This window comes from Gymnodraco acuticeps, unplaced genomic scaffold (genome assembly GCF_902827175.1).
Source record: "Gymnodraco acuticeps unplaced genomic scaffold, fGymAcu1.1, whole genome shotgun sequence".
Lineage (NCBI taxonomy): Eukaryota > Metazoa > Chordata > Actinopteri > Perciformes > Bathydraconidae > Gymnodraco > Gymnodraco acuticeps.
Window position 1 is genome coordinate 937,761 of NW_022989768.1, and position 72,089 is coordinate 1,009,849.

A 72,089-nucleotide genomic window follows, 5' to 3' on the forward strand; every position below is an offset into this window, starting at 1 on the left:
TCAGGTGCTGATCTCCACTCTCCATCAGCAAACCCTCGACGATGAAGGCCTAAAAACCATCTTCTGCGAGGTAGAGTCCATCCTCAATAACCGTCCTCTCTCCACCGTGTCCTCCTTTCCACACGACCTGGAACCACTGACTCCCAATCACAACCTCCTGCTAAAAACGCAACCTATCCTACCTCCGGGAACGTTTCAGAGATCTGAACTCTATGCCAGGCGCCGCTGGAAGCAGGTCCATTACATGGCGGATCTGTTCTGGCATAGATGGACACAGGAATACCTTCTGCTGCTCCAAGAGAGACAGAAATGGAACACAGTGATAAAAAACTTTAGCGTTGGAGATGTCGTCCTGGTAGTTGACCCAACTGCTCCACGGGGGTCGTGGCCATTAGGCAGAGTACTGGAGACCAAGCCTGATGCAAGAGGTCTGACCCGTACAGTGAAGCTCCAGACGAAAACCTCCATTATCGATAGGCCCATAGCTAAGCTGTGCCGCCTCCTGGAGACAGAAGAATAATAGGTCTTCTTAAACATCAATAAGGGATGTAATGTATATACTTTATTTTTCTAAATTCATTATTTGTTGGTCGTTTTACGGCTCCCTTTTGGCAGGCAGCAGCAATACCGTCATTGACACGCAGACGCAACCTTATACTTAGTCAAATACAGATTATTAGGATCTGCTGTTTAAGTTTATGTTAAATATTGTTTTCGTATTTTGTTTATGTTTTGCTGGAAATAAACGTTGAAAAGCAACCGAAACGTCCAATGGATTGTGTACTGCGAGTCTGACACTGCTTCCGAGGCCCAAGCTCTACATGTGGCGAAGAACAATAACTTTTGAGGTGACAAGACAAACTCAGAGAGAGAGAGAGAGAGAGAGACATACATCTTGGAGAATACAAGATCTTGGATGACTGAGAGGACGTAATGCATGTGTGCAGGTTACGTGCCAGTTGAATAAAGATGGACTCTCGGAATGAGAGAAGTAGTCCGCGTTGTCTGTTTATGTAGACAATTATATGTCCATAGAACAGAACATTACAGATAGATCGATATATAGTTATAGATAGATAGAGAGAGAGATAGAGAGATTTGTACCTAAACAAAACACAAGTCTAACACCAAGCATTTAAATCAGCACTGGTAGCGATATTTTATACTTCATGCTATCTGTACAAACTATATCCTATGAAAAGCTGAGAGTCCACAGATTCTATTGGTATAAGGTTCATCCCTGTGCGATCAAAACTCACTGTTCTGTATGATAAATAAAAGAACATTGTACCTTGAAAATCAATAGCAGGTACAATTTACCCGTTGGCGGTTTTAGGTATACAGCTACCTCTGGCGGTTCTAGTGTTAAATAGTCCTGTCTCTCCCCTGTCCTGTGTCAGTTTGTCTTGTTTGTTTCTCCGAATGGTCGTGCCAAGCCTCAGCTCAGAAAGGATCGCTTTCACTCATGTCAGGTTTTGTTTCTTTTGTTAATTTTGTAGGCTTACGTTTTTCTTAGGTTCTCTTTTTGTTATGCCTACTTTTTTCCTCCTTGTGAGAGCCTTTTGTTATTTCCAGTACCTACTCTGTTAAGAAAGTGACAACATTTCTGGTCCAGGCTCTCGTCATCTCACGCCTGGACTACTGCAACTCCCTCCTGGCTGGTCTACCTGCATGTGCCATCCGACCTCTGCAGCTCATCCAGAATGCAGCTGGTCTTCAACCTTCCAAAATGTTCCCACACCACGCCGCTCCTCTGCTCCCTTCACTGGCTTCCGGCAACTGCTAGAATCCACTTCAAGACAATGGTACTTGCGTACCATGCTGCAAATGGATCTGGCCCTTTCTACATCCAGGACATGGTTAAACGGTACACCCCAGCACGTGCACGCCGCTCTGCATCAGCCAAACAACTCGCTGCACCCGTACTGCGAGGGGGACCCAAGTTCCCATCAGCAAAAACAGGTCGGTTTGCTATCCTGGCTCCAAAATGGTGGAATGAGCTCCCCATTGAAATCAGGACAGCAGAAAGCTTACACATCTTCCGGCGCAGACTGAAAACTCATCTCTTTCGACTCCACTTTGAGCGATATTATTACTAACAAATAATTACTAACAAAACACTTATATACTAATAAAGGACTGGCTTATCTAAAGCCAGTTGAGTAGCACTTGAAATGTTTTAGCTCTATGAAACCTGATGTACTTATATGATTCTGTTTTCTTCAAGTTTGTATCTTCTTGGTCGAATGCACTTATTGTAAGTCGCTTTGGATAACAGCGTCAGCTAAATGCAATGTAATGTAATGTTAAGAGGGATTACCCGATCTGTGAAATTAAAATTACTTTTTTTTACATTCAAGACTTTGTCTCTGGGTCGTGCATTTGGGTTCATCAGTTTGTGTCGAGATCCTGACACGTTGTACACATTTCCACAGGTTCGACCATAGGGCTGAGCATTCCAGGATCAAATGCTTAATCTGAAATGGCAGTTTTTATTACAAGAAGACGTGCTAAATGTATTGGCCTGAACACCCACACATATCAAAATGACATTAACTTCTCTTAATCCCTGCTCTCTCTTCTCTTATATTTGGGGAGGGCATTTTTCTATATCTTCTCTTTTTCCTCCTCCTCCTCCTACCTCCTTGTCTTCTAATCAGTCATTAATATCTGATCAACTCTATCATGACATTGAATGGTCATTCAGCAGTTATAACCCACTAATTTGAATACCAATCAGCTCAATATTTTCAAGAGTGATAAACTACCCAAACATTAACTCAAAAACATTAATTAAAAAGTGATTTACTCATCCCTCTCCTGTATGAAGTTTTCCCTCACCAGCTTATTTATTTCACTTTTTTCAGAGCAGGGTCTGCAGCTGCTCCACTCCTATACAACTTAAACAGACATAAAAAACAGTCGGAGGAAGACAACAAAATAAAAGAGCGCAACAAGCTACATGTGCATGGGTGTGTTTGTAACACACTGGTATCCAGGTACAGCACACAATGAGCCTGTGTGGAATGTGACTGCCCACTAGTGTTGGGGAAGGAAGTGCTTGAGCACACGACACGGCCTGCAGCATCAGGTAGGGCTGGTCAGACTTGTAAACTCATAAACAAAATGTATATGTGTTATAGATGTCATATTAATGAATACCCCTTTTAGCTGAAAGACAAATGACCTATTATATCCCACTGTTCATATCACATTGTGTATTAAGATTTGTCTGAAACAAATCTTACACCTGGATGTTAATTACAGCTTTTGGCAGTAAGATTTAGCGTTGCGAGTATGGTAAACAGGCTTAATTTAGCCTTCCACTCTGCAGTTATCATCACTTCCTCTGCCTATTCTCTATCTTTCAAAAAATGTTTATCTGGTTTTTCATGGGATTCATGATTATTTCCATTTCTCTATGGACGTGCATTTTCTCACCATTTTAAGGAGAAAATGGCAATGTAAGCCGCCAAGTTCTGATAAACACATATACATAAATATATGAGTGGGAGCCGTTGAGTGGAAAGGTTTGGGCCTGAGCTGTTTACATTATAGAGAGCAGCAGTGGAGAGTTGCTCTTTTATGGTTTAGGTTGAAAACTGTGTGTCTAGACGAGAGTCTCTCTCAGTGGATGCCATTAAAACCTGTCTTCTTCCCAACCTTTGTTTGTATGTACACATTTTATGAAATAAAGATGGAAATCTCCTCATTGAGGTAAAAAGCAATCAATATGATAATTTGTGTATTTTCCATTCACCTGCAAGTAGAGCAGCAGCGCACTGTGTTTATGTTCCCCAAAAGAGTGATTCTTTTAAATGGGTCCACTGCAAATATTTCTCATTGTTTCTCCATTCTGAATGACATGGGACAACACGGACATCCTTTCATTATTTTGAGCTGTATTGAATTTCAGTGCCCGGTGTATTCCAGACAGTATTTGTAATAGGCTTTGTTATAGGGGTGCACATTTGCCTTGTCAATCTGGGTACCCATTGTAAAACAGCAGCATTTTCTTTTCTTCAAAACATCAGGATGATTTATACCCTCTCATAAAAGCACAGTAAAACCCACAAGGTTAGTCAAGGGCATTCAGCCTTCCTGCCTGGCTCACTGTTCGAGGTGAGAACACTCATGTCCCTGAAAACACACACACACACTCACCCAACCCCCCTTCATATCACATTTCACAAATATCCCATGATGTGAAGACTCTATGACCCTGATGTGCAACGTGTTGGTGAGTGTGAGAGTGTTGGCAGGTGGGGGTGGTGGGTTTAATGCATTTACTGTACCACCCTGTGACTGTGTCTTAATGCAGTATGTTGTCACACATACATACATGCATGTACACTTGTGTATCTTCTTAAACTCCAGAGGACATTTTAAGGATAAAGGCTGTAGCCTAACCCATTGAAACATGCTCTGCCCATATTTGCACGTCAACTCCGCAGTGAAAAGGGCCTCCTGGTGACTATGATGTATTGCATGTCACTAGGATACGTCCCCACAGAATACTAATGCAAGCATCTGTGAAAATGGTAGCAGTATTTGTGTGCTGGTGAATTTCTATCATGTTTTGAGAAAAAAGAAAGGTTTCCTTTGTGTATTTTACTTAAGAAATGTAGGTTTCTTGCTATCTGAGAAGTTAGATTGATTGGGTCACATTAATTTCACCTTCCTTTGGAGTAAGTAAGGTGATTATGAGAGTAAAGCTGGGGTTTAGCATTTTTGTAGATGCAAACGACTGGAGAAGGCTGCAAAACAATAGTGATACAAAGGCTAGAATTTGATGGTTCTGCTCAGCCTGTAATTTATTCCTTCTCTGCTGCGAGCCGCCTCAGAAGGACACAGAGAGGATTTGTGGTGATGGGAGGTCTTAAACTCCATCTGACCCTCAAACCATACCTGAGAAAGCTCAGTGACTGTTTTTACATTAGATATGCAACTTGTGGTGTATGTTGTTGATGGCAGTGGGGCATTAATCACGGAGTGTAATAGAAAGCTGAGGGAGTGCAGGATAAGGGAGGACTGAGATCTGCCAGTCTAGTGATTTGCTGAGCGTGTAAGCTGATCTCAGAACAAGGCAGAATTTACGGGTACATCGAGTATCCCTTATTGTCTGCTGCCATCAGCTGAGTGGCCATTAGAGGACTTACAGGGCCGTTCACATCGTAATGGCAAACAATAGAAGCTATTCATCATTCACAAAAGAAAATCTGTGGTAAATGTGTAGAATTATTGTTCTGACAAAAACAAAGTATTGTTTAAACATTATATTTGGAAAAAAAAACACAGCTGTGTAGTCAATAGCAAAACAAAGCCGTTTGGTGTCGATCACATCTGTTCATGGTCGCAATTTGTTCATTTCAATAAAATAAGCTAGCAAATGAAATGAGATCCTTAATTAAATGCCTCTAGAGATGAATTAAAATTGCATCCTAAAGCCATAACGCTCAAATTATATAATGCTGCTTTTTAAAATAAAATGTAGCATTGAATCCATTCTTGAGATTGCCATAGCACTAATTAGGAGTGAATTATTCTGCAAGGTGTGCAATTTAAGGGAACATTGTTTGTTCATTGTTATTAAAGTAATATTTTGTAAACTGTTAAACTGGTTGTCTTGTTTGTACTTTTGATAAGTTATCTAATCACGGGGTTTGTCGAGCAAAGCACATGGTGTAGTCCCAAACGATAGCTGAGGATTCTGGGTAGTGTAGTGTCTTCTGCCATCCTAAACTCCGAAAACATATTTGTTTCTCCGAATCGAAGGGGAAAAACACAAAAGCCTTGTACACAATTCAAACCAATTAATGTTGTGTAATCAACAAGAATAAACTGATGTTTTTAGTGGATGAGTACGGCAGATATAGCTTTAAAATCATTTGAGGGGAATATGGTTTTATTATGAAAACTTCGAGACCGGAAATACTGTTTTCTGAAATACTGAGTGTTGACGCTAACTTTACATGGAGGCTGCCGCATATCCTGGCGAGATCTCAAATCATCTTCATAATATCTATCAAACTATAGATCCTACACATCCACTGGACGTGGATTCTGAAAGTACAATATAGAGTTCAAACCGGAGAGACGTGATGTAAGAATTACATATTTATTGTTTACACGTCATATGAATGAAATGATTGCCATGATAATACAACAGGAGAATGTAATGGTGTTTGGCGATTAGGCCCCGGTTTGCAGGATAATCATTCAGGAGGGAAAGCACCGCTCCGATGAAATCCCCAAAACCAGTGAAGTATGAATACTGAGATGAACTGAGTTGCTTACCTTGTGGGGTGACTGGTGATCTGGGAAGGAGAGATAATAGATTAACACGTATATGAGCGACACTGTGCCGGAATCACTGCCGGAGCTTACTGGTCATGCTGAGACTCTGACTGCCGAAATCAGTGCCGGTCTTACCTGAAAACGACCTGCGGGTCGCATGCCTGGCCAGCAGGGCTTGACTACGCCGAGGAGCGAGCGGTTTCGTTTTGTAACGGTGGCCCAACGTCCACGACACCGAAGTGTACGGTAGCCTTCCGCTACGACACCGAAGTGTACGGTGGCCTTCCGCCACGCCTGACTTCGCAGGCTATATATATATATATATATATATATATATATATATATATATATATATATATATATATATATATATATATATATATATATATATATATATATATATATATATATATATATATTTTTCTTTACTCTTCATTTATTTTTCCTTTGTTTTGTAACTGGCACCGAAGTGTACGGTGGCCTTCCGCCACGCCTGACTTCGCAGGCTATATATATATATATATATCTCTTTTTCTTTACTCTTCATTTATTTTTCCTTTGTTTTGTAACTGACACCGGAGTGTACGGTGGCCCGAGTCCACGCGGACTGCAGGAAATACATTTTACACTGATACGTTTGAGCAAGGCCTGGGAATGAAATACCTGTGTGCCGGAGATGAAGCCCGTTACATGTGGTTGCAGCGTGAGACGAGACATTATTCCCTGTGGGCGGGGCCCGCGGAATTAGGACAGGAATGCAGTTTTGAATATCGGGAACCTTAGTGAGACATGTATACTTGTGAATGTGTTTGAGCCACCACCAGTTATATGTATAACTACCATAGTTAGGGTCTGAGAGATCTTTGGGAAGCCCGTACGGCGCTGATGTCCAGACGAATGAAGGTTGTGAAGGCGGAGGAGGACCACCGTCCTAGTTGTTGTAGGGATGAGGTAGAGAGACCTTGATTAGCAGCAGAGGTGGCGGCACCTATCCTGAAGGAATGCCCCGGGTATGATAGGCTGGATTTAGTGAGAACTTGCTTGAGGTAGAAATTGACGGGGCCATGACCCTGCGAACCACTCTCCCTGGAAGAAACCCCCAAAACCCATGGATGGGCGGCATCCGTGAAGACCTCATTGAGTCAGAGGAACGCACGAGGCCATCGTCAAAGAAAGTAATTCCGTTCCAGTGGGCGAGCAGGAGGGACCAGAACCGAAGGTCTGAGCGGCAGCCTTCGTCTAAGAAAACGCAGTCATGGAGGTTGTCGACCGCTGATGCTGCGTCCAGGAGGCGGGAGATGAACGAGCGCCCCTGGGGGATGACGTGCATGGCGAAGTTGAGGTGTACGAGAAGGGAGAGCGACTGTTGTTTTGTGATAACTTGTTGCTCGCAGTATGACTTGGTGATGTCCTGGATGCGCTGCGATTTGTCTAAGGGGAGAGACGCCTTCATGTCTATGGAGTCGAGGATGATGCCTAAGAACTCTAAGCGTGTGACGGGACCTAACGTTTTCTCTTTGGAGAGAGGGACACCTCACTCCTGAAGCAGTGTTTAAGCTTGGCCAGTGAGATCCCTGAGCTGTCCTGTGGCGGGTTTATGGGGAGGAAGTCGTCCGGTAGGTGAAGGACGGAGGGGATTCTGACGATGTTCAGCAGGATCCAATAGAGCGCTTCCGAGAAGGAATTGAAGATGCAGGGGCTGCTTCTGCACCCGAAGGTCAGGCGAACGCGAAGATAGAGTTTGGACTCCCACTTAATACCGAACAAGTTCCACTGAGACGGATGAATGGGGATGATTTGAAGGCATCGGTAATGTCCGCTTTGGAGAGCCGAGCTCCGTGCCCTGTGAACTTGATCATCTTTATTGCATTATCCACTGAGGCATGGTGAAGGGAGAACTGATCTGGAGGGATGATGCTATTGGCGCTGCAGAATGGGCCGGAGCAGGGAGCGGACAGATCGAAAATCAGCCTTTTATTTACGTGTGGCTATTCCGATGGGATTTGAACGGAACACTGAGAAGGGGGAGGAGCTAAAAGGACCGATTATATATCCTTTGAGAAGTTCTTTGTCGATGAGCTGGGAAACTATGTTGGGTTCTTTAGCGGCTGACTGTAAGTTTCTTGCTACGAAAGTCACTCTGGGAGATGGGAGGACCCCTACCCTGAAGCCTTGGGAGAGCCCTGACGGGAGATAGTCAACAAACACGGAATCTGTAGATAGCGCAGCTGCTGGCTGAGGGATGTTAATGGGAGTGGAGGGGTGATATTCCAGAATGTTTTTATTTTTTTTTATTTATTTATTTATGTGTTGATGTTTCTGGCGCAGAGCCACTGTGACGGCCCGTCCACACGGTGGCGTGCGTTACAGCTTCCGAACGCTTCTGCCCATTCACTTTGAATGGGGTGACGTCACTTTTAGTAGAACTGTATTTTGGGAAGCGACGTGGAGCGTTTGCTGGCGTTGCTCGCTTCAAAAAGTTGAGCAATGTTCAACTTCTGGCGCCTCGGCAGAAGCGTCAGCCAATGAAATCCCGTTTATGCAAATCTGCCGGTACAGCGCTAGCCAATCAGACCGCGTGTATGTTGGGAGAGACTACGCAGGTAATTCCTCATATTCCAAAAATGTTAGGGAAAATTCATTATGGCGGTAGTGAATCACCCGGTGCTGTATGATCAGTCTCTGTTCGTCTACCGGGATACAAACCAGAGGAGCGAGGCATGGAGGGAGGAGGCAGAGACAGTGGGTGAAACTGGTAGGTTTTCGCCTGTTGGGGATTTTTTTTTTTTTTTTTTTTTTCCAGTTTACTTAGTTTTAACATTGCTATTGCTTTGTGTGTCGGGGGCAAGAGATTCATGTGATTGGTTGTTGCTGCTGTGCGGACCAGTAGCGTAGGCAGAAATTTACTTTAGGGTGGGCCTGTAAAAATATAGGGTGGGCCAGATTTTTCTTCTGCGCATCGGAAACTAACCACGATCCCGCCGGGTACCGGTGGCAGATTACTTTTAGAATACTTCCTTTCCTCTTCTTTTTCTTCCTCCCTCCTCTTCCTCTTCTTTTTCTTCCTTCTCTTTAGAATACTTTATTTTCCATAACAGATGGGTATGTTTTGGTGAACGGGAGACACGTATTTTACTGTTTTAATGGCTTATGAAGAGCACGAACACAACATTTTAGTGTCATTCTTGACAGCTCTCTCATCTGCACCGCACATAAAAAGAAAAACTCACCCAGACTGCATTCTTTGTACCGTCTTAAAACCTTTCCTTGGAAAAGTGTATGCATTGTAAGGTGTCCTTTGGTGCTTTGAAAGGCACCCCTAAATAGAATACATTATCGTTATTATTTATTATCTGAAACGATGTAATCACTTTTAAAACTTTTCCCAGTTACTTGCCCCATGCATTCGGCAGCAGCAGGCCATTCAGTTAGATTTGATCCCGTTATAAATGTCATCATTTCGACAATAAATAAATGCTACATAAACGTTATCTTCCACGTTTTATCTAAACATCTCCGTTTCTACCTTCCAATATGTTTTGAAAGAGAACTCTCTCTCTCATCTGCGTGCGGGGCGGGGCCTCACGGACACGCTGCATCTCTCGCTCGCAGATACGCTGCAGCGCTGTGCACACGGTTCTGCCGGTAATGAATATTACATTGTGAGGAAACTTTCCACCAATAATTCCAATAAGTATTCACTTCAGGTTTACGAAAGTAACTGCACTCAGTTTACTCGTTTTTTCAAATGTAACGCCAGCTGAATGTACTGATTTTTTTTTCTTTTTTTTTCTTCCGATTACGTAACACCGTTACATGTATTCCGTTACGACCCAACCCTGTGTAAGGGTCGAGTGCAAACATTTTCGTTAAAACTAGTACCTGAGTGCAACGGAAGTTGAAGCTCCTGTGGCGGAGTCTTCCAGAGCCTGGAGGCGAGCATCGATAGCTATCATGGAGCTAGCCAGGGATTGCAGGGAGCCGGCCGCGCTACTCTCCATAGGGGTGTGTGACGCTCCCGGACTGGCGAGCCTGAGAAGGGGTGGATTTTTTGGAGGGGGACGGGATCCTGGAGGGCTCGACTTCCTGCCCTTTTTTACCTCCGCGGCTGCGGCCTCGTCCTGCTCTCTGGGAAGCTGGCTGGAGCTGCTGCCCCGGACTGGGGAGCTACGCTGGAGACCTGGTCCGAGAGCTATCGCCGCTGAGAGAGAGTGAGGCCTGGGGCTGTGGGAAAGCCCTGCTGCAGGAGCCGGGCGATGAGGAAGTCTTCCTCTGTTGATAAGCCGCTGTGGGGAGCCGAACCGGGATCGGAGACTTCCAGAGAAGGTTCGTGTTGAGAATTGTCCGAGTTGGACATCTTGAGCTAGTTGTTTCTTACGGTTTTTCTCACGAGAAGCAGTATTGTATTGCAACTACCATTGCGTGTGATCATCTGCAATGACAACTGACAAGGAGGAAGAGCAGGCATTTAAGGCATTTAGCATGTGCAGCGATTGGCTGCTGAGGGGTGACGCCCTCGTATTTAAGGGGGGAAGGGAGCCATAGAGTGACGTGTGAGTGACTCGAGTTAGGTCTTCCTTATTGAACTTGCGCTAAAGCTTTCATTTCTCGCTAGTAATATAATCAAAAAGCATATAATGGCCAGACTATCCTACAATTTAGGATTTTCCAGAGAGGGTTATTTGTGAATATACGACCCTGCGTAGCGTTTGCATTCAACGGGAGCACTAGAGGTCGAAAACTTTAAAACGTGATTATAGGTCGTACTAAGCGCTTGAACAATCAACCTATTTGGTCGTAATAAGGGCTTGAACAATCGACCTATTTGGTCCTATGAGTTGGAGGACTTGTTGTTAATAAAATGTACAAAGAGAAGTACCATCGTTCTAAATATGTTCCTTTCTTCTGCAGTTACTCATCTACATCAGTTTATTCTCCAATATATGGTACTGGCATATAAAGTCAGCTTGTATGAGCATTTGGCTGAGAGCATCTGCATGTGGTTTTACATGAAAGTACTGTTTTGGCTTAGACCATTGACCAAGAGTCCAACTGGCTTATTTTCCAATTGGGAACTCATGTTTGTACATTCTGTCTATTTGTCTGAGCAGTAAGACCACGTGATGTGCTTGAAATTATGTTTTGAAATTATTTTCAGGAACAAACTAAATGTTAAAGTTGTACTGTTCACTCAGAGTATGTATTACTTGGTAGCACTACTCATAGGTTACTTTCCTAATTTTCTTGTACACATACGTTATGATTTTATTTGTAATCTTCCCTGCGATCCTAATGAAAGCAAGCTAAAGGACACACTGTGTGTCCCATTTCTATTATGGAAATAACACAAAATAGTGGAAGGCTAAAATTCACATTAATGAAAACAACCCTGATATTTCAGGCAGGAAAGTAGAGAAGTCACCCCCTGGCAAGGTGACATCCTGACTTTTACCCTCCCTGGATAGCCTGGGATAAGGAGGGAGTGGGACACAACAAGCCTTTCAGCCACAGCCAAGGTTTTGATGTCCTGAGCCAAACACGGCTGCTTACTAAAGATAGACGGCTCTTATCAATTAGTGGCTGAAGACACCCCGCTCTCAGCACCTTGGTCAGATAATTTGCCCTTGTGCTGGGCGATTGGATTCCCACCTCCCTATTTGTCTGCCCCTCCTACTGTCCTTCACAGGCATAAACACTGTGCAGTCTCTCTCCCAGCTGCTTTGATGCAAGAGGTAACCTCCAAGTACAGTACATGCATAAAGTAGAGAAACAGCAACAAACTTGTTAGTGGAGGATGAACATCCTCGCAAAATACATGTGCTTAGGCAGCATGAGAAACATCCTTGTAAAGTGAAATAGACATGAGTATGAGTGGTTGTTTTCAACATTTTATGATTCTGTTGAATTTGCTAGTCTGCTGTCTATTCTTTTTTATGTTTCTTACCATAACGGCTATAAAAAAACGTGTCCTTCCTCCATGCAAATGAAAAAGTGACATCTAAATATTTTAGAAGATACAATGGATAGATTCCTTTCTCTGCTAAAGATCCATCCATTGAAGAGGCTTTTGCAGTGTTTGAATAACAAATCCTTAGAGAATGAACTTTTCATGTTCTCGTACTGCTTTAATAAACATAAGAGCATGTACTGTTGGCAGCTCGACTCAGCTACAGCACTGTTCATCCAAAATATATCCTTTATCAGGAGTACAAATTCAATCCACAGCTTTGAAAGATTTATAGATTCATGCAAGTTTTACACCACTGGGAGCGCTAATGGCTTTTAGTGCTGGGGCCCCAAGGAGTCATTGTGCATGAAAACCAGAAAGCGCAGAGCAGCACTTAAGCTTACCGCAATGTCAGGTTTCTGTCGGAAAAGATGCCTTTGACTTGGAATACTAGTTCTAACCAGCAGGTTTTTGAATGAGAAAATACAAGAGTCTTCGGCCGTCAGCACTTACTTAGGCTTACTATCTCTTCCTTTGTATGACAGGACTCTGTAACTGTGTACTATTTTCTGAAGAAAAAGCTTTTCATTAAATATTTATTTATGTAAAAATAAAATATTCAGTTTTAATAATGAATGCCTGACATGCATGATTTCCGAGCTTGTATGATTCTATCCCTGACTTTTTTGTATTTTGGACAGTGTTGTTTGCTTCTGATATACACATTTATACCTTTATTATTATATGTAATACTTATTGTAGGTTAGAAAATGTAGTGTGCTACAGAGGATACCTGAGAGGACTAAATGTCTTTTTAAGAAGATGCAAGTCAGACATGCACCAGTAGAACTTTGAGCACCCAATAAATCAACCAGCATCTTCTGCCACAAACCTGTCACCCTATTAGGGATAGACAACTGTGAAGACAGAAGGTGTGTACGGTTGATATGTGGCTGGGGAGTTTCAGAGAAAATATCCGATAGCAAGAGGATGCTGGAATGGTTGGACACGCATGACAAGAAAATATGAAACACAAAACAAAACAAAACACAAACAAAAAAGCCAAGATTCTCTTTTAGCCTGTTACTACCTGAGTGCTGAGTGAAGTCGTGGGGGGGGGGGGGGGGGGGGGGGGGGGGATAAAGGACATGGAATAAAAAATGCCACTGCTTACTATTAATAATTCAGTAGACAGCAATGGCATAAAAATAACAGTCGGAAAAAGCACTGACGTTGGACCTGACATCACAGAGGCTGTATTTTGTCATGTTTAAATGTTGTTGCCCTGTAGCATGTTGGTATAGTCGGGCCACTACTCCACTGCAGGTTTTCAGCTTGTTTCAGTATAGAAGAAAAAATACATCTCTGTACTGTATGGGTATTTCACATTTCAGTAAATCACAATTAATCAATAGATTTGATAAATATAAAGAAACATTAAGATTATACAAAAATAAAAAATATATAGATATTTTGCATGAATAAAAACAATTATTATAATAAATGTTTTCAGTTTTTAACACTGTATGTCACTTCAATTCAGCGGTACCAGACACACATTAAAATGAGGATACTACATAACAATGAATTAAAAACAAACATCAGAGGTGCCTCTTCATTCGAGACTGGAATTAAATGAAACTTTTAGGTATTTGTTTGTCCTCGAAGATGGGCTAAACTTTGAATAAAGGAGACTCGCAGGCCTCTAGCTGAGGTTGAAGTCTTAGTCACAAGCATCTCAAAGCCTCTGCAGCCACCGATGGTGCAATTTAACCTTCAAGTCAATCTATCTGACTTTGAAGCTCCTCGGAAAATGTATCTATATGCTGCACAAGATAACTTTAGGAGTCTAACACTAGCTGATACTCCCACACCATTTTAAACACATTTATAAGCAATTAGCATCCTAGTTACAGCAAATCCTTGACCATGCTCTGCACACACGAGCACCAACCCAGAGCACAACTACTGACTCTAGTAAAGGAAAAATCGGTGCTAGAATCTTAACTTACTGTCGCCTCTTCTAAACACTCTGACCATTGGACCATCACAAAGGTAAAAAACAAAGGTATTTTAGTTAAAAGGAGTTTCAGTGTCCTGGCCATGTTAGACTGAGAGTCACGCACCAACGCAAATGAGATGTACAGACAGAAGATATATTGGTTCCATAAATGAAGGAATTTATACAAATGATGTTAGACTCAATTGGTTTGATGAGAACTATTTGGGGATAACATCTGGGTTTGAAGCGGAATGGGTTGTGTTTTAACCAACATGATCTCACCAGAATGCGTGACTCCACCACGACTCCTTAACACCACATTGCTTGGTGGAGTCACTAACTTTGTTACATTTACGTGTCGGCACCACGCAAACAACCCCAATGTAAAGTGAATGAGGCTCCTTTGTCCAACCTGATCTCACCAGAATGCATGACACACAATGCACTGTTTTTTGAGAACAAAAATTGGTAACTAATGCACCATAATAGGCCTACATTCTGACGAAAAATACAAATGATTATGAATACAAATAAAATAAAAGAAGCCTCCCGTGCTATAAAGTAGATTTTAAAAACGTTTTATAGAATACAAAGCTCACTGCAGGACGTTGTAGAAATGCGTGTGTGCACCACGACCAAGGTAATTCACTTTACATTGGGGTTGTTTGCGTGGTGCCGACACGTAAATGTAACAAAGTTAGTGACTCCACCACGCAATGTGGTGTTAAGGAGTCGTGGTGGAGTCACGCAATCTGGTGAGATCAGGTTGGTTTTAACTGCATTATGATCAAGGATGCAACAGGCTGCAATAGTATACATTTATAGGTAGTACAATTTTTTGATTTATTTATGATTTGATGTCCTCAATAACATGTTGTTGTACGGTTACAGCAGACAACTTTTGCAGAGGGGTACTGATATTTAAAGTTTTTTTATAATACGTTTTGCCGTAGTAAATAAGGATCTCCTTGTCTGATTATGACAAACCCAGTGTAGGCAATAAGTGAACTGATTTGGTCTGCTTCAGTGTGTTATTACAATCAACTTGGAGGGACTTGAAACCTGCTTGAAATGGATAATCCATCACAGTGAACAACAGGCTGCCTTTGTTGTGGTCACATAAGGTTATAGACACTCAATAAGTCTCAACAAGAGTAACAACATCAACAATATGAGCGGGGAAATTAATGTTAAACTGTCAGCAACTGATTTTTGTAATGTTGTAAATTGTATTGTTAGTTGCTGTTACGGTTGCTGTTTGTCTGCTCCTTAATCTGCTGGGATTGTTTGCAGCTGTGTGCGTGTGTGTGATTATGCAAATGAGCTGTGTGGTTGCCCCAACATCATTAGCTGCCCATCCTCTGGTCCGCCTCTGAAGATTGGGATTGGATTGACGTCGTCCAATCGCAGCGCACAGCCGGCGCACACCTGCTGGGGAGGAGTACAAAGGCTGCGGACTATCACCACTCTGGAGGCTCTGCTGTGTGAGCGGAGGCCTCTCGCTTGTTGCTCTCGTTTGTGTGTAAATGTGTAACCAGTGGTCAACTAGTGTGATCTTGTGTGTTAGTAGTGCCTAGAGTAGCTTAGTTAGAGGTTAGAGTAGTTTATATAGTGTTTAGAGTAGCTTAGGGTTTTGTGACTGTTGCCTTTAGTTTAGCTGTGTGTTTTGTATAAATTCCCGGTGTTAGTCTGTACCACTTTTAAAGTGAGGTTTTGTTTAGTTCTTTATTTAGTGTGAGTGTTATTTCTTTGTATGTACACAGAATCCTTTTCAAGAGTCCTCCCTTAGTTTGGTTATCTGTCAATCTGTGCCCTTTTGGCCCTTTTGTTTGTTCCAGGCTGCATGACTTCCATTTTGTTTACCGCTGCTATTTAAAATAAACCACTTGTAATTATACCAATACCAATCTGGTCGTGTCGCTTCCCTTTGGTTCCCCTAGCCCAATAGGGAACGTAACAGTTGCAGACTATACTTATATAGACTATCATTTATCCCACTGAATTGTATCGTTTTTTCCAATGCAATAATACATGTATTCCTATTTCATTTATATTTAAAGTGATCTCTGTCTGTTGACATTTGTGTGATTACAGCATATTGAGAACACTCAAAGCTGGATCAGCATCGGGCCGTACATATAAACGGTGCAGAGGGTGAAGTTGCACTTGTGCCTGTATGGCTGTCATGTGGATCTTGCTAGATTCTGATTGCCATCTCAGAAAAACGCCTGTGTTTAAAGAAGAACAATAAATAAACAACGGTGTTATTTGGTATATATGCACTGAAAAAAGCTGCTTATCAGAATTGATTTGATAAAGTAGTTTGTAGCAAACAACAATTGATAATTATTCTACTATAAATACAATCAAAACCAAAAATGCCCTTATTTTAATACGTTTTGCTTGTATAGTATTTATGTCATGTACAGATAAGCAATGATAATTGTAGTGTTGTTTATGTTCAAAATTAACGAGACAGCATCACGCAATTTACAGGAATTACGGAAATGTTGCATCACTCTCTTCATTTTCAAAGTGGCTTTCCTATCATTGGGGTCCCCTGGAGTGGATTTGCATTGACGTTAAATGTAATTGTGCATCTGTTGTGAGTTAATGAGTTACGTTTTCAGAAATGCTCAGGTACAATGTAAAGACAATGAACGTGTTGCACTGTTTATTTTTAATTAAATCTTGATTGATGTCCTCTACTCCTACTTCAAAACATCCAAATACACACAATCTGTAACTAAACTGCTTGAAAATGTTAAACAATTTGACATCATTACAAAAACTGCAGACACATCAGAGGACTCAATACACTGTGCTGCTCAACTATACTAACATCACACAACTGTAAGCTTTGTATGAATAACTGTGAGGTCCCATGTGACGTTCAAGGGCTCAGGAAAGCAGATGGTGTTCTGAAAAGTTTTACTCTAAACAGGAGCAGCTTCATTATGAGAAACACAGCAGTATCATTAGAAGTGATACTTACAGCAAACATCAAGCAGTTGCCACACTCTCTATGCTGCATCATCTATGAGAAGGCTGCTGCCATATCATATACAACTGAGCTGAACATAATGCTGTCAGAGTTTAACCTTGCGGTCACTTTCACAGCAGGCTGCGAAGGAAATACATGCGAGACAAAGCCAATGTAAACTCAAAGTTGTGTGTCTTATTCAATTGATAGGTGAGAGAGGCTCCTACAAAAGATCTAGTTTTGAAAAGCTTGATTTATTAACTAAAAGATAAATAACTAATTCCAATATGGCTTCTAGCACCCAATAATACAGGTACTGTATACTGTAACAGTATAGCATACCAGTTTATTAACACTAAGAAAACATAGTAGATCTTTTTTTTTCTAATTTGCTCATACTGAAAAGCACAAATGACAACACAAAAACTAAAGCTAGACTGAAGTCTTACGTCTATGTATACTAGAGTATATATTTGATATGTGGTGGGTGAATGGACTGAAATTAGTGTTGGAACTAACCCTTTCATAAATTGAACCCTCAAATGCAGATTAGTAAAAATAATGTACATTGGCTCGCTCAGACCAGAGATGACATCTAAACAACTCTGCTCAATAAAGAGTGTGGACTTCAAGCTAAACATTGGTTAGGCTTTGTGTGATGTAACATTTATACGTATTTAATTGTCAGTCCAAATTGCTGGAAGTGGTGTTTTTTTCCTACATGCAAAGTCATCTTTAGGCTTAAATTATAGTAGATATAAAGATAATCTTTATCTCTTGCACCTGTATTGCTGATGAATCCGTTTGACATATGGTAACTTAATGTATTTGTGTATGGTTAACTATAAGTGAGTGTAATTATTCCACCACTTCATAAAAGCAACACAAGTGAAGGAGACACAGATATGAAATAGGTTTGAGGAAAAATGTGTCTGATGCTTTGTTTCTCTCTGCAAATGTGTGTTGTGCATCAGCAACTGTGTTAAATATTTTTATGTTAGTTTAGTTATTTATGTTCCACTTCCTGTTTTCTTTTGTATTCACCTTGTCTCGTTCCAGGTCCCTTTACTTCCTGCCTTGGTTGTTTTGCCGCCATCGTCAGTGTCTGCCCCGCCCCTGATTGTTTCCACCTGTGCCCACTTACCTCTGGTATATATTGTCCCGTCTCCCCTTGTCTTTTGCCAGATGGTCTTGTGTCTTATGTCGAGCTCTCCAGCGTTTTCTAATTGCATTTATCGTTACAGTCATTGTCCGCATCTATAGTTATAGTAAGATCAGCTAGTATTTTTCTAGTATTTTGTTAGATAAGCATTAGTGTAGATTATTTATTCTATGTATTTTTCCGGATCTGCTGATCCTGTGATTTTGGTATTCTTCATATGTTTGTACTGAAAATGCATTTTAAGTAAAGACTCTTTTTGTACTTGAATCCTGTGTTTGCCTTCGTGCTTTTGGGTCCACTCCTTGTACCTCTGTGACAATGTGTCTATGTAGGCCCAGATCCCAAACCTATCTCTGCACTGGACCATCAGAGAGAAAATGTATATGGATCTTTTCATATAAAGGGAGAGCGAACCCAAAAACAAACAGTCCAAAATTGCTCGACTGTTCCCGAGGTGGGATTGATTTTAAAGCAATTTTCAAAGTGATAGAGGGGTTCAAATTTGCATGTCCCACCCCCTCTGCTCAAATCATTTTTCTGCCTACCCTTATTCATTTGTGTCCATCACAGACAGACCCAAACTCACCTGGGAGTCTGTCAGTGATGTGTTCCACATTGCTGCCTCCATGATTGCACTGTTTACAGCCAAAGACAACTGCAGCTTGGTGCATTGAAGGGTAATTAGGCCTATGCTTGTGCTATATGAGTCATCTGTTTGGCAACTGGCCTACAGTTATGTACCTACGATGAGCAAAAGCATATGCTTGCAGACTAAGATTGGATATGCGTCAAGCTCAGAAAGAGCTTAACAGTCATCACTTTGGCCAATTATTGGGTATTTCTTGGCTAGACTTTAGGTTCAGGCTACATGTGATAAGTTAAGTTGTGTTCAGGCTTAGGTATAATAGTATGTCTATACAAGTGGTGTGAAGTCACGTCTCGTGTTATTTCAAACGATCCAGTATTATACTGTATTACAAGTACAGATAAACAGGATCTAAAGCCAAATGTATGCTTTATGTCATGCGTCTTACATTTTACCTGGATGACTACAGTGATTGTGTAGGCATGGTTGACTTAAACTCAGTAGGGTTCATGAACACATCCTAAGGTTGTCATCTCTCGCAAATTATGTTAGTTTAGTTGAGTATTTTTGTCTTTGTCTAGTGTTTTTCCCTTTTATTTTTGAATAGTAACCTTCCCTCTCATTTCAGATACTCTGACCTCCCTTCCTTGTGTGTCTCCCACTCCTGTGATTGTCGACCCTGCCCCTGATTGTTTCCACCTGTTCCCCATTACCTGTAGGGCTGCAACAAACGACTAATTTGATAATCGATTAATCTATCGATTAATGAAACGATTAATCGACTATTCGGACTATTATGCCTTGCACAATTTCTCTAACGCTCTTATTTAGCCATCAACTTTTAGATTTAGCTTGAGGTTGTTTAGGCATGTGGAAACTAACAATGAAGACAATAAAGATTAATACTTGATTCAAAAATACATATATATTAAATTAACTAAACAAAATTAATATTGCTTTTTATTTAATTAAATAAATAATATTCCACATCAAAATAAACAACAATATTTTAACAAATCGTATTAAATAATGTGATGATAGAATTGTAAACAGAATAGCTGAAACTTTAACAAAATAAATAAGTCAGTTACTTCTAATTATTAACCCATGTTTGTATAATTGTGTTAACTGTGTGTGTTGCTGACGCGGAAAAGTTACTCCTGGATGGGGCTACAGAGCTACTAGAAAGACAGTCGAACCCGGTGCATTTCTCCGTCAGAATGTGGTGCACTTTTGCTAAATGTTTAGACAAATTGCTCGTGTTACCGCCCTTACATGCTAAACACTATTGGCAACGAGCATTATCCACATCGAGACGGGTAACATTTAACCACACCTTAGAGCGCTTCTCTCCGCCATCCCCGCCGTGTGTTGCATGCATGTAGCAGCCGCGTGTGTGTGTGTAAACTGCCCCGCCCCCTCGCACACAGGACCGATTGGAAAGGTCGAAAATATATCATAGATGCATTTTGTTTTCTTTTTTGCATATTAGAAACGATGTTGGCGACACTAAGACTGCGATCTAATAATTATGTAGCAATAATACATATGACATATATTTTTTAAATGTCTCTAGTACCGATAAAAAGACCGATAATGTTGGAGTTTAACGGAGCGTAAAACACACGTGATGACGTCACCAACAAATCGACGACTGAATTAGTTGGCAACTAATTTGGTAATCGATTTTAATCGATTAAGTCGATTAGTTGTTGCACCCCTAATTACCTGGTGTATTTATTGTCCTCGTCTCCCTTTGTCCTGTGCCAGTTCGTTTTCGTTCTTGTGACAAACTACCAGCGCATGCCAGGAATACTCCCAAGCAGAGCTTTGAGCGACGTCTTGTCTGATTATTTTTTGATTCATGCTCCTAGTGTTTATCCTCATTGAAGTGATTTTGTTTTGTTAGTGTTTTTTCCTCATTAAGAGTGACTTTGTTTTGAAATTGTTTTTCCTCGTTAAGAGTTATTTAGTTTATACCACTGAAATAGAGTTTGGTTTGAATAAACCCTATTTTTGTTAAAAACCTGTGTGAGTCGTGCATTTGAGTTCAAAACCCGTTTAATCAGTCGTAACAAAGGTTTTCTCAGTGATTAGCGGAATAGGTATAAGCATAGATTGAGTAACACCACAACAACATTATACTGCATTTCAGAGCAGCTGCGCATTTACCAGTTTGTTCCTTTTAAACAATTAAGTCCCAAACTGCCCACCATTAATTTACCATTTACCATTAATGTTTCACATTAACCAGAAATGGTCTTGTGCTACTCCTGTTTCAAAATAAATTGACCATCTGTGTCAATACTAATTCTCAGTTAACTGCTAAACACACTGACACTTACCTGCATGGACATCAGCCAGACGGGACAATGTATCCCCATTTTTAACAAAAGGATGCAAACATAATAGCTTCACATCCAACTGGACACGTCTAGCTGTCCCCGCAGAGGCTTGACTGTCACTCTAAAAACATGTTTCTCCCCCTGTTTAAAACAATTCCCCACTGGTAGGAGTGGGGAATTTTATAATATGATAATAATATAATATGATTTGCATTTTATGTCCAGTGTGTATGTGTCTTTTTTCCCCATGGGAAAAGGCAAACCTCATCACCCGCTGGTGTATTCCAATTTTCATTTTTCTTAATTATCAACAAGGCAATTTCATTTTATATTGTACATGCGAAAGGTATTATGACTGATTAATCGTTAATATTAGCAAGGTATCTTTATTTTAATCCATTCAACATAGTGTGTTATCTAAATGTACCTTTATGTATTTTGTATTTTTTTCCACAAAACACATATTGCCCTATATATTTTACGTTTATTTAATGCAGTTAATTAGACCATCTATTTCCTATACTCTATGCCCAGAAGTGCCCCATAACTGAATATGGACATTCATCATTTGTTACGTTTCTATACGTTTTCTTGATGAAAAACAACTTTCTCTGCCTATTAGGGACAAGGTAAAACAAATGTCACGAGATGTTTCACTGGGTCGAATAATCCCTTTTGTATCTTACATAGTAATATCCGTTAGGATGTGTTTCAGATAATATTACTGTTTTATCAAAGAAGAGTCACGTGCCCGGCTGATACCGCAGTAAAGGCCAGGGGATATTGTATTGTGAATAAAGCCTGAAACTCTTCAACTTGAAGGCAAAAGGTAGCTGTTCTTAATTGTTGTGTGAAAAAGTCAATGATATCTATCTAATACAACGATCATCATATATTTAAGAACTGAGCTAAACGTTATCAGCAATGCACTGTTGCATCTTTCACATGAGCCTTTTTCTGTTTCTGAGTGAAATAATATATCTTCCTAAAATAGAATTATATCTAACAATGTATTTTGCAATTCATTTATAGCATTTTTAATCAGGAATACATATATATGCCAGAGAGCTTTGAAATATTAAGGTTTCAACATTTTGGATGGCTTTTGCCAATAGCATTATTACACAGAGAGAATAGGACTTAAAATGACCGTAAACTAAGCTTTCAACTTCACCCCATCTGTGATCTTTTTCATGGATTCATTGTATTCAAAAACCTTCCAGAAGTAAAAACACAATGAAAGTTTATTGATCTGCCCCTGCATGGAACAGGTCACAACCCGATGTCAGCTTTATATGTAAAGATGTATGATTAAGTAACTGGTCAAAGATCACTTCAGGGCAACTACATGCAGCATATACTAGTTTGAGTGCACACTATTCCAGCCTGCCTCTTTTTGAAATACATATCAGAAGCAGAAGACACAACGAGATAGAATGTTTGATATTACATTTCATAAGGATATGAAAGTAGTTAGTTATGACCATGAGCTCATTGTGCAGTTGAAACAGTAAGTATTCTGTATTTTGCCTCAATTTCTGTGACATAGAGGTATAAGGTTATGAGTCTTTATTTTGTTAATAACCACATTAAATACAATTAAAGTTATACCAGTTTTGCTGAACTAAATCGCTGAAATGTGATCGATAGTTTAAAACAAGGTGTCATGTATTATTCCTTCCAGTGAACGTGTACAGTATGGATACTCCCTCTATTAGCATAAAGTTGCCTTAGTAGCATATCTGAATACTGATTTAATGTAATTCCACAGATTCCCCTTGAGTTCTGCCACATCAGCTGCTGAGTGCTTCTTTGATGTTTCTGTTGTAAAAGCAGTACATTCTCAGGACCCCTTTGATTGTGTGAAATGTGCGTGTGTGAGCTATTAAACCATCTTGTTAGCAATTTTAGTCTTTTAGATGAAGGTAGGGGGTATCACTATTGACCTGTGGGTCGTTTTCGTCTTTGTTGGACTGTCTTTATGCTTCTTTTTAACTTTGTATCATAACTAAATTCAGGATTTTTCCTGATGCGTTCATAAAGCAGGAAAGTCACCATCGCAATGAATTGTAGCAACATTAGATCCTGCACCACCTTGGTTCCAAAAAAGGAAACTCTGTGTCACTGATAAAACAGGGGTATTAGTACTTAACAAATATATGACTTAATTTACAATATACATTTTTTATTTTCATTCCCTTTGTTTGCTTACTTTAGTAAACATTTGGTAACACTTTATATTAAGGTACACAAATTAACCATCAACTAGTTGTTAATTAACATGCATATTAGCAGTTTATTGGCTCTTTATTAGTCATTATAAACACTTATTAATGCCTTATTCTACATGACCATATTCTACAAGTATAAGCCATTAGTTGAGAGTTTTTCCTCATAACCCTCTAATTAGTGCTATTTATTGCAAGTAAGGAAGTTGTTATACATGAGTTTTGGTCTTAATATGCTCTGCTCATATGGTCCTAATAAAACAGTAGTACCACAAGAATAGTACTTCTCCCATAATAACACTTAACAAATATGATCTATTCTTATGTAACAAGACATGAAACGTATAAGTGTTAATTGTGTCTAATAACTCAAATTAGGTATTTATATCTAAGAACATGTTCCCTATTTTAAAGTGAAGTCTTGTTCATAACCAATAAGCTAGTAGTTTGACTCTAATTGACCTGAACAGGTTCCCTATTCTAAAGTTGCCTCCTCTTCACACTTTGTAATACATTATAGCACACAACTATCAATCAATCAATCAATGTTTATTTATATAGCCCAATATTACAAATGTTACATTTGTCTCAGTGGACTTCACAGTTTGTACAGAATATCAGTATGACAATACGACACCCTCTGTCCTTAGACCCTCACATCGTACAAGGAAAAACTTCCGGAGAAAACCCACAGTTTAAAGGGAAAAATGGGAGAAACCTCAGGGAGAGCAACAGAGGAGGGATCCCTCTCCCAGGACGGACAGACGTGCAATAGATGCCGTGTGTAAATTGAAAAGATAATACATTTGCAACATAGGTAGTCCAAATGTTTGGAAATGCATGTGTGTATATAGGAAGATGAATCCACGAGGATATCCATCCAGGACCTATGATCCAGGACCACAGCCACGACTCAAGATCCAGGACTCGCGATCCAGGACACAGGACCGCAGGATCATCCATGACTCCGGATCCCAGCGTATATAGACACCAAAAGAAAGACATTTGGGGAAGCTGGGTTAATCGGAACATGAGAGTACACAGGTATAGACAGAGAGAGAGAAGAAGAAGTAAGATGTCCCCCGACAAACTAAGCCTATATCAGCAAAACTAGGGGCTGAATCTAATCAGCCCTAACTATAAGATTTATCAAAAAGGAAGGTCTTAAGCGCACTCTTAAAAACACAAACTGGAAGCTGATTCCACAAATGTGGAGCTTGATAAGAAGAAAAGGCTCTGGCTCCCATTGTACTTTTAGAGACTCTAGGAACAACCAACAACCCTGCATTCTTGGAACGCAATGCCCTAGTAGGACAGTAGGTATAATGAGTTATTTAAGGTAAGATGGCGCCTGCCCATTAAGGGCTTTGTAGGTGAGAAGAAGAATTTTAAATGATATAATGTTTACAATGTTTACAATGTAAAAATTGTAAGGTGTCCTTGGGTGCTTTGAAACGCGCCCCTAAATAGAATGAATTATCATTATTATTATTATCTGAAACGATGTAATAACTTTTAAAACTTTTTCCAGTCACTTGCCCATGCATTCAGCAGCAGCAGGCCATTCACTTTGATTTGATCCCGTTATAAATGTCATCATTTCGACAATAAATAAATGCTACATAAACGTTATCTTGCACATTTTATCCAACCATCTCCGTTTCTAACTTTCAATATATTTTGAAAGAGATCTCTCTCATCTGCGTGCGGGGCGGGGCCTCACAGACACGCTGCATCTCTCTCTCTCACAGACATGCTCCGGTAATGAATATTACATTTTGTGAGGAAACTTTTCCACCAATAATTCCAATAAGTATTCACTTCAGGTTTACGAAAGTAACTGTACTCAGATTACTCGTTTTTCAAATGTAACGCCAGCTGAATACACTTGATTTTTGTATTCTGATTACGTAACGCCGTTACATGTATTCCGTTACAACCCAACCCTGTGTATATCTCTCCGGACTGTCCACCAGCAGATGAAAAACACCCACCTCTTCGCCTCTTCCAAGGGACGAGGGAACCGTGCGGCAGAGTTTCCGTTAAAAATGTTTTTCTTCTGACAGCCAGCAGCAGGAGAGGTGGGGAGAGGGAGCGGGGCTATTTAATCGTTATCAGAAATGATGCAGATGAGGGCTTTTTAAAAAAAAAAAAAGTTCATTAGTGAACTTTGAGCCATCATTTATTTTTGCAGGCAGCTCTCTGCCTCTCTCACGTATTATGGCGCGCGCCGGAACCAACAATCAGTTTTTTACCGTAAATGAGTTTGGTTCAGAGGATAAAGCACATACAACATTAATTAAATTCGATATTTGTTCACTTGAATTTCACTTTGAATGCTTGGATATTCTCAATGGGTGAATACATTTTTTTATAATAATAATTAAAAATGTATTTTTTTTTTTTTTTTTAATGACACCGAAGCTTTCTCAGGGGGGCCAATTAGTAAACTGGGTGGGCCTGGGCCCACCCTGGCCCTATGGTGGCTAGCCACTGGTACAAGGCACTTAATGATCTCATACATGCAAGTGTAACATACACAGATTAACACATGGGACCGCTAACGGCCCGTACACACAGCAGCAGCTTTTGGCGATTTGTCCACCGCTTCCAGCGCGTCTCCGCCCATTGACTTTGAATGGGGATGACGTCACTTTCCCTCGCTTGTCGCCGAACTGCATTGTGGGGGGGCGAGGCGAAGATTTCCAGGATTTCAGGATTCCAAAGTTGAACAATGTTCAACTTTTGAGGCTGAGCTGGAAGCGACAGCCAATCAGATCCGTTTATGCAAATCTGACAGTTCAAGCGCTAGCCAATCAAACCGCGTGCAAGCTGGGAGAACCAGACCCGCAGTTCATTTCTATATTCCACAAAAATGGAGGAGAACTTAGCTATTGCGGTAGCAAATCACCCGGTTCTTTATGACCAGTCCCTATTTACTTACCGGGATACAAACCGGAGGAACCAGGCATGGAGGGAGGTGGCAGAGGCAGTGGGTGAAACTGGTAGGTTTTCGATTGTTTGGGGATTTTATATCCAGTTTACTTCGTTGCTAGTTTACTTCGTTGCTAGCAAGCATAGACAGTATCATTAGCCAGCATGGAATGTAGCATAAAATAGCACCATAAACATTAATCTCATAAATGTTCAAAATGTTAAAAAATAAATGTTCATCATAGCCCTTCCCACACTTTACCTCTGCCACATCATAGACTATATCTGCATCACATTAATGCACACAATGTCATATTCCTTTATGCACATATTCTGATTTCACATTTCTTAGTTTATATGCAAAAATGCATTCATAGCATTCTATTTCCATGTAAATTACTGCTTTATGTAATTGTTATCTTATTGCAATTTAACTGTATTTTATTACGGTGTAAAACATTGTGTTTTATATTAGATTTCTTGTTTTTTATATATGCACCATGACATCAAGTCAAATTCCTAGTATGTGCAACCTACCTGGCAATAAACCTGTTTCTGATTTTGATTCTGATAAAGTGTGACAAAACCTTTTATGCAATTGACAGTGATAAAGGGATTAGGTTTTCATTAATGGAGGAATAATTTTCGTAAATTAAAGAAATTAACTGTATTCTTTCATTTCATTTTATTAGACGAAGTGTGCAGAAAGAAATGGAAGACACTGAGGGACAAGTACAGGAAGGAGAAACAAATTGAAAAGGAGGGGAAAAGAAGCAGTGCAGGGTCTTCGGGGGGACATAAGCCCTGGCATCTCGCGGCAGTCATGACTTTTTTAAACCCATTCATGTTTGACCGTGAGACGTCCAGCAATGTCCCCCGGCAAACCCTTCCTCCATCCACCCTGGTGCAAGAGGAAGAGAGCCAGGAAAGCCAGCCAGCCAGCCAGTCAGCCAGCAGTCCAGTCAGCAAGTCCAGCCAGCCAGCCAGCTAACAGCCAGCAAGCAGAGCAGACAGGACAGGAGGAGGCGAGTGTTGCGATCCGGGGGAAAAGGAAAAGGGGAAGTGAGATGTCCTCCTTTCAGCAAAGTTTGCTGTCTGCCGTCGGTCCTATTCTGGCCATGCCACCACCACCCCCACCAGTGGTGGTGGAGGAGGACGAGGACCTGTCATTCTTCAAGAGTCTCTTGCCCACCATGAGAGTGATGTCAAGACAGAAGAAGTTAAGAGTCAGATTTGACATTCACAAGGTGGTTTTAGAGGCAGACCAGGAGGAAAATTGATTACTGATACTGATCCACATTACATGTTTTTACACTCATCACACACTTCACTGACAACATTACATAAATAAAAGTTATTTAAAGTATGTTATGGCTCTACTGTGTCTTCACTTGTTCATGTGGTTTGTCAGTTGCAACATACCAGAAGCTTCATGTATGTCGATATATAATGTGCCGTCTTCTGTAATTGTTCAGGTGAAAACCTTTTGTAATCATGGGTGGTTATCAGTAAAAACAGGGCTGAAGGGAAAAAGGTTGTGTAGTCATATCATAATATAATAATATCAATTCAAGAAACATGTTTATTAGGAATGATTTGATTTTAAACGGCTCATTTGGAATATTTGCTTTTTAAAGAAAATATGGGTAGCTCTTAAAAGAGCTTTTGGTTGTAGACAATGGTGACCCTCACCCTACACCACATTCTTCTGCCATCGCACTGCACCCTCCTCATTTGAAGTAGGAGCTGAAGGTCTCCCTCAGTTGGATGGATCTGCGTGTGGCATTGTTGGAGCCCATCCTCGGTGCATCACACAGGGTTGAAGGAGCTGTGAGCTTCATCTGTGGACTCTGCGATAGGTTGTGCATGATGGCCTTCCCATCGTCTTCCTGCGGAGGAAGTTGTGCAACACACCAGGTGGCCTTCACACACAACCTAACTACACTCCGGGCTGGTGGTGATGACATCGCCTGAACATTCTCCACTGGGATGAGGAGGCTGCCAAACGCACATTCAACCACCAACCTGGCACGGCTGAGGCGGTAGTTTGTACATCCTCCTCTCGCTGGTGATCTGGCGTCCAGGGAACGGACGCAGCAGGTTGTTCCAGCAGCGGAAAAGCCTCATCTCCTACAAACACATGGGGAAGAAGGCCGAGCCGCTTGCTCCTGGGATGACGGTAATCAGGTGGTAGCTGCAGGAACTGCCATCTCGGAAGGCTCTCTCCAAAAGCGGGAATTCCGCAGGCTCCCACCGTCGCTGCTCCTTCCAAAACCTCCGACAATCCACTACCCTGAAAGGTACTGGGCATCCACGACAGCCAGCAGTACCAAGGAGTGGGTGGACTTGTACGTTAAAAAACAGGACCCAGAATTTTGCCGGAGGCCCTGGGATCACCACGTGCTTCCCATCAATGGCACCAACGCAATTCGGAAAGTTCCAGCGCTCCTGGAACCCAGCAGCGATGGCTCTCCAGTCCTCGGTCTGTGGGTACCGGCATGGTCTCCTCAACCAGGGCGGTCCAGATGGCACCCGCAAACCTCCCTGACGATGACAGCCACTGTGAATGCCGACCTGATAGCTGAATGCTATTGTCCTGTATGAGTCCACCGGTTGCAGGTACCTGAGAAAAAAAATATATACATTTTTAAAATAAATATGTCAGACCCCACATACACACACACAGAGATCCCCCCACACACATACCACAGACACACACACAGAGATCCCCCACACACAGACCATAGACACACACAGAGATCCCCCCCACACACAGAGATCCCCCCACACACAGACAACAGACACACACACAGAGATCCCCCACACACAGACCACAGACACACACCAGAGATCCCCCACACACAGACCAGACACACACACAGAGATCCCCCCCCCCCCCACACACACACGCCATTGTACAACAGGGGAGCAAGACTGTGTTTACCTAGCTATCTAAATTAATGTCATCCATTCTGAACTAAATCAAAGACTTCAGTCACCATTCATCCATTGCATGCATTCTCTCTCTTATATACAGAGTCATATTAAAGAAGTAGAAATACACAAACGTACCGTAGGCAGATGGCGAGTCGCTCGAGCGGGTTCCAATTGAAAAACGCATATATATGGGTGTCAGCCTTTGTAATCAGTGGACCCACTTTTCTGGAGCAACTCGTCGAAAACGTGTTGCTCATCCGAAAGTACTGCTGAAACAGCAGGTCATCCATACGGAGAGTTCTTGGACCAGAACGTGGTATTCCCCCCGTTGCAGACGTTTTCGGAGTATTGGATGTACCCAACAGCGACGAAAACTACATGGCCTCCAGTGAGACATTGCATCCACTAAATTCACACTTGCTTACCCTTGCTACATAACCGGCATCCATTTTGACAATAGTGTAGAAGAACCGGGTTTTTTGCTTTGTATGTCGGGGGCGGGATATTCATGTGATTGGTTGTTGGTCGCGAAATCCCCAAGCTGTCAGGACACGCCCAGCTCCAGGATTTTCAAGATTTGGTCAAAGCTGCTGTGTGGACACACCGTAATAAGTGAAACAAGGTAAATATAGCTAATGCTAGCTAGCTGTGCAATAAACATGTATACTTAAAGGCTAGTAATGGCTAACGCTAGCATGTATGCTAACGCTAACATCTATGCTAACGCTATGCGCGAATGCTAACGCATTTTTCTTATTGAGTTAAACATCTCCCAATGTCATTACATAACACCACAATACATGTTACTAATCCTTACAGTGTAAGTGTAAGGCTTACCACCCTACCCTGGCTGAAAAAACAGCTTAGACCAACAAGGCTGGTCTGGCGAGCCAGTCAATATAGGCTGGGATTAGTTGGCTGGTTAAGAGGGGTTTTTGGACACTTTAGCTGGTTCAAGGGTAGCTGGTTTGAGTCACAGTGGTCTAGCTGGTCACCATTAGCTGGTCGGGATAGCTGGTTTAGACTGGTTAAAAGCTGTGTGGTCACAGTGGTCTAGCTGGTCAGGATTGCTGGTTTGATCACAGTGGTCTAGCTGGTTACCATTAGCTGGTCGAGATGGCTGGTAAAAGCTGGTGGTCATAGTGGTCTAGCTGGTCAGGATAGCTGGTTTTGTTCAGTGGTCTAGCTGGTTACCATTAGCTGGTCGGTATATAGCTGGTTTAGCTGGTAAAAGCTGGTGGGTCACAGTCAGTGGACTGGCCATCGGGAGCACCGGGAGGTTTTCCCGATGGCCTGGCCTGCTAAGTGGCCTGCTGGCCTGAGGATTTTTTTTATTGTATGTAATGTATTGTGAACGCAACGCTGCGCAAATGTGGGTCTGGACTCTGCCTCACAGAGGGTGACTGGCTGTCTACATGATGTGGCCTGCCGACATGGCCACTTTTCATACAGACCATACATAATGCCCTCGATTGGTCTCTGTGTGTCATTCAAGCTCGGAGGTGTGTGTGTATGTGTGGCGCGAGAGAGAAAGCGCCGCGCACCGGTTACGTGTAGGCTATTGTTGTTGTGCTCATCTGGTGCTAGCTAGCTGCGCTAACGGATATAAGGAGCTGTTTCAACACAAGGTGGAGGAGAGTCCTCTCCTGTCAGACTGAGAGACTGATAACTACAGCTCAGGTGAGGTAAGCTAAAGGACTCTGCTGAGTGTTTAGATAGTTAACTTAGTTTCTCAGTGGGTCTCACGGTTTGGTCACCATTCATGTAAAGATATATTTCCATTGAAGGGGGAGTGATTAGTAAAAATATGCATGAATAATAATAAAAAAAACGTTAACTAGGTGGAACAAATGTAAGATAAACTTGAACACTTGTTGAGAGCTAAAACTAGTCTTTGCTGCTGCCTCAAAGAGGAGAAGGGGGGAGACAGGTGAGGCTGGTTCAGGAGCCCAGACACACTCACAACTATAAATGAACCAAAAACAAATAAATAAACAAGTTTCAATGTTTTTTCATATTGGATATGGTATGTTATTGGTTATGGCCATGTTATTATGATTTTATGATTATTTAAATATGTATAATGTTCTGTTTCATGTGGGTGTAGTCTCTCTCTTTATTTCCCCCTCGAAGTGAATCAGATTGATGCATTTAAGTCCAACATTTAAAAACAAATCTTACCGGGGGAGAATGCCCCCGGACCCCCCTATAGGATTTGAGGTCCACCCCCACTTAACATATGTTCACATGAATAGATTCCTAAATAGATTTGCACATTTGTTTAAACCCATCTCCAGATGTTTATTTTTTGGTAGTAGATTTAGAGGGCTATCACTATGGGCAGCAACGCTGTAAATATTGACAAATAAATCCAGCAACATGTCACAAAAAACTGGTAGTGGCCTGGCTGGGTGTATAATTCCCGGCCTGACTTATTGTCCCAGTCCGGCCCTGCCTGCTTCTAATCATTTGATGTATGAGTATTTATTTACAGACATTCTATACATTCTGATACCTTTCTGGTAAGGTAGGTGCTCTGATCAGAAATGATAGATGTTCATTGAGCTACCGCAATTGGTTGAGAGTGTTTCATCATCATATATGACCAGCTTAACCATCAAGTAATCCCAGTTAAAGTTCTACTCAAGATCATACCAGTCTGACCAGCAAATGGTGACCAGCTAGAACACTGTGACCACCAGCTTTTACCAGCCATCCCGACCAGCTAATGGTAACCAGCTAGACCACTGTGACCAAATCAGCAATCCTGACCAAGCTAGAACACTGTGACCAGGGCCGGACTGGGACATAAGTCAGGCCGGGAATTATACACCCAGCCCGGCCACTACCAGTTTTTTGTGCCATTTTGCTGGATTTATTTGTCATTTAATCGAGGGCATTAGTGTATGGTCTGTATGAAAGTGGCCATGTCGGCAGGCCACATCATGTAGACAGCCAGTCACCCTCTGTGAGGCAGAGTCAGACCCACATTTGTGCAGCGTTGCGTTCACAATACATACATAAAAAAATCCTCAGGCCAGCAGGCCACTTAGCAGGCCAGGCCATCGGGAAACCCTCCCGGTGCTCCCGATGGCCAGTCCGGGCCTGGAAGCAGGAAAAAATTTATAACACCACAATGAACATTAAAACACACAATTGAAAACCATTTTCAAAACACCCATTACTTCATATTTTTAAGCAGTTTCCCTTCATTGTTTATTTCCGTTTTTCACAAGGTTCCTGTATTTTTAGTGAGAATGTAGTAACTTACTTCTCCCTCTCGGTCTTCTCCACGTTTTGTGAATTCAGCCATTCTCTGAAGCCTCTTGAAAAGACTGAAGATTAACAAATTAACTTTTAGCTTTGTGTTATGATTACTTAAATATGTGCACTGTGAGATAAAAAAGAAAAAATTAACACATTTTGTTTTGAACATTCACTGTGATTAGGTTTATTATCCACGCAATACAACCGTATTTATTTTTTCTTAATTTACATTATTTAATTTCGTTTTCTGTTCTTGTAAATATAATATTATATTATATAACATGTATATAAACTTTTTGCACTACTTTTTATTTTGTATTTTGTATATTTTATTATATATGTTGCATTGTTGGGAGACTCAGGTCAGAAGAATTTCATTGAATTCATTTCTACCACTGTAGCTGCTGAGCATGATAAAACCTTTGAATATTGAATCCAACACTTTTTCAGTGGAATATCATAAATTGTAGGATAGTTTGGCCATAATAATGCCTTTATGATTACATTTCTAGTGAGAAGTGGTTATTTTACCTCTCAGAATCTACCTCCAGTGGATGTGTAGGATCTACAGTATGAATAGATATATTACCCGGAAGTATGTATTGTCATTCTTATTGTCGATAAATTGAGGGATATACGCTATATTTTATTAACACAAGTATGTACTTTATACAGATGAAGCACTCCAGATCAGACTCAGATGGGTGTGTCCCATCAAAAGCCCAGCGGATGCCAGTGGCTGGGGGTGTTGCCAAATTGCTAGAGGGCGTTGCCCAATTTCCCCATTTGTTCAATTACAGGATTTAACCATTAGATGGCGCTCATTCACAAATACACAAAGACAACTGGGTGTTGATGAACTTAGTCTGTTTGCAATATTTGCAGCTCTGCAGTTGTGTTTGCAGGGTTTCCCACACATAGACTATACTTGGGCGGGCCGCCCAGGTATATTAACGGCCGCCCAAGTATATTTCGCGACCCATTCTTTTTTTTTTTTTTATAAGTTTTTTTTGTATTTTTTTTTTTTATTCGTCCGTGACCACGACGCCATCTGCGATCGATTAACTTGTGGACAATGATCCCTCGCTCCTTGCTCTGATCTCGCCCTCGTTAAGTGGCCTGCCTCACACAGGGTGACTGGCTGTCTACATGATGTGGCCTGCCAACATGGCCACTGTCATAGAGATCATAAATCAAAGCCCTTGATTGGTCTCTGTGTGTCATTCAAGCTCGGGATAACCTCAGCTCAGGTGAGGTAAAGGACTCTCTGAGTGTTTAGATAGTTAACTTAGTTTAAGTTCTCAGTGGGTCTCAAACAGTGGTGGTCACCATTTATGTAAACACATATTTCCATTTGAGAGGGTAGTGGATTGATCTAATGGATAGTGAGGTGGGCTGAAGATCGGAAGGCTGTGAGTTTCAAATCCCGCCAGGAACACCACCACTAGTGTGCCCTTGAGTGCCATCTTTACGCAAAATGATTATACAAAATGAAAACTTTTTTTTTTTTTTGCGCACCCCCCCCCCGCCCGCTGCCACCACCCGAACCCCCAAGTATATTTCAGATCTGTGGGAAACACTGGTGTTGCTGAATACTGTAGCATTTAATCACTTATTTGTTACTGTATGGTTTTCACAAGCTACTATAATGAAAAAAACATCAATATTTTAGATCAAATCAAGTATATAGTTTTGCTTTATGCAGTATATTTCTTGTAATATTGTTGGGGTGTTTTTACACAGTACAGTAGATTGAAGTAAATCAACTTATACATTAAGATAAGATAAGATGGACCTTTATTAATCCCATGGGGAAATTCAGTAGTTCAAACAGCAACAGGGTGAGAGTGAAAAACAGGACAGCACAGATTCACACAGATTAATACAATCAAAAATAAGATGAGCGATAAAAATAATAATAATGAGAAACTATGAAATAAGAAATGAATAAAACTAAAATGTAATTATCATATCATGAATTATAATGTATTGTATTATTAAGTAATATCATACATTAACCCCATTATAGCAGATGCCACATTGAATGGATGAACACATTTATGCATCAATAATTACAACAGAGTATTTCTAAATACAAGTTGTAAAAATACTTATATGTATTTAATATTAACCCTTTGGAGTCGACCGTCACGCCGGCGTGATCAGATCACATGACCTGTTCAAGCCGGTGCCGCATAAAAACAACAGTCTGGACAACATTGCCGTGTGTTTCTGTCGAAAGTACTGGCTTGAAACTATATCCCAGTCTTTGTTTCATGCAAAAAGAACCAGTAAACACGGAGATACGATGATATAAAGTTAATACATTTCAAAAGTATAAAAAATGGAAGCACACATTTTAAATATCTCGCCGTATTTGATCATTTTACGAAATGGAAAATACTGGAAACTGTAGATCCTGCTCAACAGGATGTATATGTGTATTTCTGTCGAAAGTACTGGCTTGAAACTATATGCCAGTCTTTGTTTCATGCAAAAAGACCCAATAAACACGGACATACGATGATATAAAGTTAATACAGATATATTTCAGAAGTATGAATATGGAAGCACATATTTTAATATCTTCGCCGTATTTGATCATTTTACGAAACGGAAAATACTGGAAACTGTAGATTCTGCTCAACAGGATGTACAGATGGAGCGCTCCATTTCAGGACGCCTACCGTGCGGGTCCGTGATCGGCACGGGGTGGGCCCCTGCTGAAAAGGAAAACCCCCCTGCAGGACTTTGAAAACGCCCCCTTCCATCCATCCATCTTCTCCCGCTTATCCGTGGTCGGGTCGCGGGGGGTAGCAGTTTCCAGCAGAGAGCCCCAAACTTTCTTTTCCCTGGCGACATCAACCAGCTCTGACTGGGGGATCCCAAGGCGCTCCCAGGCCAGCGAAGAGAATATAATCCCTCCACCTGGTCCTAGGTCTACCCCTTGGTCTCTTCCCAGCTGGACGTGCCTGGAACACCTCCCTAGGGAGGCGCCCAGGTGGCATCCTAACTAGGTGCCCGACCACCTCAACTGGCTCCTTCGACGCGAAGGAGGAGCGGCTCAACTCCGAGTCCCCTCCCTGATGACCGAACTTCTCACCTTATCCCTAAGGGAGACATCAGCCACCCTGCGGAGAAAACCCATCTCGGCCGCTTGTATCCGCAATCTCGTTCTTTCGGTCATGACCATCCTTCATGACCATAGGTGAGGGTAGGAACGAAAATGGCCCGGTAGACAGAGAGCTTTGCCTTCTGGCTCAGCTCCCTTTTTCGTCACAACGGTGCGGTAAAGCGACTGCAGTACCCGCTCCCGCTGCTCCGATTCTCCGGCCCATCTCACGCTCCATTGTTCCCTCACTCGAGAACAAGACCCCGAGATACTTGAACTCCTTCACTTGGGGTAAGGACTCATTCCCTACTTGAATTGGACAGTCCATCGGTTTCCTGCTGAGAACCATGGCCTCAGATTTGGAGGTGCTGATCCTCATCCCAGCCGCTTCACACTCGGTTGCGAAACCGATCCAGTGAGTGCTGAAGGTCGCAGACCGATGAAGCCATTAGAACCACATCATCTGCAAAAAGCAGTGGTGCAATCCTTAGTCCACCGAACTGCAGACCCCCTCCCCCACGACTACGCCTCGAAATCCGATCCATGTATATTACAAACAGGATTGGTGACAAAGCGCAGTGGATGAGATCCGCCCGGAAATGCTGAAGGCTCTGGGTGTTGAGGGACTGTCATGGTTGACACGTCTCATCAACGTTGCGTGGAAGTCGGAAACAGTACCGAAGGAGTGGCAGACCGGGGTGGTGGTTCCCCTTTTTAAAAAGGGGGATCAGAGGGTGTGTGCCAATTACAGAGGCATCACACTACTCAGCCTCCCCGGGAAAGTTTACTCTAAGGTACTCGAAAGGAGGGTCAGGGCCGATTGTCGAACTTCAGATTGAGGAGGAACAATGCGGATTCCGTCCTGGTCGTGGAACGACGGATCAGCTTTTTACTCTCGCAAGGATCCTGGAGGGGGCCTGGGAGTACGCTTATCCGGTCTACATGTGTTTTGTAGACTTGGAGAAGGTGTATGACCGAGTTCCCAGGGAGTTACTGTGGGAGGTGCTTGCGGGAGTATGGGGGTGAGGGGGTCTCTACTCAGGGCCATCCAATCTCTGTACTCCCAAAGCGAGAGCTGTGTCCGGGTCCTCGGCAGTAAGTCGGACACATTTCCGGTGAGGGTTGGCCTCCGCCAGGGCTGCGCTTTGAAACGCCCCCTTGATAAATACATTTAATTATAATGAAACCAGCTGCAATGGATAATGGATCCACCAGGGGGAGCCGTGATTAAAAAGCTGCCACACTGTTGGCGTAAGTACAAAACCATCGCTATGTTTTTAGATCAGGAAATGCATCCAGGCTCAAACAAACGATTTTCAATCATCATCCTCAGGATCATTTAATGTATCATATGTTTGCGAGTTGAAATTAATGCACTAATACATGTAGTTTAATCCACGTGAGTTTACAACAACACAAATAATCGCTTTGTTTTTATATCACATCCGACCGGAGGAAAATGCAGCACGGGTCTCACTACCGATCATCCTAATCCCACGGGCAAACAATAATATGTACAGTGTTAATAGTTTACTGTATTATTAGTGTCTAATATTACTGGGGATTTCGGAATGGTAGCCTACTGGATTTTGATTTATTGTATCGGCTTCATATCGCAATATATTCCCGAATTCTGAAATGCAAAAATGTCCCACATTAGGGCAATTCACCCTACATTTAATCATTCATACAAAATCATATTTTGTTTCTTTTTAACGAAATAAATGTGGTTTAATCCACATAATTTACTGTGTTAATTGTTTTCTGTAGTATTGTGCACATTACTTTTCGCTGCTTGTTGCACCCCTGGTTAGAAGCTAAACTGCATTTCGTTGTCTCAGTACCTGCAATATGTGCAATAACAATAAGTTGAATCTAATCTTGAGCAGGAACAAATGTATTTAGGCTACTTAGTACATATCTGACATAAACGATTAAACACATTTGTGCATTCTTTAAACCGAGTCAAGCCGAGTCCGGAGGTGGCGGCACATTAAAGTGTGCACCTGATTGTTTAACTTGAAGGTGCCTGATGACATTTCATCTTTCAAACAAAATCATATTTTGTTTATTTCTAACGAAATAAATGTGGTTTAATCCACATAATTTAGGCCTACTGTGTTAATTGTTTAGTATTGTTTAACTTGAAGCTTCGCCTGATGTGAACATTTCCAGAAGAACTCTAGCTTGAATGGCCTTTGTATGTATACAGTAGGCCATGGGTCGGCAACAGGCGGCCCGCGGGCCATTGTTGGCCCGCCAGCAATAATATTTGGCCCGTAATTTGGAGAATCAAAAATAAAATATTATTTTGAGATTTTTTTTTCTTTTCTTTTTTTTAAACAACATAGGACCGAGAGTCGCACATTAGGGTTTCCGTTAGCCGGTAATCACCGGTTTTTATCTGGTAAAATTAATTAAAACCCGGTAAATTCAAAGCCTGCTGGTCAAAATGTCTGGTAATAATTAGGGATGCTCCGATCGATCGGCCGCCGGTCATTATCGGCCGATATTCACTCTTAATAGTTTGATCGGTGCTCTCTATAAAGGCCGATCAGCAGAGCTGGATCTGATCGATATGGACATAAACGCGAGTGAAGTATAACCGGACCCGAGAGAGAGATCAGATCAGCTGAAGCCCCGCCCACTGTTTAGCGCGCTGCATGAGAAACTGACGGGCTGTCAGGAGAGAGAGAGAGGGAGAGGGGAAAAGAGAGGATCCGTTTCTCCCGTGTTATTATCCAAAGTTAATGTAAACTTTTGAATAATGTACTTCATCTACTACAAGTAGTTTGTTTGAATGTAATAATTATATTGTTTGTTGTTTGTGGAATCATTTATTGAAAAATGAATCTGAACTTTTCGATCTGTAACGATTATAAACTGAAGCAATATAAAAAATGACTCCCATTAACTGAGTTTTAAACATCAGCATATCCTGTCATAGTCCGGTGATTACCTGCTAACGGAAACTTTGCTACACAATTCTTATTATTATTATTGAAACATGACCGGTAAGTTTCAAATTTGTCCGGTAAATAAATTCTGTCCCGACATATCCGCTTACATTCATAATGTCAGCGGAGGGAGGGGAAGCGGCGCTGTGGAAGAGCAGAGTGGAGGGAGAGCTGTCATCTTCCCTTTACAAGCTTCAAACATGTATTTATCGTGTGATTTTGGAAATACAAGTTCCATATTCTGAAAGCCAAGACTTTGTTTATTTAAAATCAAACAAAACACCCGAACCCTGAAAAACTAGTTTTTTACGCAAATCCACGTTTATTTTGAAATGAGCCGTTGCGACTTCCGACTGATTTCGATAGAGCGGGTCACATATGGCAAATGTGTGGTTGTGGGGAACAAGGTCAATTAAAGTATTTATTTAACTATTAAATACATTGAGTTTGAGTAAAATACTTGGTTACTGATTAATTTAGGTTATAATAGCCTATATTAAATTGCAAAGCAAAACATGCTGTAATTGATTTATTTGTCCTTTGATATTTTTTAAAGGTTTTCAACCTGAAAGAATCCTAATGTGTCCTTGAAAAGTTGAAATAAAGAAAAGGAAAAATGATTCCAGTTGTCCCTCAAGCCTCTCAAATGTGGGCAAACACTCAAATAAATGCCAAAACCCCAGAGAACTTGACAATACTTATCAGAATAAAAGTATGTTAAATAACACTGCTACCTAGTTAATAACTCTACTCAGTGGAGGCTCGTCCATTGAGGAAAGGGAGGACCATCCTCCCTAACATTTCAGAGAAAAATAAACTTTGAAGAGAACAATAAATACACCTCAATTTAAAAGATAAGTCTGTTAAAATACAGATAATAGCCCTGGCTTTGGGACTGAAATGGGGCTAGAGAGGACGAGCCTCCCTTTGGGCGGGTCTAGCCAGAGGCTCTGGATTGGGCGCCTATATCATCAGTGAACCAATCAGCGGATCTGACTGCGCATCAGAGTGTTGATGGGGAGGGATATCAGTGATATCAGAGTTTTTTTCTGAACTGGGGAATAGGGGCGCTGCGCCCTCTTACCAAAATCAATTCCTTGAATTAGGCTTTGATTATGTTCTGGCCCGCCATCTTGTGGCTCAGCAAAAAATTGGCCCGAGGCCAAACTTACTTGCCTACCCCTGCAGTAGGCCTACACATAGGCGGTGCGTGAGGCTCAGGTTTGGGAAGGCTAAATAACTTTTTTTTCCATCTTACGCTGCCCGCCTCCGGCGTCTATAGAAAATAGCTCAACTCAGTGAAAGCACCACCTGCTGACCGACCAGAGCTCAGTGTGCGGAGTTTAAATGTTTCAAGTCATATTACAGGATAAAGGAAATGCAGTTTAAACTGCCGTATGCAGTGAAGACGCTGACGTGTCGCACTTATCATTCATATCACACTGACATCACATCATCAATCAGATCATCGATCTCACATCGATATCACAATATTTCCTTATCTGAGTCAGCTTCTCGAGCCCTATCTGGCCGTGCAACACTTAGTTACATTGTCACATACTGTATGCAGACGTATTATTTTAAGCAACACATTAAGTTGACGAAACACTCAACTCAAATGTAATAAAGTCAGATCCCCTCGTGTTTTAGATGGGGCAGTATCATAAAACTGTTGTACGCTTTCAAACACTAGTTTATTTTTTAACGAGTTGTTCTGTATTCTCCTTGCAGGTGCAACTATGTGGCTTGTATCCTGGATTATATGTTTAAGTCATCATGGATGTTTAAAGTTCATATTTGTCTAATATTAGTTTACTTTTCATTAATGAAGTATGACGCTGCGCTGTCAGTACACTTGTCCCTGTTTGTGATTGGTCAAATGTAGCTAACCCCGCCCCTTTCACGTGAACGCGTTCTCAGCTGGAAAGAGAAACCCTGGCTTGATTTACCGAGTTGATAACCAGCGCCGTAGGACCGCTTAGCGAGAGCGCGTTTGTTAGGGTTAGTTAAGATAACTCAAGCATATCCAGGGTCTGTTGAATTGGCTTCGTAGTACAGGGCACAGGTGGCTGCATAGCAGCGCTAATGTCAAAGATAAGACATTATATTTTTATTTTACCAGGATGCAGTTACACAAATATTTGGGAAGGCTTAGCCTTCCCTAGCCTACAGCACCCGCCGCCCCTGGGCCTACAGTATAGCCCAACCATGTACACCTTCCTTTTTTCCCGTCCAAAGTTTGAATTGGATAAAGGTAATGGTTATCGATGGTGCTTTTATAGCCTATTGTATAATAACTGTGATTTATATTGCTTTTCAAATGCATATGGCCACCCATTTACACTGCTCTTCCCGTCAAGAATATGAATAGAACTTAGTTAGATCACTTTACATTTCTGCAAATTAATTTGTAATCACACACGTCTCCCCGTCCCGAAAATGATAAATAAAATAAAAAGAGGAAACCATTTTCAAGTTCAGTTTTCAACGTTTTATTTAAAAATAACTGACATAACAGACACCATACTGTAGGCCTATCTGCTGCGGAAACCAGGACGAGCTATTTCGGGATCTGTTTTCCGGGGGCTCCTCAGTCTCTCATTTACCTGATTAGGACACATCCTGGGGATTGTGTTTACAAACAGTGACCAGACCGTTCACCAGCCCCCACCCCCCATGTTGCCTATGCTGTCCTGTGTTGCGAACTCTTTGTTTAAAACGAATTGGCCCACGGAATGTGTGGAGGAATTCTCCCAAGGGTCACATTCCACAGCTCCCCCCCCCCCCCCTGTTATCTCCCATCCCCCCGTCTGTAGGTTTGTGGTTGCATATTTCTATCCCGTAATTCATACTGGTCCTCTCACGCACATACATTCTCCTTACAGTATACATACATAGGCTATATGAGTCCGTGTATCTACGGACCATTTGTTTTTCTTTATTAAAAAAGTAAACGGAAGAGCGTCTGAGAGGCGTTTTTGCCCTTTTGCTTGTTACCTTACTAAATGGTCTAATGGTCAGTGGAGCGAGGGGGAAGGCCCGCGAAACTCGCGGAAGTGATTTCAAAACAAAAAGCACTAGTTTGCTTGGAACAAAGAAAACAGCCAAGACACACATTGAGTCCAGAAAATGAATGTTATTAAGGGCAGTAAATATAATAAGCCTGTGTCTAAAATTGACAACAGGCTTATTATATTTACAGCCCTTAAGATACACTTTTGTGTTTAACAGCTGACCACTACCATGACATACTGTTTTAGTAGATTTCGCATGAGAGCAAAATGTATAAATATGAGCATTACATTATATGAATATGAGAACAAAATGCATGAATGTGCGAGTGACAATATATGAATGTGTGCATTGAAATATGATAAAATGAGAGCAAAATGTATGAATGTGTGAGTTTAAATATATACGTGTGTGAGAGTGAAAATGTATGTATGTAAAAGGAGAAAATATGTGTGTAGAGTGAAAATGTATGTATGTAAAAGGAGAAAATATGTGTGTAAGAGTGAAAATATGCTGCATTTTGAATGTCCGATAGTCCACCATTTCCACCGGAAATATCAAACACTTAATAAAAGTGAAAAACAATGAACAAGACTTAACGTATTCATCATAATTAATTATATTTATTTCGTTTGGATGTAGGATTTTTGACTTTGTTTAGAGCAGTGATCTTCTACTATATGAACATTTTGGAACCAAAATCACAACAAAAAAAACGTAAAAACAGATTTTGAAAATGATATTATTTTTCATATGTAACACAAACATGCACAACAAAACCATTTAAAAGCTGGAAATATATACATGGGATGTCACTATGATAATGTGAAAGTTTGATTGAGGTAGCATGGGATTTCATTCTGATAAGGCAAAAGTGTTATTATAAATATAATACAAATATATATATACATATTATGTACAAAAATCAGTTTTTTCTGTCTTTATCTGTGCCACGCTTCAAAGCGGTTTCTGTCAATACGACACAGAGGGCAACATCACAGATTCCTCCTCCTCCATGTCAAAAAACAAGCTTAAAGCTTGACTCACGTTCAGAGTTCTCTTCATCATAGTTGAATCTTCAAAACTCTAAATCTATCTAACTATATCTAAATTCTCAATGTTTGTCTGTCACTTTACTTCAATCACAGTCTCCTCCCGCCGTCTCTCTTCGTCTCGTTTCGTATCACTAACCGTTCACTCCTGATTACCTCACCCCCGCCCCTCCCTGGTAAATACATCCTGTTGAGCAGAATCTACAGTTTCCAGTATTTTCCGTTTCGTAAAATGATAAAATACGGTGAAGATATTAAAATATGTGCTTCCATTATTCATACTTCTGAAATATATCTGTATTAACTTTATATCATTGTATGTCCGTGTTTATTTGTGTCTGTTTATTGGGTCTTTTTGCATGAAACAAAGACTGGCATATCGTTTCAAGCCAGTACTTTCGACAGAAATACACATATACATCCTGTTGAGCAGGATCTACAGTTTCCAGTATTTTCCGTTTCGTAAAATGATAAAATACGGCGAAGATATTCAAATATGTGCTTCCATTTTTCATACTTTTGAAATGTATTAACTTTATATCATCGTATCTCCGTGTTTACTGGGTCTTTTTGCATGAAACAAAGACTGGGATATAGTTTCAAGCCAGTACTTTCTACAGAAACACACGGCAATGTTGTCCAGACTGTTGTTTTTATGCGGCACAGGTCATGTGATCTGATCACGCCGGCGTGACGGTCGACTCCAAAGGGTTAATATTAAATACATATAAGTATTTTTACAACTTGTATTTAGAAATACTCTGTTGTAATTATTGATGCATAAATGTGTTCATCCATTCAATGTGGCATCTGCTATAATGGGGTTAATGTATGATATTACTTAATAATACAATACATTATAATATATGATATGATAATTATATTTTAGTTTTATTAATTTCTTATTTCATAGTTTCTCATTATTATTATTTTTATCGCTCATTTTATTTTTTATTTTATTAATCTGTGTGAATCTGTGCTGTCCTGTTTTTCACTCTCACCCTGTTGCTGTTTGAACTACTGAATTTCCCCACGGGATTAATAAAGGTCCATCTTATCTTATCTTAATGTATAAGTTGATTTACTTCAATCTACTGTACTGTGTAAAAACACCCCAACAATATTACAAGAAATATACTGCATAAAGCAAACTATATACTTTATTTGATCTAAAATATTGATGTTTTTTCATTATAGTAGCTTGTGAAAACCATACAGTAACAAATAAGTGATTAAATGCTACAGTATTCAGCAAACACAACTGCAGAGCTGCAAACTTTGCAAACAGACTAAGTTCATCAACACCCAGTTGTCTTTGTGTATTTTGTGAATGAAGCGCCATCTCATGGTTACATCCTGTAATTGAACAAATGGGGAAATTGGGCAACGCCCTCAAGCAATTTGGCAACACCCCCAGCCACTGGCATCCGCTGGGCTTTTGACTGGGACACACCCATCTGAGTCTGATCTGGAGTGCTCCATCTGTATGTGTATTTCTGTCGAAAGTACTGGCTTGAAACTATATCCCAGTCTTTGTTTCATGCAAAAATACCCAATAAACACGGACATACGATGATATAAAGTTAATACAGATATATTTCAGAAGTATGAATAATGGAAGCACATATTTTAATATCTTCGCCGTATTTTATCATTTTACGAAACGGAAAATACTGGAAACTGTAGATTCTGCTCAACAGGATGTATTTACCAGGGAGGGGGTGAGGTAATCAGGTAAACGGAGTGATACGAAACGAGACGAAGAGGGACGGCGGAAGACTGCGATTGAAGTAAAGTGACAGACAAACATTGAGAATTTAGATATAGTTAGATAGATTTAGAGTTTTGAAGATTCAACTATGATGAAGAGAACTCTGAACGTGAGTCAAGCTTTAAGCTTGTTTTTTGACATGGAGGAACCTGTGATGTTGCCCTCTGTGTCGTATTGACAGAAACCGCTTTGAAGCGTGGCACAGATAAAGACAGGAAAAACTGATTTTTGTACATAATGTGTATATATATATTTGTATTATATTTATAATAACACTTTTGCCTTATCAGAATGAAATCCCATGCTACCTCAATCAAACTTTCACATTATCATAGTGACATCCCATGTATATATTTCCAGCTTTTAAATGGTTTCGTTGTGTATGTTTGTGTTACATATGAAAAATAATATCATTTTCAAAATCTATTTTTACGTTTTTTTGTTGTGATTTTGGTTCCAAAATGTTCATATAGTCAGTGCATGACATTAAGGATTTTGGGAGATGGCCCTGTGGGCCATCTAAGCTAATTTACAGATGGCCCTGAGCCCAATAGAGATTGCCCTGAAAAATGCGCGCGGACAAAATGACGCACGAAGGGTTTGGGGGGGCCTCACCCTAGAACATTTAGATTGTTGCAGGTCTTAGATGCTGTCTGGTGCATTCTCTAGACTGAATTATAAGATGAACCACCACAATATTATATTGTACAATTTCAATTTTATTTTTAATTTCACTTGTTTGTTTGTTCTTGTTTGTGTTTGCTCGCTTGCATGCCCTGCATAGCTTTAAGAAATACTTAAGTTGTTGGTCAAGACACTTTCCATCTGATGAAGGCAAATGCCTTCCCAGATGTAAAAAAAGTAGAAAACATTACATTCAGTTATAACTGCCAAAACAAACATTATTTACACTATTATGGCCCCTGTTAAAAATGTTTGTAATGTTATCTAAATTGGTCGAACGAATGCCTCCTCATCCGGAAGCTGACCGAGCAGACTCGAGCAGCAGTCGAGAGGAGCCGAGCGCATCCGCAAAGCACACAAAATGGCGACGTCAGAGTTCCCGTTAGCCGGCAAATCTAAATATCTTCGGTCAAAATAATTTCCCTTTAGCGCAATACCGCTTCAGTTGCGCCACTTATGTGACAGACAAGAAGAGTATGTGACAGACAAGAATAGTCAATTCTAATGTCTAACACTTAATGTGGAGAAAGAGATGTCCTGTATGGGTTGATTGTGCGTTGATCTGTTGGTAATGCCTCGGGGTTCCGGTGGGCATGTAAACAAATGCATAATGCTGCGCTATACTTTGTGGCCTCACCCGGTTGCATAGCGACACTTATTGTTTAGGTGTCTTTTAATAAGCAGGTAGTCATATCATTAGCTAGAACTAGCTGGATCTGATCGATATGGACATAAACGCGAGTGAAGTCTAATCTGACGGGAGAGAGAGATCAGCTGCTGCTGACGAGTCGACACGCAGCTCTGCATGATCACATGCAGCGGTGAGCGGACAAAACACACACTTTAGGTTAGAATATCACACGTAGCTATTTTAATTACCTCTCAAACTACCTAAACTAGTTATAGATAAGTTTAGTTTTACTGTCGGGTCTCTCATTACTGGATCCGCGAGCTGCATGATACTGGCATAATAGATTGCCCGATCGGGCAACCAGCAGGTGAGGCTTCATTGCCCGAGCTAAATACTAGATGGCCCCGGGCCATCGGGCAGTCCTTAATGTCGAGCCCTGTATAGTAGAAGATCACTGCTCTAAACAAAGTCAAAAATCCTACATCCAAACGAAATAAATATAATTAATTATGATGAATACGTTAAGTCTTGTTCATTGTTTTTCACTTTTATTAAATGTTTGATATTTCCGGTGGAAATGGTGGAATATCGGACATTCAAAATGCAGCATATTTTCACTCTTACACACATATATTCTCCTTTTACATACATACATTTTCACTCTCACACACGTATATATTTACACTCACACATTCATACATTTTGCTCTCATATTATCATATTTCAATGCACACATTCATATATTGTCACTCACACATTCATGCATTTTGTTCTCATATTCATATAATGTAATGCTCATATTTATACATTTTGCTCTCATGCGAAATCTACTAAAACAAAGTACGTCATGGTAGTGGTCAGCTGTTAAACACAAAAGTGTATCTTAAGGGCTGTAAATATAATAAGCCTGTTGTCAATTTTAGACCCAGGCTTATTATATTTACAGCCCTTAATAACATTCATTTTCTGGACTCAATGTGTGTCTTGGCCGTTTTCTTTGTTCCAAGCAAACGAGTGCTTTTTGTTTTGAAATCACTTCCGCGAGTTTCGCGGGCCTCCCCCCTCGCTCCACTGACCATTAGACCATTTAGTAAGGTAACAAGCAAAAGGGCAAAAACGCCTCTCAGACGCTCTTCCGTTTACTTTTTTAATAAAGAAAAACAAATGGTCCGTAGATACACGGACTCATATAGCCTATGTATGTATACTGTAAGGAGAATGTATGTGCGTGAGAGGACCAGTATGAATTACGGCATAGAAATATGCAAACACAAACCTACAGACTGGGGGATGGGAGATCACAGGAGTGTGGGGGGGAGAGAGCTTTGGAATGTGACCCTTGGGAGAATTCCTCCACACATTCCGATGGCCAATTCGTTTTAAACAAAGAGTTCGCAACACAGGACAGCATAGGCAACATGGGGGGTGGGGGCTGGTGAACGGTCTGGTCAATGTTTGTAAACACAATCCCCAGGATGTGTCCTAATCAGGAGCCGGGTAAATGAGAGACTGAGGAGCCCCCGAAAAACAGATCCCGAAATAGCTCGTCCTGGTTTCCGCAGCAGATAGGCCTACAGTATGGTGTCTGTTATGTCAGTTATTTTAAATAAAACGTTGAAAACTGAACTTGAAAATGGTTTCCTCTTTTTATTTTATTTATCATTTTCGGGACGGGGAGACGTGTGTGATTAAAAATTAATTTGCAGAAATGTAAAGTGATCTAACTAAGTTCTATTCATATTCTTGACGGGAAGAGCAGGTGTAAATTGGCCATATGCATTTGAAAAGCAATATAAATCACACAGTTATTATACAATAGGCTATAAAAGCACCATCAATAACCATTACCTTTATCCAATTCAAACTTTGGACGGGAAAAAAGGAAGGCGTACATCAGGAGTGGCCAACCCGCGGCTCTCGAGCCTCATGCGGCTCTTTGCCCAGTCTCATGCGGCTCCTCAGTTCATATCGAATTTTAATTGTGTTTTTTTTTTTTTTGCGCATATGTATCCCAGTTCACAAAGGGTTAACAACACACAAGTTCCAGCCCAATCGTTACACAGAGTTTTCAACAAAGAAGTGCTTTAGCCAATCAAAATGCAGATCCTGCAGTACTGGAGGCGGGCTTTACTGCACTCGCGATGTGACAGTGAAGGGAGAGATCTGCTTCCGATTGGCAGAAATATAACTCAGATAAAACCGTAATAACTCAATATAATGTTGTCAATTCAAAACGGTAACAATTTGCAGTTGTGTATGTGAGAAGGCCTGCTCCCGGAAAGCTGGCTACTGACACAGAAGGGCTCCCGAATTTGGTGATTCGCGGTAAAGAAATAAACAAGAGAGAAAGTGCATCTCTGTCAGCAGAGCTTCTGTCAGTCAGAGGGTTAGGTAAAAGTTGAGATGTCATGTGAGGAGAATTAACAAAAATACACTTTATTTATTTTTAAATAACTGTCATGAATCTGTGTGTGAGATACAGACAGGGAGAAAAAAGTCGCAAAGATCGCAAATGTGCCCTTTCATGCATTTGAGCCCCTTCCACATCCTCTGCACATTTCAAGAAGCAACATGCATAGTAAGATAACTACTGCGGAAGTTTATGAAGAGTATTATGCAGAAGATGTGATGCAGCATATTTTTGGTATATTCATTTTAATCTCACCAATATATAGGAGGTGTATTGCATCATGTTATCCCTAAATATATGTATGGGTATATACATTCCTGTGTATTAATAGTTGAAGGAACAAAATACATTTTTCCTCTTAAATATAGAGAGGTTTTTTATAGATTCCTGAAACAATGTTCCCTTTTTCTTTAAAGTAGATTAGCGCAATAGTCTTTTTCTTTCACTTTTACCCTTTTCATCAAAAGGGTGCTTTAGGCTATTTTTGAGGGGTAAAATGCAGAATTACTTGTGAGTTCTGTTTTGAGTGAAAAGATTACCCTTTTGAGTGTTTTTCTTGGTTAACCATTAGATATAGTGGCTAAATTCGTTCTAAGTTAATTATGCGCATCCTGCAGGCCTTGAGAATTTAGTCACACAGTTAAGAGAGACAATGGTCCTTTTAGACTAAGGGTGAGCTTACTTCGGGTGAATAAAAGTTCAGAGATGATTGGGGGGGGTATGAAGACAGTTAGGCGTTGTTGGTGAGCTAGTTCTGAGGATGTCATGGGATAGTGACTGTTTTATTCCTAACAAGTATGGCTTTCATAAAGAAACACATGACTTGGGTGATAAGATGTGTTTTGTTGTAAAATGGGCCCGTTTGGTGTTCTGCTGGCCAGCGCTGGGTCATTGTGACAAAGCATATTTTGCGTCTGCCAATGAGAGGACCTGAAAAGATGACCAGCTGACCTCACCCCTTCCTTCTGTCTTCTGGTATATGTTCTGTCGATTCCTGAGTTCGGCCTCTCTTCACATGCTGTCAGGACAGAAGGATCTCCGCAGCACGCGAACAGGGCAGAAGTGGGCCGGCTACTTCTTAAAACATTACAATATGATTTTAGTATATTGTATTATATGGTATTGTAATGTATTATAGTGCATTGCATTATTACCTTTGATAATTAAAACAGATTGTTTAAACTGGTATCTGGGTGTTCTCTGTCTGATTTCCTTCCTGTTATGATTTTAAGCAGGACTCGTCAAAACGACACGCGGAGCCGAGTGGGGTTATAAAAACCTCAAAACTCCAACAAAGTGGTGACCCAGACGTTTACGAGTGGGCGTTCAGAGGGAGTCACATCAGCAGCCAGCGGACGAAGCTGTCCAGGGGTGACACCTCGAAATACTTTCTGACAACTAAAAACAGAGCTCTATACAAAATATCAGGTAAGCACGGATACCCGTTACACTCGAAATCTGTGATTTGGCTATATTCAAATTTTTTAGAGTTGTCAGGAATATTTCTCAGTGTCTAGTCTTCACGCTAAAGATAATGCAATGCATATTTTAGCATAGGTAGGTAACTAACTAATAATTAATAAAGCAACGGTTAGGAACCTCGTGGATTTTTCAGAATCGCACGACTAACTCGTTAGCTCCACGTGAAGCGATGAGGACTGTAAGATGAAGGTGAAAGGCCCCGTGCGTTTTTTTTCAGAAATCGATACGGCTAACTCGTCGGGGGAGTTCAGTGGTTTCTAATGATTCCATCCAGAACTAAATTGAATAATGTTTTCCAGTCTCATAGGAGCTGCAGTTGCATTATAAGTGAATCCAAGGGGAGATACGCAAATTTCAAATAACCATTTTGAAAGGACCGGAATCTCGTTCTCTTGTTCTGTGGGGTTAATCTATCTAGCCAAACGTGACGATAAAGAGATTATGTTATCTGTTGAAATAAACATCGCACCATAAAGCTGGATAGACTGTACGGGGAATAATTTTCTGTGAATAATTACTAATAGATAAGGGAGAAAAGTCAGATAAAGAAATGCGTGGTCACCAGGGGTTAAAGAAAGCCCCCCTTTTTCTTCACAGCTTTCCTCTAATTGCTGAAGCAGCAGCCCGAAGTGTGACTGCTTGTGCTTCTTCTCAAAATGCCTCAAAAATGGCTGCTGAGCGTTGAATTTAAAACAAGGAGTGAATAATCAACGACTGGTCTGAAGTTGGAGTGAATAACATTGAAAATTAATAGATCAATGTGTCGTAGATATTTAAATAAATAAGAAACTATAATTTGTCGTTTTTAGCATAGTTTTTGTGGGATGCAGTTACGTCACATTGTGGTTTTCATGAGAAGTTTTGAGAACTGATTGTTACTATTGCATTGCATTGTGAATTGTGTGGTATTTGTCATTAGGGAGTTTTTGTAATATCATTAGTAGACATTAATTGTGTTTTTGAGTTTATGAAGAAAGAGTAGAAAGTAAACAGGAGGGATCTGTTCATGTTTAAACATGACAGAGGTGCTGCACGAGGCTAAAAGCCATCTCACACTGTTGGCTAAACACAGAGAGGTGATTGATGAGAGAAGCTTGTGCAGGAGCAGCTGCAGGGCACAGAGAGAGAGAGAGAGATAGGAGAAGTAGATGTTTTGGAATAGTTCAGAGAGAGTCAAACTTATATAAAGTTGACTACTAGTCTGAAGAATGTCATATTGTTTTGTGAGTGAACATGAAGTAAAAATATATTTACTAGATAGAAAACAACATGCTTATCTAGGTTGACAGAAAGCTGCTATTAACCAGTTTCAGCAGCTACTGTCCTATCTGGGTTCCAAAGAGAACATACGTTGCATTTCCAATTCATATTAAGAAAGTTCACAATTGATACCATTAAAGACCGTTTTGGATTAATAGGGCGTGTCTGTCATAAACATTCGTGCTCGGATGGAATAAAGGGTTGAGATGTTCTCAAGAGTGGGAGTTTTCACAACGCTTTTTAGTTTGTATTGAAACAATTAAGTGATAAGGACAGAAAAACTGTTCCGTGATGATTTCTTTAGGTTTTAGCTTTAGTCATGGAAATTACATTTTGTGAGGAAACTTTTCCACAAATAATAAGTGTTCAAAATATATATTCATTAACTGTAATCAGATTACTTGTTTTTCAAGTATAGCGCTAAATACAGTTAGTTTTGTGTTCTGTAACAAATCTAACCTGCTTGTAACACAACTTAGATAAACAATTTGAAAAATAATGGAATAGGCAAGTGGTTAAGGAGGTTTTCCTGTTTGGCTCATTTGATTTGGAAATCAAGTAAGGAAGAATAGTGTTTTATGAGAACTGTCATTCCTCATGGTTTTTAAAGATAAATCATCAGTTTGTTTGGACTTTGATGTAGAAATAGGATCATGGTGGAGAAGGAAGACCTTTTTTGGTTTCGAATTAAAGAAGATTTTAAAGATGAAGTTTATTTTATTTTTTTCTGACTAGAATTTTAGAAGCAGGACTTCAACTAGACAAGATATTTTACAATGTGGTTTTACTACTTTTAATGGAGTAAATAATCTGGGTAGACTACTGCCATTGGTTTGTTTTAACATTCACATGTTTCAGCATTCCTGACCATATAGACACTCAGCCGTTTTATTTTGTAACCCGTTGGGGGAGAGATTTAAATTGAGTTTTTCTCCAGTTGCTGATTTGCTGTGATTATAGCAGCACTGGATAGATGTGCGCCACCTTTGGGTTGTACTCTGAATCAGTGTGTTGGTGAAGAGTTGCTCACTACAGAAACAGAAGAACTGTGCAAAGAACGCATCTCTGAGGAGGGTTTGACATTTTGCTTGGGCCTTGTTGCCGAGGCAACAGTGGTGTGAAGAGGAACTGCAGTTTTTGGGGATTCCTGCTGTGCAGAGGACAACGTGTGTCTGCTGATTGTACCACATTGATCCAGAGGTTCCTTCCCCCTCAGGACATCCCAGTGCAAAACAAGAGTTTCATTGATCCAATTCACTACAGCTGCAGAAGACAACGCATCACTGACTGTTCACATTATGACCGGGCTTGTCTCAGATCGTTCAGACTCTGAAGAAATTATGCGATGATTTTACAGCATAACTGTGCAAGAGTTTTCCAGAGGGTGGTGTACAACAATAGGTTTAGTGTTTGAGAAGGGAGGCTGATTGTTTAAACGATGGTCTGGAATGCTGAAAAGATTCAAGTTTAATATCCTTGTTTGGCAAACAAGACATCTGATTATTAGGTCACACCTAATAATCTTGACATATAAACTAACTATGAGTAAAAAGATGAATGGATTTTATATCCGAGAGAGGGTTAGTTATGTTGCGAATACTTCACAAGGTATTTGCTAATGTATTTTGAAGAACAAATAACAAGGACACAAGTCCAATTTTGTTTTGTTTTTAGGTTAAATTGTCCATTACCAAAACTGTTCACCTTATGTCTAGATTTGGACTTTGATGGTAAGGGAGTATTTAGGCTTATTTTTATACATCTGACATTTTCAAATATGTTGGCTATTCACTAGATAGACATTGGTTAAGAACTTTTCTGAAGATTGAATATTTGTTCCATTTCTAAATATTCCTATTTAAAAAGTAATTTTAGAGTAAAGAAGACTGATGCTGTAATTGGACATAATGTGAGGCCTTCAATCACCCATTGTAATGGTGCATATTATTGACGACCAATAGGAAGGAGGGGTCACTCGACCCACCCTGCAGTGGTTTTTAAAATCTTACTTGCAGCTTCACAGGAAGCGCACGGCACCAGATTATGAGTTTGGAAGACTAGCGTCACCACCTCCTAATGGACATTAATTTAGTTAGTAATTAACTGACATTTAGAGATGTTAAAGAGTAAAAACATACCTACCATAAGTGATAATTCCTAAATTTAGCTACAAACCATTGATGAAATGACTTCTGTTTTTGGAATCCTTGATAAAGGAAGGAGTGATTGTTACATATTCGGACACCCAAGGTTCCACGCACTGTTAAAGAGGTTAACATTGTTTTTTAAGTGGAACGGATTTGAAGATAGATGAATATGAGTTATGAAATACATAGCAGAGCTTTACAGATCATAGTAATGGTTTGACTCAAGATAATAATTATATGCACAAGTTTCTGAAATATATCTATTAGACATTTGAATATAGATTAGGTGTTGATAAACTGCAGTAGTAGTACAATAAGGAAGTGACATTTTTTGGCTAAACACTTTTCGGGGAATGTGGGAAGCAGCTGTCTCAATGAAAAGTTAGAGATATCTTGAACATTATAGTTGTAATTGTGAATTAATAAATGATGGCGCTCCATATATACATATTTGTGTAGACAAAGGATACTGGCCTATGCTGAAATGTCAAAGTCTCTGCAGAGCACGACACATGGCCAAAAAAGACTGAGACCAACTGACCTTTGACCCTGACCGACAGTGTAACTTGACAAGGCACTGTGAATGACTGACTCTGGGGTGGACCTGACCAAACTTGACTTTACAACCTGACAGTGTGAGTGTGAATGTGAGTGTATGTCTGCATGTGATCAGTGCAACTGCATGATTTAAAACAATGACTAATCAAGCATGTTTTTGGACTAACACATTTTTCTGGGCCTCAATAACATTCCACAGAATTGGAAAACCGCACTTGTGCACTCCCACAGGAGGTGGCAGTTTGCAGAATGAGGAACTCAAACTAAAACATGAAGATTCTGTTTCTTTTAGGACTGAAGGATGGAGAGAAACACTTCATTTCACTGGAGTGTTTACTGTGGAAATGATGGATGTACATTTGGGAAAAAATGTTTGATATTTTCTTAGAATCCATTATTACCTGAAGGTTTTCTTCCCATACAGGATTTTGGTTACACATGAGTCATGTGTAAAAAGGGGGAGTGTACGGCTGCCCCAACTCGATTGTTCAATCTGACCATTGATTGACGGTTTTAGAATTGACCTGCTCCATATCTGGGGATAAGATACTGTTTGATGAATGTTGACATGTTTCTAATATTGGTTGAGTTATAACAGGTAACACAGATGCAGAATCAGTGGCCAAGGGGCTACTGTGAGAGATGTAATTCCAGAATGGAATACTGAAGAAGTTGACCTGTGAGTAATGTTTCAACAGGTATTAAAGTAACTGAGGTTTGAAATGTAGAAAGAACATATTACAGTTAAAGCTAAAACATAGTAATGTAATGACAGAATTTAATTTAGACAACATCATGTAACTAGCCTGGTAAAGAAGTAAAAGCCATATACTTTATTGTTTAGGTCATTATGGGGATATACATTTCATCTAAATTTATAATAGAAAGACATTTGATGACAGTTTGTTGGAATTCTGTATTCATTTTTTCAGCGTGATAATATCTAAGCACTGACAGGTAAGAGCAGTATCACCAGGAAATCATTCACTTTGTTAGTATCGTGATTTTGGTTGTTTTTGAATCCATAACATTAGTGTGTTTCTTTACCAGAAACATTAGCAGTTCATATTATATTTAGATTTTAAATAGGATCTCAAGGATTTCATTTAGAAATAAACACAGATGCTTGTCAGAAATTCAGAGCTATTGAAATATGTTATTTAGTTTACCTAAAGATGTTGGGGTTCTTATTTAGTTGGCACAATCCAAGTACTAAGATTCTGAAGCTGTACTGGCAGATAGGAGGTCTACAATTAATTTAGAAAACCGGTTCACAGACGGCTGTTGTTTCAAGACACCCCACCAACAGGCTCCAAGTGGGTCAAAACAGCTGAGCGTAGGCTTGAGGGAGTTGTATCAGATTTCTCCACACAGGTTGCTGGCGCCAATAGGGGGACCCGAGAAGCACGAGGCCGACACAGCGGTGTTCGTCTGGCTGAAAGTCATCAGGACAAAGTGGCTCAACCCCAGGCTCTCCGGCCCCGACCGAGTGACCCAGAGGACATCCCATGCCGTCCGCCTAGAAGGAAAGGGGGACAACTGGTACCACTGGAGCCAGTGTGCGGTCGGGAAAACACCTGCGAGGACCCTAGACGACATCAGGACAGACCTGGCCCTCGTCAAGGCAGTCGACCCGGGAGGCATCATCAGCGGGCCGGAGAAGGAGAATCGGGAAGACATCTCTCCAGCATCGACCCGGAAGCCGCCATCAGCGGGCCGGAGGAGGAGGAGGAGGAAGACATCTCTCTAGCAGGCAGCCCAGAAGCTGCCGTCAGCGGATCGGGGGGACAAAGACACGGCAAGCCAGGACGGCACAGGGGACTTGTCGAGGCAGCAGAGGAGTCTACTTCTCTGATCAGTTCCACCTGTGAAGGGAAAGCCGCATCTCCCCCTCCCTATCAGCTGCCCCTTGTTGGCGTATTCCTCTGAGGGGGGGGGGGGCTGATGATTCACCACACAAGGAGACTGCACTAGCACCCAGCTGCCCCCTCATGGTTCCTTCACTGCCATGGAAAGTGGTGTTCTGTCTCCATGAAGGTTTCAAGTACTCTAAATACCAGCTTCGGATGGATTTATACAATGTTTGGGGGACGGACACAGTAGAAAAGAATGACAGTGGGTATATGTTTCAAAATGCCTTGTTTAAAGTTTATCTCTGGAGAAAGAGATAAAAAGGGGGAATTGCGGAAGTTTATGAAGAGTATTATGCAGAAGATGTGATGCAGCATATTTTTGGTATATTCATTTTAATCTCACCAATATATAGGAGGTGTATTGCATCATGTTATCCCTAAATATATGTGTGGGTATATACATTCCTGTGTATTAATAGTTGAAGGAACAAAATACATTTTTCCTCTTAAATATAGAGAGGTTTTTTATAGATTCCTTAAACAATGTTCCCTTTTTCTTTAAAGTAGATTAGCGCAATAGTCTTTTTCTTTCACTTTTACCCTTTTCATCAAAAGGGTGCTTTAGGCTATTTTTGAGGGGTAAAATGCAGAATTACTTGTGAGTTCTGTTTTGAGTGAAAAGATTACCCTTTTGAGTGTTTTTCTTGGTTAACCATTAGATATAGTGGCTAAATTCGTTCTAAGTTAATTATGCGCATCCTGCAGGCCTTGAGAATTTAGTCAGACAGTTAAGAGAGACAATGGTCCTTTTAGACTAAGGGTGAGCTTACTTCGGGTGAATAAAAGTTCAGAGATGATTGGGGGGGGTATGAAGACAGTTAGGCGTTGGTGAGCTAGTTCTGAGGATGTCATGGGATAGTGACTGTTTTATTCCTAACAAGTATGGCTTTCATAAAGAAACACATGACTTGGGTGATAAGATGTGTTTTGTTGTAAAATGGGCCCGTTTGGTTTTCTGCTGGCCAGCGCTGGGTCATTGTGACAAAGCATATTTTGCGTCTGCCAATGAGAGGACCTGAAAAGATGACCAGCTGACCTCACCCCTTCCTTCTGTCTTCTGGTATATGTTCTGTCGATTCCTGAGTTCGGCCTCTCTTCACATGCTGTCAGGACAGAAGGATATCCGCAGCACGCGAACAGGGCAGAAGTGGGCCGGCTACTTCTTAAAACATTACAATATGATTTTAGTATATTGTATTATATGGTATTGTAATGTATTATAGTGCATTGCATTATTACCTTTGATAATTAAAACAGATTGTTTAAACTGGTATCTGGGTGTTCTCTGTCTGATTTCCTTCCTGTTATGATTTTAAGCAGGACTCGTCAAAACGACACGCGGAGCCGAGTGGGGTTATAAAAACCTCAAAACTCCAACACTACTTTTTTCAAATGTTTTTAACTGAGAGTTTGTGTGTGAGACACAATATTAATGGTTGACTATAACTGGCCTCTGGTCTTAATACTGGTAGGAGAGGTTTAAGTGAATTTCTGTCAATATCATGGACTGTGACATTTATAGGAAATCTAGCTGAGCGGAGGTATGTGTTTCTGTATGTGAGTCAATTATTGTTCATTTTTAGATTTTCATTTTGTATGTGTGAGAGATAGAGAGGGGCACATAGAGGAAGAGAGTGAGGGAGCACACAGAAAGGCTGAGAGCAAAAGAGAGAAGGAGAGAGAGGTCGGGGGACATATACCCAGCATGTGTGCCTGTGTGTACTGTATGATGTGGCTCTTTGCAGTAACACAGGACAATTATTGGCTCTTTACCTCTGATTGGTTGGCCACCCCTGGTGTACATGATTGGGCTATACTGTAGGCCCAGGGGCGGCGGGTGCTGTAGGCTAGGGAAGGCTAAGCCTTCCCAAATATTTGTGTAACTGCATCCTGGTAAAATACAAATATAATGTCTTTGACAGCCACCTGTGCCCTGCTACGAAGCCAGTTCAACAGACCCTGGATATGCTTGAGTTATCTTAACTAACCCTAACAAACGCGATCTCGCTAAACGGTCCTACGGCGCTGGTTATCAACTCGGTAAATCAAGCCAGGATTTCTCTTTCCAGCTGAGAACGCATGCATGTGAAAGGGGCGGGGTTAGCTACATTTGACCAATCACAAACAGGGACAAGTGTACTGACAGCGCAGTGTCATACTTCATTAATGAAAAGTAAACTAATATTAGACAAATATGAACTTTAAACATCCATGATGACTTAAACATATAATCCAGGATACAAGCCACATAGTTGCACCTGCAAGGAGAATACAGAACAACTCGTTAAAAAATAAACTACCGAGTGTTTGAAAGCGTACAACAGTTTTATGATACTGCCCCATCTAAACACGAGGGGATCTGACTTTATTACATTTGAGTTGAGTGTTTCGTCAACTTAATGTGTTGCTTAAAATAATACGTCTGCATACAGTATATGACAATGTAACTAAGTGTTGCACGGCCAGATACGGCTCGAGAAGCTGACTCAGATAAGGAAATATTGTGATATCGATGTGAGATCGATGATCTGATTGATGATGTGATGTCAGTGTGATATGAATGATAAGTGTGACACGTCGGCGTCTTCTCTGCATACGGCAGTTTAAACTGCATTTCCTTTTTCCTGTAATATCACTTGATAGATTTAAACTCCACACACTGAGCTCTGATCGGTCAGCAGGCGGTGCTTTAACTGAGTTGATCTCTTTTCTATAGACACCGGATGCGGGCAGCGTAAGATGAAAAAAAAAGTTATTTAGCCTTCCCAAACCTGAGCCTCACGCGCCGCCTATGTGTAGGCCTACTGTATACATACAAAGGCCATTCAAGCTAGAGTTCTTCTGGAAATGTTCACATCAGGCACCTTCAAGTTAAACAATACTAAACAATTAACACAGTAGGCCTAAATTATGTGGATTAAACCACATTTATTTCGTTAAAAATAAACGAAATATGAATTTGTTTGAATGATTAAATGTCATCAGGCACCTTCAAGTTAAACAATCAGGTGCACACTTTAATGTGCCGCCACCTCCGGACTCGGCTTGGCTCGGTTTAAAGAATGCACAAATGTGTTTAATCGTTTATGTCAGATATGTACTAAGTAGCCTAAATACATTTGTTCCTGCTCAAGATTAGATTCAACTTTATTGTTATTGCACATATTGCAGGTACTGAGACAACGAAATGCAGTTTAGCTTCTAACCAGGGGTGCAACAAGCAGCGAAAAGTAATGTGCACAATACTACAGAAAACAATTAACACAGTAAATTATGTGGATTACACCACATTTATTTCGTTAAAAATAAACGAAATATATTTTGTATGAATGATTAAATGTAGGGTGAATTGACTTCGGGAATATATTGCGATATGAAGCCGATACAATAAATCAAAATCCAGTAGACTACCATTCCGAAATCCCCAGTAATATTAGACACTAATAATACAGTAAACTATTAACACTGTACACATTATTGTTTGCCCGTGGGATTAGGATGATCGGTAGTGAGACCAGTGCTGCATTTTCCTCCGGTCGGATGTGATATAAAAACAAAGCGATTATTTTTGTTGTTGTAAACTCACGTGGATTAAATTTAGTGCATTCATTTCAACTCGCGAACATATGATACATTAAATGATCGTGAGGATGATGATTGAAAATCGTTTGTTTGAGCCTGGATGCATTTCCTGATCTAAAAGCATAGCGATGGTTTTGTACTTACGCCAACGTGAATTAAACATTATTTTGTTAAATAAAAACATGGGGATGTTTAGTAAATGATTACATGTCTCTTATTTAGCACAGAATATGATCCTATCCGTGACATATGGATCTTAACAAATATCCGCTATATCAGATACCTGTAGATCAGCTGTTTATTTCACATGAGTTCCAGTGTGGCAGCTTTTTAATCACGGCTCCCCCTGGTGGATCCATTATCCATTGCAGCTGGTTTAATTATAATTAAATGTATTTATCAAGGGGGCGTTTCAAGTCCTGCGGGGGGGTTTTCCTTTTCAGCAGGGGCCCACCCCGCGCCGATCACGGACCCGCACAGGTAGGCGTCTGAAATGGAGCGCTCCATCTGTACATCCACCTCGAGTGTTTGTGTCTGCACCGGAAATAATTTACTTTTAAAGTTCAACCGCATATTATATAGACACATCAGCTTTTTAATCACGGCTCCCCCTGGTGGATCCATTATCCATTGCAGCTGGTTTCATTATATTTAAATGTATTTATCAAGGGGGCGTTTCAAGTCCTGCGGGGGGGTTTTCCTTTTCAGCAGGGGCCCACCCCGTGCCGATCACGGACCCGCACGGGTAGGCGTCTGAAATGGAGCGCTCCATCTGTACATCCACCTCGAGTGTTTGTGTCTGCACCGGAAATAATTTACTTCAACCGCATATTATATAGACTATATCAGCGCCACACCTGCGTAACACATGGTGCCTCTTATCTGAACCATTTTTTAAGCGATTTGTAATCTATTCTTGTCGACTTGCAGCCTAAATACAAAGAGAACTCCACTCTCCTACCACTGCTTACCTCTAATGAGCCTTGGTAGAACTAGTGTCCGAGTCATGGGGTCCAGAACAGACTGAAGACATGTGGAACATAGGACAGGCATGGTTCGATGTACAGGAAACTGGAACTTTGAACAGGTGCTTTCATATTTTCTGCCTGAAGATTCACAAGTTCTTGATCAGGTGTTTGATGTGGGCTGGCATGATCCTTTCTGCAGTGATAAATAAAGAAAACAAAGAAGACATTAATAATAATAATAATAATAATAGTAATGATGGTAACAACAATAATATTAGTATAACTATTTATGTAGCACTTACACAATTGCAAAGTAATTCTCACAATAAAAATAAAGAACAAAACAATATCAACAATAAAAAAACAAATGATTATAGGAATGTTAAGAGACAAAGAAATGATAAACATTCTGAGAGGCCGACTACAAAAGGTAGACTCAATGGCTCTTGATGACATCAATGAGCAGTCCCAATAGATGCTGTGGTATAAAAATAAATAGAATAGGTCCATATTTCTTCTATTTTGTGTTGGACGATTTGTTTTATTGATTGCTGGTGGATGTATATATATATATAGGGTTTATTCAACAGCAGTAAGGCATTAAGTTGCTACATTAACATACACTGAACTGTACAAAAACGTACCACTATTTAGGAAAGGCTCTGATCAGGAGGGTTGACTAGTAGGACAGCAAAGAGGTGGTGTCATGTACAACCATTGGTAGATGTTACACCTGAAAGAAAGATAAGGAAATAAGAGAAGACAGGAGGACAAGCTGAGCCTGTTTTTTCAGTCTTTACAATGCACAGTTGGAAATTACATTCCAAAGGCTAAATTCAAACTCAATACCATAAATAACTGGGTACCAAAGTGCTTTACCTGATAGAACACATTCCACATGGAGCAGCAACCATCCGGCTCGGCCTTTTGCTGCATATTATCTCCTCCCTCTCCACTGTTTCCAGTAGACCAATACAACTGAAATTCCCCTAAAAATCATATTAAAAAAGTTCAAAACAATAACTTGCTTTTGGCATGAAATGTATTAGAATCTCACCTTTTTCCTGGATGTCAGGAAGGCCAGGACGTCGTTCCCTTCAAGTCCGCAACCAGTCATAGGAGTTCAAATGCAAAGCCTGAACGATGACAAGAGCGAGACTTACATTTTACAATTATATTTTTAATTAATACCAGAGCAGTGTGTACATGTACATGTACGACATGCAAAGAACAGATAAAATCCCCTGACAGACTCACACATTTTGGTGATGTCCTCATCTGATAATGTTTAATTTTTTAGCAGCAAAGTAACATTACTCAAAGTATGTCAGACCCAACTCATGGGTATGTTTTGCATCTCCTCAACAATGGTCTGTATCATTGAGTAGAGAAAAACTGTCCCCACAATTTCAGGTAGATTAACACACATTTGTAAGAAAAGTTTACAATGAAGCACAAAAACCCTCTTTGTATTAAAGGTGGGGTAGGTAATTTTGGAGAAACCAGCTCGAGTGCGCTAGAATTTCAAAATACACAACCGGAAAAAATCTGTCACTTCCTTACAGAGCCTCTCCTCCAACACACACGAACGCGCACATGACCAATGAGGGCACGAGATAAGTTTGTGCACAGATGGAAGGCTGACAGGCAGGTAGGCCATTCAGTTATTTTAGCCGGGCCTGCTAAAATGATTGGTCGTGCTTTTTACAGTAGGCTACTACGGCTTCCACAGATGACATTTTTTTATGGATTTTTTGTCAAAGCACTTAAGATATTCATTGCTATCGGGATGTTAAGAGCATTCTATGGAATATAACAAAAAGTGGATCTCGAGCCAGTTTCTCAAACTTAAAGAGCTTACGAAATGCTATTAGCACCTGTTAGTGGGCTTGGTATATGATAGAGGTTACATTTGTATTGTGAAATGTGCCATATGATTTTTTCATTATTGATGTATTTTTTAATAAATCACGATTATAACAGCATACAAATGTTGTCAGTTAGTAACAATCGTTCGTCGCTCTGGAAACAACAACTTCGGTCATTTCCGGCGGTGACGTCATGAGTGTAAAGGAATATTTTGGTCTTGTTAAAGTATATAGAGTTTAGTGATTTGTCCTCGGGAATCTGTTTAATGGTTAAAGTGTATTCCTGCCTGTAATGTGATCCATAGCTTCTCAGGAAGACACAGGTCAAGAGGTCATCTGATGTCTTGTGGGGGAGAAGCTTGGCCCATGTGGGTTTACAATGCAACGAGTCTTTGTCTCAACATCTGGCATGCATTAAAGGAAAACCCGCGTGTTTTAGGGCCCTCCTCTTCTTGTCTGTATAGTTGGGTGCTTAGCGCTTTTAGAGTTCAGAGTTTGCTGGTATCTTACAGGAGAACTGTGATATGCTGTGAACTCTCCGGCCGCTCAGGCTCTCAATAAATATCAGTGTATTGACAGGCGAATCCAGTTTCACTCATTTGATGATGCGCTCAACATTGCTGCAAAGAAGTTTTTACTTCACATTTTGGCGTCACGAACAGTTACCAACAAATCGTCGAGCTGGTGAGTGTAATTTCAAATCTATATTTTGACATTGCCTCGCCAGACTCTGTGATTGACGGTATAAAATTACCTGTGGAACAGATAGATGCAATATTTTTGGTTTCCTCTGTGTGTGTGCACGGCAAATATTCGGAGAGACCTTAAAGAGGGCATCAGTAATGTGGAACTTCGGTTTAAAAGCAATGTAAAGATTTGTACTGAAACGAATCGCCGAATTCTGGAGATTTCAACGGTTTAACTAGTTAAATCAACTCGCCTCGAAATCACCCTGTTGCTGCTGCAGGAAGAGGGGTGTGGGTAATTCCCCTCCCCCCCCCCCTGTGGGGAGCAGCACACGAAACAAAGCACAGTGTCGTATCTTCTTAAATCTCAACATTATGAGTTTTGGAACTAAACAGAACTCTTATTAACGGGAAACGTGATACGAAATATTACGTCACGCTGTGTTTCATAAACTGAGGGGTTGTTGAATTTGGCTGTTGTTAAAATAAAGGGTACTGAATTCATTAAAAGTCTCTGCTCTCCGGATCGGGGAGGGCAGAGCACCACTAAATTAGCATAGTGGTTGTTGATTGAGAATAATGTGGTTATTACTCTTCAGCAGATTCCGTTCTTAGAATTAATTAAATGAATTAATATCTCTGCTCTCGGTAGGTTGAGCAGTTTTACCACTACATTTGCATAGTGGTTTTGATTGAGAATAAGGTAGTTTATTGCTCATCAACTGAATTAATGTTTAACAACACAGACTTGTATTTTCTGTTAATCACACCATAAGCTCAAGAACTAAATTGAGCTATTAAATGGGAAGGGTGGTGGCAGAATATTACATTCACACTGTGTTTAATAAACTTACGGATTATTGAATTGGATTTTGTTTAAAAAAAAAAAAAAAAAAAAAAAAAAAATAAGTAAAAATAAGTACTGATATTTCCCTACCCCCACTGAAGTTTCCCTAATTCGGATTAAAATTAAACTGGATGAGTTTAGCTGTCACCTTATATTTGTTGCGGGTTCATGTTTGTTTGTATAATTGTTTCGTGTTTGTTTGCATACCTGCCGTCTTGTGCATGTTTTTGTAACAACTAATAAATGAATCAGTCCACAGCCAAGGTAAAATGAATCTAAATTTCCGCAAAAGGAAAATAAATAGCAAAAAAGCCTCTGTTTTACACCCGGGAACCTCAGAGGCATAACTGCGGGTCATCTGTCTGCTCAAATAGGTCAATGTTGTATTATTTGTTTCATTTATTCTTAATCTATGTATTGTATGGTAATAATGAAAATAAAATAACCTAATGTATTTAACACATTCCGAAACAAAGCAGATAAGACAAGACTTAGACACAATGGTGATTGAACCTTTTTGCACGATTGATGCAAAATGAAAACTTTGTCATTATCTGTTTCCAACTGGCCACTGGAATCAGATAATGGATATGAGTTGAAGTTCAATTACAGTTTTAAATATAGTTCAACATCCTTTTCTATACTCTGCTTGGTGCTGCAGAAGAAGAAAAGAAAATAAAACGCAAGACACGAGGTCAGAGACAGGCGTGACCTCTGGAAGGAGAAGATAATCTGAAGCAGACCACGGCGCGACCCATTGGGGGTTTTATGACCACAGCACAAAGAGGAACATCTAATTGCAGCAGTCAGTTTATAATTTTGCCAGTACTGTTGAGCATTTTCAAAATGTATTTTCATGCCTCTGTGCATGGCTTAGTCTTTCTATCTGCATAGCCACTGGTGTAACTAAGTTCATAAACTTAACAAGTACTATACTTGGTCACAATTTTTAGATACTGGTACTTTATTTGAGTATCTAAAATGTTTTGCTGCTTTATTTTTCTACTCCACTACAGTTCAGTGGTAAATGGTGTACTTTTACTCCACTACATGTATTTAATACCTTTAGTTACTTTCAGATGTGGATGAATGATGTGAAATCTAATCAAGTGTTTAATCAGATTTTAGTTCCACCTGGAGTAAATCCACCAGCTACCGTATGCAGTATACAAAGTCATTCAAACTAGCTTCTCCTTTACCAGCTTTGAGAACACTTTCATGATCAATCATTATAAAACATATCATATATAGTATTCTGGAATAAACCAATCTGCACAACGACTACTTTTACTGTCGCTATTTTCACTATATTTTGATGACAATACTTTTCTACTTTTACTTGAGTAACATTTTGAATGCAGTACTTTTACTGTAACTTAGTATTCCTACACTCTGGTACTTCTACTTGTACTCAAGAACAAGATCTGAGTACCTAAGCTAACGTTAGCCAGAAACCTTCCATTTTGACACAAAGAACAATTGGGTAATTTCAAAGTAATTCGAAGTAATTCACACAGCCTCTTCCCTATGGGAGGAGCAGCAGTTTCAGCTTCATTTAAATATGTCGCGTAGTTATAGATGGATTTATTTTTTCCTCTAAAAGAGAGAATGTGTATTTTATGTTAGTATTTCAAAAATCTCCTGGGGGAGAATCCCCCCAGACCCCCTGCGGGGGTTGGGTTTTCAGCATGTCAACTCTTTCACTTGTGAGGAAATGGCAGGATTGGCTCCAGGTCGCCTTTTTTATTTACTACAAGACAAATGTTTTTTATTTTATTTTAATTTCATACAGTTCAATTTGGATTGAGACAGGGAAATAATCTAAACCTCACGCGTGGCGTTTCACTGACAAGGGGGCGATATAGCGTGTATGTAATTACATTTCAAATACTGATTTGAGCCCCACCACTGTATGGGTTAGCCCTACCATAGATTACCCAACGCAAATATCGCAAATACTCGGGAGCCGGTAAGTCAATAAGTTGCTTATCGCGACAGGCACACAATAAAACAGTGGAAACAAACATGTGTTTGACTTTCATTATTTAATGAAACTGTGTGCCCTTTATAGTCTGTGTCCAATATTGTGTATTTGTATATATATATTATATATATATATCCTAAATATATGCTAAGGTCCCGCTACGGACACGATAGCAGTCGCTTTGTGCGCATGTGTGTAATTAAACCCATGATATCAAAATCTCACTCCAGCCGGGTACCCAAAGTTAGCAACCCTGTCCATACCCCAATTATATTTTATTGATGACAAGTTTGCATCCCTGCCTGTTATCGTTTTTCATCACGGAGCTGGAAAAATGGTGTATTGATTACTGATCTGTGCAAGTCCAATTTGTTAACTGACTTTGGTTCTAATGTTAATGTTAATTTGATTTCAACCCATAAGTAATTATTTAAATTAACTCAACATTCCACATGATGGATTAGTGTTCCACATTGTTCCCACTAATTTGTTTATGATTAGGCCAATGGTAAAGAGAGACATTGATGACCCTGTGTCCTTTTTGTTAGCACGTGGTTCCATTTTGTCTAATGGCGTTGGACAGCTTCACTAAGAGTCACCCAGTTCTACCCTGCTACAGTCCGGCTGAGTGCAGTCACAGAGATGCTATGGCTGCTCTACATGACATTAATGGTTTGGTCCGAGAATGGACACCATTTCCTGCTCCCAGAGAGAATGACGCTCCTCACACTGTACAATACAGCCATTGACACTGTCTCACGTGGGTCTGCTCCCCCCCACCGAGCCATAAACTGGAAGCTAGAAGTCTGCTCTGAACACTTGGAACTGTCACACCAGCACCAACCCTTGGGTCAGTTAGATGAGACTAACGGCTTCACTTAGGGCATATGGGTCAGAAATATGACTCTCGTTACCACGGAGTGGGTTGTTTGTTTTTTTAAGGCTATTCATACTGCTATGCAGAGTGAAGAGCCCCTACTATTTTAACAAATAGACCTGATGTCAGGGGCCTCTTACTTTCTACTTCTGCATGTATTCACATTATATGGACCATGTTTACACCTGTTGAAACTAGGGCTGCACGGAACTCAGGCTACAATACAACCATTTTGTTCTGCTCTAACGATTCAATTTATAAATTCTACATCAAAATAGTTCGTTTTTATTGTTTCCAATGATAACGTCACCTTAAGTGGAGGAATGCAAACCTGTTTTAAAATGTAAGGTTTTGAATTTCTTTGACATTTCTCAGTAATGACACCCTCAGACGCCCACTATCATTTATGCCAGTGGTTCCCAAACTTTGTTGTGCCCAAGGCACACCAAAGGACAAGTACAAAAAAAAAATAAAAAAATCTCAAGGCACACCTATTGTGAAAAGATAGCCCTTATAACACGTGTTATCACTCATATTATGTAAAGTATCTGTAAATGTGCATAATTATTTACTAATGCCAAATAAAATGTGACAAAGACAACTATATTACGAAATATTTCCGAAATTAATTTGAAACTTTATCAAATTAGGCTTCATCAAAGCAGCAACACACTCATTTACACCAGACAGGTCACACAATAGAAAATGAGGCAAAAGAAACTCAGCAGAAATTCAGCACAGACAACTGTCAATGCAAGGAAGCTGCATTGTCCATGGTCCGGAACTACAAATTATAAATGTATTACTTTAAAAAATGTAATATAGTACACTACTTCGTTACTATCTACATAAAGTAACTCGGTACTTTACTCGTTACTTTCCTCGCCGAGCACGTACAAACTGCGCATGCGTGAGTGGCAATAACTTTCCTTACCAGCAGGCGGCGGTAGTCAAGCCCCCAGGTAGTGCGCCGGACTCAGATGAAAATATTCGTGCTGGCCAAACGGCGGTACTACACTTCCGGTTTGGTTGCCAGGCCCGGAAACACTTTTCCCATTGATTTACATGGGGAAAGAGTGGTCTGTAACTCGTTGGATAATTTTTTTTTTAACTAAATAAACTACCCAGTATGAACACTTGTATAGCCCTTATTAAAAACATTCGTTCCTCAAGTTGTAAAAAATTTGCTAATAACGTTATTCTGAGAGTTATTTCCCTCTGCATTATGAACGCGCATCTAATCCACGGGACCGCGCAGCCCGGCACGTTCATGTTACGTGTCCCGACCAATCAGAGCACACTGTGCTCACAGGGAGGGTGCTGGAGCCAGGCTCTGGCTGGAGCTTTTGGAGCTACAACGAGCGTTAAAGGCAGAGAGTGAAATTCAGTGAATACACGTAGTTTACAGAGATGCTGTATGAGGAACCAATGTGAGTTGCGTTTATCTTTACCCATGGATGCACAATGGGAACGGATCCATATCGTCTTACTGCCATCCCACGGAGCTGTAATAATGGATATATTGCACATGTTTGCTGTAATTCATTGTCATACTACATGGGCTGTATGATTGAATCTTGTACCGTAAATGTTGTATTAAATGGAGTTAATATTACCGATATCACTAGATCATTACTAGCTAGCCGCTAGCTGCTAACTGCCGCCTCGTTCATATCAAATCCATGGCGGTAGTGTGTATTTGTCATTTAATACAGGCAACAACCGGAAGACAGAGAAGAAGAATAGACTGCGTGATATAAAAATAATGGGCATACCTCCACCCCTCGATAGTTATCGCTGACTCAGCCATGTTTATGCAGCACTGCACGTGGAGATGTGGACGCGCAAGTCGCGCAGATTACGTACATAAACCTACAAAGTACTGATATAGTAAATTACAAAATAATTGATTATTTTTGTGTAGTTGTATATTGAAAAAATAATGTATGGTTGTCACAAAATCCCACGGCACACCCGGACTTGCCTCACAGCACACCAGTGTGCCGCGGCACACCGTTTGGTAACGGTGGTAACTCAGATGCTCACATGGACTTGTATGTTTTTTCCTTCATATCTAACAGAAATAAGAGAGAAAGAGATGGGAAAGTGAGTAAAGAGGGATGGGAAGGAGGAGAGATATTTGCGAGTTGCATACTGACTCTGAGTTTTCTCGATTAATAGCTTATATAGACAATACCATGCTTAAATAGACTCCTAAGTTATTATTTCATATGTGACAATATGTAAGAAAAGGGAGGGAAGAGTCAAATTATATTGAGAAATTGAGCAATTGATTTCATATTGGAACATTCATTTCTCAAACCTATGTTTTATGGAAGAGGAAATGTACTTCTGATAAACTAATCCTTGATCAAACGGTAAATGGTGAATTAATATAACATCTAGAATCATTGAGAAAGGGTTATTCCACAGGGACTAGCTCACATTTAACTTAAAATAACATTTATCTGCTTTGGACTGATGAGTATATGATTCTTGCATGTTAAATGACTAACACAAACCTTACATTTATAATGTGCATGTCTCAGGAAGGCTCCCAAATCATTCTGAGGGGGCCTATCCTATTTTTGATGATTTGATGAATGATAATGTGCTAATCCATTACCTTGAGTTGTCTGCACTCAGAAAAACATCCCTATCAAGTGTTAACCCAATAACTAGGACAGCTCTGAAGGCCAAGGGTCAGAGAGAGAGGATCACACTCTGCGGCTGCAGAGAGCAACTTATCCACGGGCAAGGAGGTCGTTCGAGATGAGAGGATTCTAATCTTCAACTTTCTGATGAGATGGGATGCTTCTTCATTTTCGCTCGCAGGACGAGCGATGGCTTCAGAGGTCGTCATACAAGGTTTCCATGTTTCTTGGAGGAGCAGATGTTTTCATAACCTCTCCCATCACGGGGGGGGCATCTGGATGTGCCACTTGGAATAGGCAGGTGCACTGCTCTCAAGCAGATAGCAGAAGGAATACAGGCAGATGAGCCTCTGTTTCACTGGGAGATCATAAAGTGCTCACTGAATTGAGCCACAAAAGCAGAGCAATTGGGGGGGATTGAGATATGGCGCTCTGATGAAGAAGAGTTTTGAGCCAATCAGCACCTCAGTGCTAATCTACAGATAATTGAGTTATGGCGCTCTGATGAAGAAGAGTTTTGAGCCAATCAGCACCTCAGTGCTAATCTACAGTATCAGGATGCCTTTACACACCAGACATTCTGTGTCATAAAGAGAGGATGAAAACATGTCTTCTAGCTCTCGTACAAAGATAACATTTGAATTGAATGACCAGATGATTACAGATGTACAATTAATGATTGTTTTTGTATTCCCAATGAACAGATATGTGTTAAATAGTGGTGATAAATATATTTTATCAGATTACACTTTCACACTAAACTAATTAATTAATTGATATTTTCAGATTTATAAGGTATTGAACAATAAGATATTTCTAATATTATAACAGACAATGTTACTATCCTTAATCATTACCAGGAAGAACAGATGTTTTGATGTTGATTACAGTTGATGCTCTGAATAAAGAACAGATGTTTTGATTTTTTCCCTTCTCAGGTCGTTATACAATAAAATGTTTGATTCTTCAGATTGTTAAACATTTTGAGAATTGTTTAGTTTTCCCTTCAGATTTTGAGATGACATAATGATTGATAGTTGAAATCTGATTTATACCTCAATTGGATTTATTATAAATCCTAAATTCTAATTGTGTTTTAATAAGTAATTGCCTTGAAGTAAATCTTTGAGATGTAAGCTGATTTAGAATTTGTGTTTGATGAAGGAGATTAACTGAGTGATAAATGATAAAATATCTTATTCTTGAAACATATATTTTGCTATAATATTGTTGTATTTCACGTGTTTATTATTGTGCTTTTTGACAAATGATGCCAAACACTGAAGAGAGATAATTTTATTATGATTGATTGTATCTTGTCATGGTGATTGAAGTGTTTTCAATCTTGTTCTACTTTTGATGTAATTAATGTGAGTGAGCCCACACAACTCTGAAGACGCTTATTGACTTAAGTATTGACTGACATATTCTTTAGACTAATGTTAATTGATTATCATAAATTGATAAAAGGGTGGATCTGTAAAGGAATATTTTGGTCTTGTTAAAGTATATAGAGTTTAGTGATTTGTCCTCGGGAATCTGTTTAATGGTTAAAGTGTATTCCTGCCTTTAATGTGATCCATAGCTTCTCAGGAAGACACAGGTCAAGAGGTCATCTGATGTCTTGTGGGGGAGAAGCTTGGCCCATGTGGGTTTACAATGCAACGAGTCTTTGTCTCGACATCTGGCATGCATTAAAGGAAAACCCGCGTGTTTTAGGGCCCTCCTCTTCTTGTCTGTATAGTTGGGTGCTTGGCGCTTTTAGAGTTCAGAGTTTGCTGGTATCTTACAGGAGAACTGTGATATGCTGTGAACTCTCCGGCCGCTCAGGCTCTCAATAAATATCAGTGTATTGACAGGCGAATCCAGTTTCACTCATTTGATGATGCGCTCAACATTGCTGCAAAGAAGTTTTTACTTCACAATGAGTAGAACACAGCTGAGCAGAACACAGCTGAGTCACCATTGTTTAAATGCCTTGAAGCAGCAAATATTAAAACAAAGGATGCACAACAACAAAACGCGAAGAATAATCGGCAAGCGATGTGTGGTATGGGGATGTGGGGCCGTCTCCAAATCTGGCTATGGGATGTTTTTGTGGCCAAAAAATTGTCAAATGTCGCGTATATGGACCAAACAAGTGCGTCGTACGAGGGCGGACTTTGCTGGACCAGGTAACCCGGGGTCGATGAAACCTACAATTTGTGGGCAGCACTTTGAAAGATCGTGTTTCGACCAGTCCACAATGCTCGCTAAGGAAATTGGAATAAAAAAGAATTTCAAACTGAACAAAGATGCTGTTCCAACAATACTGCCAAGACCCCAAATGCCAGCACAAGCCACCACGCCGATTCCTACATGTCCCCCGATGCAGAGTCCTCCACTAAAGAGACGGCGAAATGCATTCTCCAAAAGGGAGAGAGCGAAGGTAATCCGCGCTACTTGTTGTTCAATGTTTACAAGCATAAAGCCTGAATCAAAATGACATGTACAATCTCACACATTTATGAGTTGATGAAGTCATGATGCCATATATTATTGCATGCACTGAACAGCATTTATAGTAAAATTATACCTCATGTAAAGGAATATTTTAGTCTGATTCGTAGCTGTACTGAGAAACTTCACATGAGTGACTACTCTTTCTCTGTGTGGGGGGAAGGGTTTACTGCCCACTCAGACAGAGTTTCTTTGTCTGTTCATCTGTAATCGATTAGGGGAAAAGGCGGGCTGTTTGGACCCCTCCTTTAAAGGATATATAGAGATGTTTCTGTCTTGTGTGTTTAGAGTTAATTTTGGCAGCTTGCATTGAACAGTGCGAGTTGCTTTGTTAATCCTCCGGCCGTTTGTCTCTCAATAAATATCAGTGTATCGACAGGCGAATCCAGTTTCCCTCATTTGATGATTGGCTCAACATTGCTGCAAAGAAGTTTTTACTTCACATTT